The following is a 71,252-nucleotide window of genomic DNA, read 5'->3' on the forward strand; positions in this document are numbered from 1 at the left end:
GTGTGAGAGCAACCCACCTCGAAGCCTTTGAGAGAGAATTCCTTGCGAGGATAAAGCCCTAACCACCCAGAGCCAAAGAGTGTTAGGCATCACTTAAGTCTTCCTGTCTGTGTGATCTGAAGACTTATTACACTTGAGGACTGTGAATCCTCCAGCCGGTTAGGCGTCACGTTCTGAGCATCCAAGAGTCATTCTGGATCGCCGGTGAACGAAGTCTGTGAAGGTTTGGGAGTCTACCTTGAAGACTTACCAGAGTGATTGGGCGAGGTCTATGTGACCTTAGCTCAAGGGGAATACGGTGAGGACTGGGTGTCCTGAGCTGCGTGTTCAGGACTGGGTGTCCGGGACTGTGTGTCCTCAGGTTTAAATACCTAGCCATCCTAACCAGACGTACAGTTGTCACAGCAACTGGAACTGGTCCAACAAATCATTGTCTTCAACGAGTCACTGGTTTCATCCTTCCCTTCCCTTTACTTACTGTTGGTCCTTGTGAAATCATCGTATGATTGCACTATTTTTTGTCTTCACTGAGTGACTGCTTGTTCTGATTGGCTTCTTAATATCTTCCTACCCGATTCTTACTACCTAGCTGCTATTAGTCATTGTGCTTTCACTTCATTGAATACTTGACTATGGTTTGCCTAGTGTAGTCTACCTTCCGCTGCATGGTAATAGGTTTATTTCTATCGTTTCTTCGAAACTTCCACGTTTTGAAGACTTTCATAAAAATCGCCTATTCACCCCCCTCTAATCGATATAACGCACTTTCAAAACCGCCGTCCGCCATGGCCATTGCAGGGGTAGCCACCGAGCTCCTCGGATTGACCCAGTGGCACATGCCCGCTCCTATGCACGGCCATGCCCGAGCCTACCGTTCTTCTTCCGCGCTCGCGGGGCCACTCCCTCTCCATGCCCACGCCCGTGCTACACCGCGTCGGTCGCGCCCGCCGCTGCCTTCGCGCTCGCCGCAGCCACCGCACCACTGTGCCCCACGCGACACACACCCTGGCCGCGCGCCACACTCTCGCTGGCTGCGCTCGCCCCGTCTGCTGCCGCCTATCCCTTCGCTCGCCCCGCTATCGCATCCTGCCTTGCGCTGCCTCCAGTCATGGCCATCTTCTGCCGGCCGCCCCCTCAGCCACGCCGGCCCCATCTCTGCCCTCCACCGTCGGCCGCTCGCCTCGCCAGCTGCGTGTTGCTTCCTGCTGCTATGCGCTGCTCTACCACTGGTACGCTGCTGCGCCATGCCCTCGACACCGCCATGGACAAATGTGGCGAAGGGATTGTTAATGGAGTACGAGAAGGAGGTGGCGGAGAAGGTGTGGAGAGGCAGGAGGTCTGGGGCGGTGTCACCTGGCAGTGGTGGAGGTGTTTATGCGAGAAGGAGCCGGAGTGGAAGGAGAGGTCACAATTGGAAAGAATCGCAAAAAAGAAAAACATAACCCGGAGATCTCAGTTCAAAAAAATGCTAATATCGATGGAGGGGTGATTTCCTTCAATAGGTGAAAAACATAGGAAATATTGGTTGTTATCAAGGAAAGGTAAAAATTTAGGAAAGTTAGGATTTTTGAACTGATTTCTATGCAAATGAGGTTTTATTGTTTGGTAACGTGATATCAGTACCTGCCCGTTTGTGACGTGTCTGATTAGAAAAGTTTGCAAATGTTAAGAAACTATTTATTGGGAGGAAAGTTGTGACGTGTCTGTTATTTGTTTCCTAAAACAAATTTCACTAATAAGAGAAATCGATTGATTTAGATAAGTTAGAAAGTTAGATTAAAATGTATTATTTGTTTTCTGAAAATTTGTTATTTGTTTTCTAAGACAAATTGAACCAATAAAAGGAATCGATTGATTTGCATAATTTAAGAAAGTTAGATTAAAATGTATTATTTGTTTTCTGAAAATCTGTTAGTTGTTTCCTAAGACAAATTGAACCAATAAAAAGAATCGATTGATTTGCATAATTTAAGGAAGTTAGATTAAAATGTATTATTTGTTTCCTGAGAATCTGTTATTTGTTTTTTAAGACAAATTGAACCAATAAAAGAAATCAATTGATTTGCATAATTTAAGAAAGTTAGATCCGTGATTTGTTATACGTTAGGAAAGTTCTGGTTGTAATAAAGAGTGAAGAGAAAAATAAACCGATGGACCAGGGTGGGAGGGGGTGGTAGGAGGAGAGACAAAAAAACCAGCGAAAATAAACCACGGCCCAATGTGGGAGGGGGTGGTGGGAGGAGAGATGAAAAAAACCAACAAAAATAAACCGCGGAGACGATTCACTAACTCGTCCATTAGGAGTAGAGATTAATGCCGACGACAATAGACGATTGTGATGTCGTTTGAACGCGGAGCAGCCGCGTGCACCGAGAAATGGTGTGGGTGACGCTCTCTCGGCCGGCGTGCTACTTCAATGTCGGTGCCAGTGAGAGGACTTGTCTGGACATGAATACGGCACTGGCGCTCTGCAACGGCGCCGACAGGTCCAGGCAGGAAGCACACACGGGCGAGGGAGGGGGTTTGAGTGTGCCAGGGCAATCAAGAGAGGGCGTGGCAGTTGTCCGGACGCCCGTAAAATCCCCTAATTTTTCTCATATTTGTGAGAAAATGTGCGTTTGAATCGTTTGGTGAATCGATACAAACTCGTGTTGAATAGCACAAACGTTCGAAACATATGATCCGGATGTATACGAACAGTTTGAGGGCAGAGATGCCCTTGGACACCTGCAGTATCAAAGGGGTAGACTGTATCTGCATTAATTATACTTGCACAATTCTGAACTGAACAGGAAAACGACTCGTATGTACGTGTGGCTCTCTATTGCCGTCGCGTCCGCATCGAAAAATTAAAATTTGAACGGGCAGTCCGCATCAATAGTGGAGTGATTAGGTTATGTAGCCCATTTTTCGTTCTATCCCAGCCAGGTCCAATCGTTCTCCGTCTGGCGGATCGACGCAGAGCCATGTACCAATGGCATAACATATGACATAACTGTTCGGGTCGCACGGTTCGAACTTATGCGGGTGGTTCAAGGATCGGTGTTGAAGGTGTCCGTACACAACTGCAGAGTTTGTATCTGCATTGGTTATGCTTACACAAATCTGAACTGAAGGGGGAAAACGACTCGTATGTATATGCGGCACTCACTGTTGCCGTCCCGATCAATAGTGGAGGAATTGGGTAAGGCCTATCCTCTCTCTTTTTTTTGCCCAGCCAGGTCCAATGGGGCTCCACTATTGAGATGCTGAGACGATTCCGCAACAGGCACGTCTGGACCGGCTCTACCGCATATGCAAAAGCACAAAGCAGCAGGAGGATAGGATAGAGAGAATAATGGAAAGACGTCCGGGAAGTGCCGCCTTTAGAAAAAAGAGAGAGGGCGAGGTAGTACGCAGAACAGATCCGAGTATCTGGGATGGATGGATGGATGGATGGATCCGAGTACTTGGTTGTGGACCGACCGGGACGAGGAGGCCGGTGCCTGCCTGCCTGCCTCCCACGATTTATTTGTTGGAGAATTGGTTGGTGTGGCGAAGCCGATAGTGCTGCTCCACCTGGTTGCCGCGACGTGTCCCAGAGAAAAGAAAAGCGTGTGCGCTGCGCTCTCCGGCCCGTCCGTAGTTACAACACGATGATGATGGCCCGGTTGATGATAACATCCGTCTCGTTTCCATCACGACCCCCACTGCGCACTGTGTCCGTGTGTGCCACGTTTTTCTGCCCTGTACCAAGTTTTTGAAATAGCTCAGAAAAACTTGGTACAGGGCAAAAAAGCTACTACTTTTTTCTTTTTGCCTTGTACTAAGATTGTTTTTGAAATAGCTTCCCTAGAAAAAGGTTGTTCACACAGCTCATCGTTCATGTCGAATGGTTGCCATGTGGTTCTGTAGTTTGTTGGAGGGGTGGTTCCGTGATGTCAAAGTGATCGTCATACCTCAGTTTTTTAAACTCATGTCAAACAATTTCATGCCAAGACTATTCGCATTCACTTATATCACCTGGGATTCAAAATGTGAGCACAGTCGAGGCCTCATTTGGTTCAATGGAAAAGCGGAGGAAACAATAGGAATAGGAAAATTTCCTACGGTGACATTATTCAAGCATTTGCCTTTGGTTCAAAGGAATGTAAGACCCTTTATATCGGACTTATTATATTTCCTTCGTTTCTTTTTAGTCCGCATATAAGGTTTGATCAAAGTCAAACTTTATAAAGTTTGATCAATTTTGTAGGAAAACATATCAACATCTACAATACTAAACCTATATGGTATGAAAATTAATTTCATGATGGGTCTAACAATATCGATTTCATATTGTGAATCTTGATATTTTTTTATATAAACCTGGTCAAAGTTAACTAAGTTTGACTTTGACCAAATCTTATACGCAGACTAAAAAGAAACAGAGGGAGTACGTCCGAAAGGATGGCCCGATCAGTGACCGATCAAGAAATTGTGATCCATCCAATACCCTCAAACCGGCGATATACATCTGGGCTAATCGGCACCATGTCGGACCTGACAGACCAGACCCACCCCAAATTCTACCAAATCACCCTCGTCGTAGCCGGACCTGCCCTTTCCCCTCCCCTCTCCCCCTCACCAGCGTCGTACCGGCCCCACAGCGCCGCCACCAACACCATGAAACTCCTCACCATTCTTGCCGCCGTAGTACGCCACACTACTTCGATCATACACATGCCCTCTATGTGTTCGACAAATGTCTAAGATTTTTCTTTAAAAAATTCTTTAGTAGGCAAAACAATGGATTCGTCAGGTTCGTCGGATGAGGAGTACAAAAACAAGGAGCTTGATGAATTCATTCAAAAACAGTTCCACCAATTTGTTCGATTCGAATGAGAAAGATGATGAGTTCTTGATGATGATCAACATCCATGAGGAAATGGAGAGGGAAGTGAAGAACATTCTGATCTAAAAAGGTTTGATCAAAGGGAGGACAGTTCTAAATCGGGACATGATCGTTGGCGCACACCTGCTCTAAATGACTACTTCCAACCCGGACTAACATTCCGTGATATGTTTTTCCGTCGACGCATCCATATGCGCAAACCCTTGTTCTTGCATGCGGCGGAGGGAGTGTAGCCACATGATCCTTACTTCGGTCTCGGGAAGGATGTTGCGGACAACTGTCATTCTCTACTTTGTAGAAATACATGGCTACTTTGAGGTCACACCAAACAGGCCACTACCATACTCGAAGAAGTGGCATCAAGGAACATGTGGATTTGACATGCTTTATTTGGCAATGCCAAGTTCTCACAACGACATCAATGTGCTCCAGCAATCTTGACTGTTCAGGAGACTTTGTGATGGGGATGCTCCATCGTGCAATTACACAATCAACGGGCACAACTACAACATGGGGTACTACCTTATCGATGGTATCTATCCTCAGTGAGCGGCATTTATGAAGACCATATCTAGTCCCCATGGCAACAAAGCAATGCCACTTTGCAACAATGCAAGAAGTAGATAGAAAAGGATGTGGAAAGGGCATTTCAGAGTGCTCCAAGATCATTGGGGTATTGTTTGTGGATCTGCAATGATATGGGGATCAGAGACTTCATAGCAGCTGATGACAATGTTGTGTCATTTTTCACAATATGGTTGTCGAGGACGAGGGTGAAGGGACATTCTGAACGCATCATTTTGAGAAGCCCGGAGTACAAGCCCGCCTCACGGAACAAGAAGCAGAGCATGTTATGAACTTTTTTAGATGCACCAGAATCTCCGAGGTCAAAGCATGCATGTGCAACTACTCAATTATCTCGTGGAGCATATGTGGACTCACAATGAAAGGGGGAGTTTAACATTTTAATTGTGCACTTGGAATCAATTTTATGTTTGAACTATGTATAGTTTTTTTGCATGAACAAATGTTATTTACGTGTGATATTCAAGTGTATGATTGACGTGCGTCGATTTGAGGTTTTAATATGAGTAGTGTCTTTGTCTAGCAATTTGAGGGAATGTCCGGTGCTATCTAGGGTCATATCCGGACACGTCCATGGACGTTTAGTGAAGGAATTTGCCCAATACGATTGTAGATGCTCTAACAATGGAAAATTTCCCTTAGTCTCAATTTGTAGCAATTCTATAGGACGGGCCTATAATTTTTTTCTCTTTACAGCCCTTTGATCTGTAGTAATGGATTCCTATCTTTCACATTTCAAAGGGGAAAAACATGATCTTAGACCTAATGGACAATTTCTATCCCATGAAACCAACGATATCTCTTTTCCAACATGAAGTGAGATACATGCCACCTTATTCTTATGATTTTTCTTTTCCTGTTATATTACTATCCTATGAACCAAAAAAGGCCTCAAAGGAATAACATGGAAACTTTAGAATCTCGCTTGGAATTTAGGTGCGATTTAGCGGGTGCTTTAGCACTAGGCATTGGTTGAGCATGCACTATACGCCTATATGCACTTAGACAAGGGACAATCACTGGATGGGGAAGGGGTGTAAAGTCATTGGCTGAAATTGGTTGTTCGGCTAGGGTTATTGCAGCAGCGAGCTCCTCTTCTTTGATTCCAGTGACGATAGGCATGTGGCAATCCTCATCCTCCTCGACAGTCGGCGAGTGAGGATCGATTCCTTCTCTCTTCTCCTTCTCATATTCTCCACTGTGATTCGCTTCCTCCTCTGTTACTCTGTCTTCACATATCCATCGGTCCTCTTCCCGTTTGCAAATGAGGAGTCTGGATGAAGGAGTTCATATCCGATCTAGGTGTCATACCTAGTGCATCGGGTCCAATGAAAATCTTTTGTGACAATACTGGTGCAATTGCCTTGGCGAAGGAATCCAGATTTCACAAGAGAACCAAGCACATCAAGAGACGCTTTAATTCCATCCGGGATTTAGTCCAGGTGGGAGACATAGAAATTTGCAAGATACATACGGATCTGAATGTTGCAGACCCGTTGACTAAGCCTCTTCCACGAGCAAAACATGATCAGCACCAAGGCTCCATGGGTGTTAGAATCATTACTGTGTAATCTAGATTATTAACTCTAGTGCAAGTGGGAGACTGAAGGAAATATGCCCTAGAGGCAATAATAAAATTATTATTTATTTCCTTTTTTCATGATAAATTTTTATTATTCATGCTAGAATTGTATTAACCGAAAACATAATACATGTGTGAATACATAGACAAACAGAGTGTCACTAGTATGCCTCTACTTGACTAGCTCGTTGATCAAAGATGATTAAGTTTCCTAACCATAGACATGAGTTGTCATTTTATTAACGGGATCACATCATTAGGAGAATGATGTGATTGACTTGACCCATTCCGTTAGCTTAGCACTTGATCGTTTAGTTTGTTGCTATTGCTTTCTTCATGACTTATACATGTTCCTATGACTATGAGATTATGCAACTCCTGTTTACCGGAGGAACACTTTGTGTGCCACCAAATGTCACAACGTAACTGGGTGATTATAAAGGTGCTCTACAGGTGTCTCCAAAGGTACTTGTTGGGTTGGCGTATTTCGAGATTAGGATTTGTCACTCCGATTGTCGGAGAGGTATCTCTGGGCCCACTCGGTAATGCACATCACTATAAGCCTCGCAAGCATTGTAAATAATGAGTTAGTTGCGGGATGATGTATTACGGGACGAGTAAAGAGACTTGCCGGTAACGAGATTGAACTAAGTATTGAGATACCGATGATCGAATCTCGGGCAAGTAACATACCGATGACAAAGGGAACAACGTATGTTGTTATGCGGTCTGACCGATAAAGATCTTCGTAGAATATGTAGGAGGCAATATGGGCATCCAGGTCCCGCTATTGGTTATTGACCAGAGAGGTGTCTCGGTCATGTCTACATAGTTCTCGAACCCGTAGGGTCCGCACGCTTAACGTTCGTTGACAATATTGTACTATATGAGTTATGTATGTTGGTGACCGAATGTTGTTCGGAGTCCGGGATGAGATCACGGACATGACGAGGAACTCTGGAATGGTCCAGAGATAAAGTTTGATATATGGGATAATAGTGTTTGGTCACCGGAAGGGTTCCGGAATTCACCGGAAGGGGTTCCGGATGTTTCCCAAAATTTTTGGGTACGAGAACACTTTATTTGGGCCAAAGGGGAAAGCCCACAAGGTTTTTGGAAAGCGCAAAAGAAGTTTTGCGGAGTCTAGGGGCCAGACGCCAGGGTCCCTGGCGTCTGGGTCCAGACGCCGGGAACCCTAGCGTCTGGCCCTGGAGTCCGAGAAGGACTCTTGCCTTTCGGGTGAAACCGACTTTGTGGATGCTTTTACTCCAAGTTTCGACCCCAAGGCTCAACATATAAATAGAGCGGTAGCGCTAGCACCAAGAAACATCAAGAAACACCAAGCCGTGTGCCGGCAACCCCGTCCCCTCTAGTTTATCCTCCTTCCTAGTTTTCGTAGTGCTTAGGCGAAGCCCTGCGGAGATTGTTCTTCACCAATGATACGTCTCCAACGTATCTATAATTTTTGATTGCTCCATGCTATATTATCTACTGTTTTGAATGTTTATGGGCTTTATTATACACTTTTATATCATTTTTGGGACTAACCTATTAACCCAGAGCCCAGTGCCAGTTTCTGTTTTTACCCTGTTTTAGGGTTTCGAAGAAAAGGAAAATCAAACGGAGCCCAATTGACCTGAAACTTCACGGAACTCATTTTTGGAAGGAAAGAAGCCTAGAAGACTTGGAGTGCATGACGGGGGGTCTGCGAGGAGGTCACGAGGCAGGGGGGCGCGCCCACCCCCCTGGGCGCGCCCTCCACCCTCATGAGCCCCTCGTGGCCCCCTTGACGTACTTCTTCCGCCTATATATCTCCATATACCCTAAAAACATCCGAGGACACAATAGATCAGGAGTTCCGCCGCCAGAAGCCTCCGTAGCCACCGAAAACCAATCTAGACCCGTTCCGGCACCCTGCCGGAGGGGGAATCCTTCTCCGGTGGCCATCTTCATCATCCCGGTGCTCTCCATGACGAGGAGGGAGTAGTTCTCCCTCGGGGCTGAGGGTATGTACCAGTAGCTATGTGTTTGATCCCTCTCTCTCGTGTTCTTGATTTGGCACGATCTTGATGTATCGCGAGCTTTGCTATTATAGTTGGATCCTATGATATTTTCTCCCCCCTACTCTCTTGTAATGAATTAAGTTTCCCCTTTGAAGTAATCTTATCGGATTGAGTCTTTAAAGATTTGAGAACACTTGATGTATGTCTTGCCGTGCGTATCTGTGGTGACAATGGGATACCACGTGATTCACTTGATGTATGTTTTGGTGATCAACTTGCGGGTTCCGTCCATGAACCTATGCATAGGGGTTGGCACACGTTTTCGTCGTGATTCTCCGGTAGAAACTTGGGGCACTCTTTGAGGTTCTATGTGTTGGTTGAATAGATGAATCGGAGATTGTGTGATGCATATCGTATAATCATACCCACGGATACTTGAGGTGACATTGGAGTATCTAGGTGACATTAGGGTTTTGGTTGATTTGTGTCTTAATGTGTTATTCTAGTACGAACTCTGGGGCTGTTTGTGACACTTATAGGAATAGCCCAACGGATTGATTGGAAAGAATAACTTTGAGGTGGTTTCGTACCCTACCATAATCTCTTCGTTTGTTCTCCGCTATTAGTGACTTTGGAGTGACTCTTTGTTGCATGTTGAGGGATAGTTATGTGATCCAATTATGCTATTATTGTTGAGGGGACTTGCACTAGTGAAAGTATGAACCCTAGGCCTTATTTCAACGCATTGCAATACCGTTTACGCTCACTTTTATCATTAGTTACCTTACTGTTTTTATATTTTCAGATTACAAAAACTATTATCTACTATCCATATACCACTTGTATCACCATCTCTTCGCCGAACTAGTGCACCTATACAATTTATCATTGTATTGGGTGTGTTGGGTACACAAGAGACTCTTTGTTATTTGGTTGCAGGGTTGCTTGAGAGAGACCATCTTCATTCTACGCCTCCTACGGATTGATAAACCTTAGGTCATCCACTTGAGGAAAATTTGCTACTGTCCTACAAATCTCTGCACTTGGAGGCCCGACAACGTCTACAAGAAGAAGGTTGTGTAGTAGACATCAACCAACACCGTCACCACGTCGTCGTGTTGCCGGAACTCATCTACTACTTCCCCCCTCTTGCTGGATCGAGAAGGCGAGGACGTCACCGAGTCGAACGTGTGCAGAACTCGGAGGTGCCGTGCTTTCGGTACTTGGATCCCCGGGTACCGAGCTCGAATTCGCCCTATAGTGAGTCGTATTACAATTCACTGCGACGGTCTACAACGGTACAGAGAAAACACTCTCCCCTATCGTTGCAATGCATCACCATGATCTTGCGTGTGCATAGAATTTTTTTGAATGACTACGTTCCCCTTCACTCACCATGTCGGTTGCTGGCTTGGTGGCACTAGTAGAAAAAGGGCCTTTTGTCCCGGTTCTAGAGGGCCTTTAGTCCCGGTTCTGGAACCGGGACTAAAGGGTCGTCACTAAAGGTCCCCCCTTTAGTCCCGGTTCGTATAAGAACCGGGACTAAAAGCCCTTCACGTGGCTGCTGCCTGGAGGTCCACCTTTAGTCCCGGTTGGTAACACCAACCGGTACTAAAGGATTTTTTTTGAAATCTTTTTTTGAAAAAAGTTTTTCGAATTTTTTTTGGATTTTCCAATTTCTGAATTATTTTAACCTCTAATCTCTAATCACCCCTCATCACTGCTCAATTTAATCTCTAATCACATCTCATCACTGCTCAATTTAATCTCTAATCACCCCTCATCATTCCAAATCATCTAACTTCCCGAACGATCACCCATCCTCCCACTCCTCCAGCCTGAGCACGCTTAACTTCCGGGTTCTATTCTCCCTCGTTTCCAAGTCTGCACTTGTTGTTTTCCTGACAATAGTAAGATGTCAATCCTATTAACCCTCAGGAGTTTAGCTTGAGCATGAAGTCACACATTTTCACTGTTTGAGTTTGAAACTATTGTTCTAAAAAACAATAATTATTTAGTACCACTAATATTTCTTGAATAAGTAATTTGACCATTGTTTGACCACAGTTTGACCAGATTTGACCAAAATTCAAAAAAACTGAAACAATTATTTAGTAACACTAATATTCTTGAATAATTATTTAGTAACACTAATACTTCTTGAATAAGTTGTTTGACCAGATTTAACGAAAATTTTAAAAAAACTGAAATTTGAGCACAACTTTTTTTCCTTTTGGAATTTGAGGATTCTAAAAATTTGCAAACAGGTCGTAGGCGGTCAAAATTGAATGCGGATTTTCGTGCTGAACATTTTGATATATTATATGTTTTTTTCTGACATCGTATGCAAAAGTTATAGCCGTTTCACATTTTCCCTACACTTTTTGCAAAACATGTCCAAATTTAAGTTTCAAAATTTTCCTAACTAGTAGATGTGGTAACATAACTACATCTCGAAGGATTTTAACTTTTGAAGTTTTTATCATTTTCTTTTGCTTTTTACAAAACTGAAAAGGCAATACACCCGGAGGGTAGTATTTGAAAATTGCACCATTAGTATCGGTTCGTGGCATGAACCGGGACTAAAGGTCCTATTTGAACCGGGAGTAATGCCTGTACCGTGCCCTCGCCGCTTGAACCGGGACTAATGCTCACATTAGTCCCGGTTCGTAATGTAACCGGTATTAATGCTCTTTTCTGGCCGAACCAAAACCCCCTTTTCTACTAGTGTGGGCCGAACTGAGGACCCCGAAGTCGGTTTTGTCCTGAGCCACCATGTCGGCCGACGGCTAACTACGAAGAAGATTGTGTAAGCCTTGCCAAGACAATGAGGCTAGATCCATGGACTCCCCTCCACCGACGTAGCCGAGTAGAACTCTTGTAAACCTAGGGCCTCAGTGTCTTATATAAGCAGGGGCCTGGCTAGTCCATACAACTTAACAACAACACAATCCTTTGGTTCATACCTGTAATTTGTACACCCCAAACGCAATATACACAAGCAGAAGTAGGGTATTACATCAATCGTGAGGGCTCGAACTTGGGTAAACTTTGTGTCATGTTTCCTCGTCATATGGTAGTCCTAGAAGCAGTGGCATAGCCACATTTGGGCCACGCCCCGAGCTAACATTCTTAGCTACAATAATTATGGTTGCTGCAGTGGCAAATTTATCTACGGTATACAAAGGACTTCCTAAGGCACGCCCCAGGCCATGGCCCTTCTAGCCTGGGGCCTGGCTACACTCCTGCCCATAAGCAAAAGGTGGTGGCCACTTCGTCATGTGAGGCGGAGTAAATTGCTGCCGCTACTACTCTACATCGACAATAAGTCAACAATCTCGCTCTACAAGAACCAAGTTCTCCGTGATTGCAACAATCATATTGATATCCACTATCACTTCAACGGGGATTGTGTTGATGAATGGTACTATGATCGTGGAGTTCATGGGCAAGAGCAAGCAGAAGGCCCTTATCCCGACGAAGTCACTTGGGTGTGTGCGATTCCACGAGTTTCGAGCCTCGATCAACATCGTCATCCTCTCGCGACAGGGTTGAAGGGGGAGATTGTAGCCTGTTAAGACCCGACGCTCACATTGCAGGCAAATAAGCCTGCCATGGCAGCCAAAAACCGCTGCCATGGCCGCCCTTTTCCGATTCTATTTTTTCAGGTAGTGTTCTTTCCCATTTTGTAAGGTCACGGCTGGAGTGCAGCGACTTTGTAGGCGTCTAGCCCTAGCGTGTGATGGCATGGTCAGTAGTGGAGCGAGAGCTACGACCCGATTACCTTTCTTGTAGGCGTCTAGCCCTACGTGTTTGTTGGGGTGGCGTTGCCGTTTTTGGCGCCCTTGTATCCAGCCTTGGGTGTGTGTGCGGTGTGTGTGTCTGTATCGGCCGGTTTCAACTTGTTCGGTGATGGTGCTTTATATATAAAGCGGGGGAAAGCCTTTTTCTTAAGAAACTAGTAATAATGTACGTGCAATGCACGTTTATATTAGATAGGATATTAGTTGCACGTTATATTAGGTAAGATATATTTGTTGCACATTGGTATTTGGTAAGATATCAATTACTTTTTTCGTGGGAATGGTAGGATATTAATTACATGCCAGATTTCATGGGATAGCGTTGAGTTAAAACATGTTTATAACCAATGGCAGTGGTGAGTAATTAGAGCGCTAAACGTGTTTGGTGCTCAACAATGGAGCGATTTGAACCGCTAGATGACATGATTTGACGGTCGAGATGGTTTGGATCTGCCGATTTGGATCTTTTTATATTGGTATCTATATTTATACCAATATAAAAAGACCCAAAGGGGCAGATCCAACTGATCTCGGCCATCGAACTAAGTTAATCCAACGATCTAGACTGCTCCAATGGCGAGCGTTAAACGTGTTTAACATGCAATTAATATCATACCAAATATTACACTAATCACATGATTAACACACAAATAATAGTATACCTAATATCCGTGTGTAATTAATATATTGTCTAAATATTAACGTGCGTTGCACGTGCGCATTTACTAGTAGATATAGATATAGATAGAAGATGAAACAGGAAAGTTACAAAGGGTTACATAGCGCAAAATTTGATTCAGACAAAATGAGCAGACCACCGGCTAAATGGTGTACTCCGCAGGAAAACTGGGCAAAGCTGAATGTGGATGGATCCTATATGGAGGCCGACGGCACTGCTGGGACAGGTATGGTGCTCCGCGATGCACATGGTGAGATTATCTTCACTGCATGTCGAGCTTTGAACACATGTGCTGAAGCACTAGAGGCAGAACTGGAGGCATGTAGGGAGGGCCTGCACCTTGCGTTCCAATGGACAGACTTGTCCATCATTCTTGAAACTGATAGCCTTGAAGCCAAATCCATGATCACAGGGAGTAGTGTGGATCGTTCAAAGCATGCTATGCTAGTAGCTGAAATCAAGCGTAGGCTCCAGGAAGATAGGGAGGTTGAAGTAACGCATGTGACCCGAGATCAAAATGTAGTTAGTCACTACATGGCTGCTTTTGGTAGGAAGGAAAATCGTACTGCAGTTTGGTTACGGTCGGGGCCGGACGATATACCCCGCCTTTGTAACATGGACAATCCCTTTTTAAGTTAATAAATTCCTTTTTATCCCGTAATTTTTTTTTGATTCAGCAGATGGAATTCTAGGATTATCCTTTTGGACGCAGCGCAAAACTTGAGTGCATCGCTCGCTCTCTCGCGCGCGATGATAGCTCTTGGCTTCAGGCTGACCGCTGACACTACGTACCCACCGAACATATACATGATAGAAATTACTCCCTCTGGTCCTTTTTACTCGGCATATTAGATTTGTATCAAGTTAAACTTTACAAACTTTGATTAAAATTATATTAAAAAAATATCAACATCTACAATACCAAATATATATACTATGAAACTACATTTCATAACAAATCTAACAATACTGATTTGGCATTGTCTATAATTTTAGTCAAAGTAGAAAATTTGACTTCGGACAAAACTTATATGCAAACTAAAAAGGACCGAAGGGAGTTACGAGCCATTTAGCAGGATATGCCTCCACTTTCAAAGTTTACAAAATTTGGGGCAATCCATGGCAATGGGGTAGAGCACGGAACATTTCATCCACCCAAGTCATGTACCTGAGCATCCATACACGTTACTTCTACTACACAGAAGTGGCCGACACTGCAGGCTACACAAGCCACTACACAAAAGTGGCCGACACAGGCTACGATCGACGTCCAGCCTGACGATGATCCATCGTAACTGCTACGCACAAGAATAAGATCACCACTTACTCTAACGGAGCACTGCTTCCATCCCGAGGGGCGATCGTCAAGACGAGCCCAAAGTGGTCGCTGGGCAGCACAGGCAGCATCCACTCCCACGTCCCGCTGAATTTCTTTCCAGACTTTGACTTATGGCTGAATTCCTTCACCTTCTCGTACGAGGCGCCGGGCATGGGCTCCTTCCCAACCATCTCGATGCCTTGGACCTCGAAATCCGGCAGCTTGCACACGAACCGATCCAGCCTCAGCTGTAGTTTCTTGTACCCTTTAGACATCATGGCGTTGGCCACCGTGTCGTACGTCCAGCCGCCTTCACCCGGCTTCAGCTGAGCCCAGGCGTCAACCCAGCCGTCCGGCAGAGGGAAGGCCCCGCCTATCTTGTCGTCCCAGTTCATGTCCCCACAGAATATCACGTTACGGGATCCTCTTCCTCCCAACAACATGAGGGATTCCTTTGCCTGAGCAGCTCGCTTGTTTCTGCTCATGTCGTGATCCCACCAAGGAGCCTCACGACGCGGGCTCTCTAGGTGGCTTGTGCCCAACACCAAGGTCACCCTGCCAATGCTGACATTTGCCATGCTCAGCTCCCTTCCCATTGCTGAATTGGAAAATGGAACGCCGCGGAAACAATCCACAGGCAATTTGCTCATCTGCATTTGTTGGCAACTGGATCAGTGAACGCGTAAGACAGGAATGTGGTTCTCACTTTCAGTGTAATTTCGTCAAAATTTCGGAAACTTCATTAACTTCGGTACATACTGAAAAATTATTGCATTTCGGTCAGTATATTTCAGCAATTTCGGTAGTACACACAGATTCAAATTAATTTTAAATTTTCAAAGTATTTGGTTGGATCTCAGTAAATTCAATTGGAAATTTCGGTCTTTGTCCAAATTGAAAAACGGCATGATTGTATCGGCAATAGCTGAAATATATCTGAAACTAAAGTTTAAAACCATCAGAAGATACACTTCTGAAATCTGAAAAGGAAAAATGGTAACAAGGCACCATCCATGGTTTCAAATCAAACACCGATTGTTTTCGCAAAATCAAACACCTTGTTCATCATGATTATTTCCTTCTTATCTAATCCAAGGTGTGTTAGTGCATCCAAATCAAACACCTTTTGTTTTTGCGAAATCAAACACCTCGTTCATCATGATTCTTTCCTCCTTGTCTAATCCACAGGATAGTGACTTAGCTCACATCAGTGCAACCTTAAGAAACACCATCCATCAGAAATATAAGATGTTCTAACTCTTTTGTAAATTGGATGTATATGGACACGTTTCAATGTGTTTGTTCACACATTTCAGTCCGTATGTAGCCATATTGAAATATCCAAAACATCTTATATTTGTGAACGAAGGGAGTACTATATAAAGTACCAACGGAAACGCTGACATACTAAATATATCAGCATCTTCTCGTGAAAAACAAAATACTGCATCAGCATCAAAACCATGAAATGGCATGATTCCAACTATGATTCTGAAACTTAGAGAAAAGACTATACCTGCATGCAGAAATATGATCTCATATTTCTTTTCTTTTTCGTGAATGGTCTCACCATATTGGAACGGACCTTTTCCGCTTCTATATAATATGCCATCTCATGTGGCATGAAGCATTTGTATTCTGCCCACCAGTCGGATTTTTCAAGAAGCCCATGTATCTCTGGTGTAACCTCCTGCAGTCTCACATGAGGCCTGTTCAGAAGAAAAAAGAAAAGAAAAGAATGGATTGTTTTGGAAAACTCTGTACCCGGAGGCATATAAGATCTGGGCTGTGGTGCTGGATAATATCTCCAATAGCAGGAATTCTACTGTGCAGTTCCATGTTCTGCCCGAAACACACATTGTACGTCATGATCTTAATGGCCTTGCTACACACACTAGTCTCAGGATCTCCTGTGGAAAGATATTCACTATTACAGCAGAAACATACGAAAAATCAGTCACAGTTTAAAGATGAAATCAGATTCTAAGTTGCATAATTGTAAGTAGCTACAAGCTGGACGTATTTGCTTTGTTAACCTGTCAAGTGGGTCGGTAGCCCTGAATGTTTCCAGTTCAGGGAAATAAGCCCTGCTAACAATTAGTAAGAGGCTAGCGATAGCATCTCATTTTGTAGACAAAAATTGACTGAACAAAGAACCTATACTGTGTGAAAGAGCACTGCATCTAGGCAGGAACTGCACACTTTTTGTTGTAATTTTGTTGGCAGCCTTTATGCTGTAATAAGCAACCAAGATGAAACCCTCAATAAATTTACAAGTATATCCATTTTCGTTGGTAGTTCGCCGTGTAATACATCTCTATCAGTGTAACCCTAAGGAAATTTCTAACCCTAAGTCCTCAACTGTTAACACGCGACAGATCCAAATGAAAAGATCGCATCCAAACAAGACAGATCCAAATAAAAAGACCGCATCCAACACAAGAGCAAAGATACTGAAATACAGTATAATGGAGAAGCAATCCCTGGCACATTCATCAATGCTAGAACGAATTTTGCCAAAAAAGAAGATTAAATCCAAGGATGAACCTTTCTTGCCGACCGTCTGGTGCGCTCCGTTGGCGCCCACGCCGGACACCTGGGCGACGTCGGGCGATGCGCCTGCAGCAGCGGCCAGGCCAGCGTCGCAGGTGCCGGAGCTCCGAGGGTCGGAGTGTGTGCACAGGGCGCGGTGCCACAGCTGCCACTGCGGCGGCGCACTCCATCCCGACTCTCTGAATCCCAGCGGCGGGATGCTCGCCGGGAGATCGTGGGGAGGGGAAGGCGGGGTCAATGCCGGGGAGAGGAGGGTTTGGGGCTTGGGGAAGCGGATGAGGCGCCGAGGCGGACGGGAGAGGAGCGCGGCCATTGGCAGTGTTTTCTGCTCACTACGAAATGAGGACGTGGTTCGGTCGGGCTGTTGGTCTTCTCAAAATCCACCTATACGGCTGGGCGGACTGCTCAGTTATCAAACGGACCATGCTCAAGGCGGATTTTAGACTAGCCACAATGAAGAGTAATATACATTAATAACACTAGCTGAATGCCTGTATGTTGTCACGGGTCAAAAAATGCATTATGATCAAATAATTTTTCGAATTAAAAAATACGTGTCGGATATGATAGGACTGGTTTTAATTCCTGGACAAATTAATTCTCTCCCTCTTATTTCTTCCTAGGCAATCGTCGTATGTCTTTAAAAACTTCCCTTTGCATCATTTTATTCTCCTCACCCTTCCTTTCCCTTCACCTTTTTCCACAGTGTCGTGTAGGCAAGCCCTATTCAAAATCTTCTATTTTCATCTATTATGTCATCATTCAAAATATTATTTGATCTCCTTTTTGAATGGAAACTTACGAAGTCCTCTCACAACTAACTGGAAAGAAACATGAACTTCGATAAGTATAGAAACAAAGAACAAAATCATATTTTCTAAAAAAAATAGACCCTCTCAAACAACATATAGTACTCCCAAACCCAAAGTTAAATAGACCTACAAGAGATGTATGCTTAATGTAAAATATCTGACTTTTAGGTCACTCTCATAAAAGGTTATTTCTGCATCGATCAAATGACTGGAAGGAGCATCTTGAGTTCAAGCAGTTCTCTTTGAAGGCGTAGGTTGAGTTAAAGGCTGTCCTCTTTCTTCTCAAGAGGAACTCCTGACCTCCTTGAGAATATAAAGAAGCTTAACAAACCAAGCTCTGTGTGCCCTCTATCTTGACCATGGAAAAATACAAACTTTTGCAAAAAAATACAAACTAAAAATTCAAAGCCAGGATATTAGCGATAGTTAGTTCAAACTCGTACAGCCCAAAAAGCAATAGTTAGTTTAAACTCTTACAGCCCAAAAAGCATATGGTTTGATCGCCTCCAAGTTTCAACATTACCTTGAGCTTTAGACATGCTTTCTGATTTTGTAGAGTTAGAGATAAAAGCTCCAAGCATGACTGAAATTTGAGAGTGATGTGATGAGTTAGGACTGACAGGAACATTCAGTAGGACAACCAACACAAAAACTACGACGACATACTACCATCACATGAAATATGTAAATGTGCGTGCATTATTTAGGTTCTCAACATCTATCTCTCATGCTCTTCCGATTCACTTTTCTCCTATCCGAGCATCTCACTGCCAATCTATCAAAAAATAGCAGCCTCCCACGTAGATGGGGCCTCGGTCAACAACGCAGCGGGAGCAGAAATCAGCCTTCAGGAAGTACTCGTCAAGCTTGATATAGACCAATGACCACCTTGATTGATGACAGTAGCCCGTGAGAAGACGTTACACTCCGGCTCACCGCAGAAGTAATTCTACACACATGAAGACTTAGAAAAAAAAAGAATGAATGTCTTAAAAAAATTAAAAGCTACACATATAGAAGTGTAAAAAGGCATAAGTGGGGACAAAATTGTGGAATAGCTCTGATGAATGCACATAAGACTATGCGGCGCTTTGATTATCAGAGAAGATTAAATGCTCGTAAATCATAATGTACCCTTCACGATCATAATCAAATCCTGAGAAAAATAAAAATTGTTATCACCACAGGCCACATACAAGATGTCTAGAAAGCAAATAGCAATTGTCATTTTGACAGCAATCAAATATGACACATTATTCAGAAAAAGAATTATAAGTTCAACGTGCAGGCAACATGATACTAATTTATACACCCACAGTTTTCATGCGTACACCATGCGCCATTTGAAAACAGAGTACTCCCCCAGTCCCAAAGTAAGTATCTTTGATTTAGTATCTTTGATATAGTATAAACTGTACTAAACAAAATGAACTTATTTTGGGACGGATGGAGTAATCATTATCAGTATACATAGACAGTTCTTGGACAAACCGAAACCTACATGCAGCTGCAATCATGCATCAAAACTGCCAGTACAAAATACATCTTTTGAATGTTGAAATTTTACGGTTTGGTAGCCATCTGCAATCATGCATCCATTCTCAGAATCATATCATGATTGAAAATCTTCCAATTTGGTAGTATGCAGATTAATATAACAAGCAACAATTTGAGAGTTGGGAGACATTACTAACATGATTCACTTTTTACAGTGTAGTTTCACCATGATAAAAAATTCCCAATTTGATAGTCTGCACATCAACATTACGAGCAACAATTTTCCACTTTTTACAAAGCAGTTCATGTAGAAGATGGCAGAGAGGATGTGGGTTTGACACTACTGATCATCTGCAGATTTTGAATGATACCTTTTAGACCTTGTGATTAAAAAAAGATGTTGAACTATTAGCAGAGATTCAAAATCAGTCAAGGATTAGTTGATGAGCACTGTGATTCTACAACAAAGTGATCAAATTTTGAGTACCTCCCAATAAGTGTTTGCTTCACCCCCTGCTGTTGGAGACCCGGAGCAGGGGCAGGTTGGGGAGGCCACGGAGGAATGGGAGGAGGTAGGCGGGGCTGGGGTTGTCGAGGCGCGTGGGGCTCGGGAAGCTGGATGACGTCGGGCTGGGGTGGTAGGAAGGCACCGGGCTCGGGAACGACGACGACGACGCACTGAGCAGCTGCGAGGACGAGCAGGTGCTCATGCCCACCGACGAGACCCCACCAAACGGCCCGGACGACGGCGGCTTGTATCCCTGCCATGAATCGAACCAAACAATCAGATCTACACATCCAAGCAAGGCTGGCTAGATCCAGGAAACGGAAGGAGAGAAGAAACATGGGATGGGGGGCGATCTCGATCCCGAGACCAAGAAGCGAGGCTTCACCTTGCGGTAGGTGGTGCCATCGTCCTCCACGACCCATTCGGCCTCGCGGCAGAGCTCCTTGAGCACCTCGTTGTTGTCGCAATGCTTGGGGAGCTTGTAGCTGTCGAGAGCGCGGAGGTCGGTGAAGATCTTGGCGGCGATGGCCCGGCGCCGGCGCTCGCACCGCTTGTTGTTCTCCCGCTCCTTCCACGTGGGCGTCCGACCCAGCCCGGCGTCCGCCTCCGTCGCTGTAGGCGGGAGGAGGCCGGCGGCGGTGATTCCTCTCTGGAGAGAATAGGGAATCGAGAGCGAGGGATTTGGGGAAGGGAGTGGGAGGTGGGATACGGGGACGTGGGGATGTGCATTGTTTTTCTTTTTTCTTTTTTCTTTTTCTCGTGAGCGGAGGGACGGGGAGGCAGTCCGATTTTTCAGGAATCGTAGGAGGGTGGGGTGGAGGGGAGCGAGGCGATCGTGAAGGTTGAACCATCATAGGAGGTCGAACCATCACGACGTTTTCTCCTTTAATACTACCTCCGTTTCAGTTTACAAGTCCTACGCGTATACCTAGGTTGCCAATTTTATCACCCTAATATAAACTATATAACACAAAAATTATATCGTTTGAAAATAGAACATCTGAAGTTTATATTGGTATATTTTTTGTAATATATGACTTGTATTAGGTTAGTCAAATTGACGACCTTGGGATACGCGCACGCCTTGTAAACTGAGAGAGAGGTAGTAGTAGAGATATACGTATTTCTAGACTATGTTACTACCTTCATAGTGGGTAATAACATAAGTGTGGTAACATGCATAGCTTCATTTATTAGGTTATAGACTCATATTGCATTGGGACATGTGATGTTACAATAACTAGCTAAGTTACTACTACTACCTCTCTCCTCATTAACTCATTGCCACGTAAGCAAATTTGCTGAGTTGGACTCGATATTACTGCTGAATTTACTCCCATTGTGGCTAGTCTTACGCACGATACTTGTGCACGACCTTCGCCCGACAGGTGAATCCAGTAGTCGATGCTTTTTTTAAGAGGAAGCCATCATGACTAGTTTTATTAAAGAGACTGTCTATTTAACATCCGGATGAAAACGGATTCGCTTTCAGCCAGATTTTTCCACCAAGTAAAGGTGGACAACTGTCCTACTGTCTCTCTGTCCTGTCCGGTGTCCCCGCTCTAAACACAGCAGCAAACAGGAGCTTAATGGGTCCACGCCCCAACTCTTAAACACACTAGTGTCATGATCTTAACGGGTGAAAAATTCCAAAGTTACAGCCAAGCTTTCTTCCCATGTCCACCAAGCTAAAGCTAACAAAAAGAGAAGAAAAGGACGCCATCTACCCACACACACACACCTAAAAATACACTCTGGAGCACTAAAAACTAATTAAATTACACTAACAATTACATTGAAAAATGCACTGTAAAAATCTTTATGTCTACCAAGAATTACAATGCAAAATCACTAAAAATACACTGTAAATACACTAAGAATTACACTGAAAAAATCCATGTAAAACGCTGAGTTTAACACTATGAATTCAATATCAAGAAAAGAGAATAGAATACACACAAAAAAGGTGTGGAGAATAAACTAAATTACGCTGACTTGAACTTAGAATTACAATGATCTTTCAAATGTAATTACTATGAAGATCACGCTGAAACTAAAAAAGAGCTATGCACTGATACTACATGGCAGTGGCACACACAACTAACCAAAAATCATTATCAGGCAAGTATCCATAAACACCCTGCAAAAAATACCAAAAAGTAAGATTAGCAACACGCATGACAACAAACAGTACCTAAGAAAACAAAAAAAAATGACCAAAAAATAATTAACTACATGCTCCTTCACTCGGATTACATGCTACTGAAAAAGCAAATTCAGTTGCTGCACACTACAGTGTAATCAAATAAAGATTATGGTATAAATACAATAAGGATTACGGTGTAACTCCACTAGGATTACAGTGTAAAACCTACTAAGGATTATAAATCCACCAAAAATTATACCATAATCAGTGTAAATCCACTAAGATCACTAAAAATTACAGTGTAACTCCATTAAGAATTACACTGTAATCCAATAAAGATTACAGTGTAAATCCACTAAGATCACTAAAAATTACAGTGTAACTCCACTAAGAATTACACTGTTATCCAATAAAGATTACAGTGTAAATCCACTAAGACCACTAAGGATTACAATGTTCCTTCAATAAGAATTACACTCTAAAAATCAAAGAGTTACAGTGCATAACCAATAAGAATTACACTATAAAATCAACTTAAACTACAGTGTAAATCCATCAAGAATTACAGTGTAAAAAACCACTACAAATTACAGTGTAAATCCACTGAAAAATGCAGTGAAAATCCACTAAGCAGACAACACTTTGTGAACAAGGCCATACAAAAGTACAATTCAAAAGCGGCAGTACAAGAATGTAAATCTCTTTGCTACTAGAAGAAGTTACCCAAAGCAAGAGAAAGGGTAGTTTATGTTACAACAGTATTGTGCATACAGATTGGGCCAAGTTCATGGTCAGTGAAAATTACATCATGCAAAGAAACAAAAAGGCCCACCACGGGCTGCAAACACAAAATGAACAGGGGCTGATGCTGCCTAAGAATTGTGTAAAAAAAACTATATGATGACAGTTGAATCTAAAAAAAACACAGGTAGATGCTATCATAATACCACGGGAACAAAAAGAGGATTTGACATTATGCATCTGAATGCATGACAGACAGAATCACCCATGAACTGGAACACTTGCTAAGAATTACAGTGTGACTCCACTAAAAATTACATTGTAATCCAATAAAGATTACAATGCAAATCCGGTTAGATCACAAAGGATTACAATGTAACTCCAAATAAGAATTACACTGTAAAAATCAAGAGTAACAATGCAAAAACCAATAAGAATTACACCGTAAATTCAACTAAAACTACAGTGTAAATCCGCCAAGAATTCCAGTGTAAAAACCGACTGAAAATACAGTGTAAGTCCACTGCAAATTACAGTGTAAATCCACTAAAAACCCACTAAAAGTTCTAAATCAAGTGAAAACGCTAGCAAGCAGGAAAAAATCCAATTGAGCCCTTACACGAGTAGCTAAAATAACTCATGTGCAAAATACTGTAGTTGCCCTACCAATCTTCCTGAGCAACAGGGACAAACTCAAACGACCATTTTAATCTCCTCGTACACAAAACACCACCTAGCCCATAGATTCAGGGGAATTGATTGCAGCGACAACCACAGAGCAGTCAAATGTATACTTGGTACAAATTTCAGCGGGAATGGTAGAGGCGAAGTGATTCAGGGGAAGTGATTCTGCGCATGACAACCAGACGAATTCAAACAACTAAACGAACACAGAGCAATCGATCCTACAAAGACAAACCCTAAACTAGCTCACAAGACATATGAGATTCGATGCTAGTAACAACGCATCCACAAATCTACACCACCAAAAATCGCTGTGGGGATTACCAGATGGAAGATCCCAAAGGGACTAAGCAGCAGATCTAACGGACATAACCGGGGAAATAGGCCGGGGCGGGATCGGGGGCCAGCAGATGCTGCAGACCTCCGGCAGGGGAAAAGGCTCGGAGCAGGAGGGCGCGGGGAAGCCAGACTCCTGACCACCACCCTAGTGAATCAAGCGGAGAGGGAATCTCCAAATCGCCATGGACCGAGAGAGCTCGCAAACGGGCAGGGGAAAGCCAGCTACAGAGCAATGACCGGCGCGGGCCGCGGTACCCGAAAAATGAGCGGACCCGATAAGAACACATCAGCTGAGAGGACGAAAAAAAGAAACACGAATCTCCAGACAGAGAACGGACGGCTCACAAAACAGATGAAAGCCAAGATTTCATCTGGATGAAAAATAGCATTTTCGTCATTAAAACTCAAACAAGGTTACATCGTTTGCCGATCTGGAGCGCGCGCAAGCGCCACTTCCCTCAGGCCCGGCCCTAGTATCATGGTGGCCCTAGCGCGACTGAGGCACGATGAACATTAACATAGTAATATATATCCTTTTTAACAATATATATTGTATATCATGCAAATATAAAGCATTAACATAAAAATATAATTTTAGTTACAAAACAAGTCGTAATACACCATCAATATGTGATTATATGATGCAAATGAGTACAATGTATTCAACTATAAATAACTACTTGAATAAATACAAACTGGTGAGGGGGGGGGCATATGTCCCCTGTCCATGTTGATTTTTGGTCATGGCCTCCTCCCTCTCCGTGAACAAAGAACAGCTAGGGTACATCATCGGCGCATGCGTCTTAGTTGTGGTTCTCTTCATCGCCGCCTGGACAATCTACCTGTGCGTGCAGCGCAGACGCGTCGCGCACGCAATCGCCGCCGACCTGCAGCGCCTGGAACCGCCGATGACCTCTCTGGCACGCTGCGACGGTGAGCGCGTGCAGGCGCCGCCTGCTCCGTAGCTGCCTGGGCCGGCATGCCATGGTGACGGCACAGGAGGGCGCCGCTGCGATCCACCAAGGCCGAGCTATGACCCGGTATACGCTGTGGACGACGATCGCACTCCATGCCCTTGCATGGCTAATCGGCCCGACGCTACTACCCGCTTCGGTTCTACAAGACGGCGTTGGCTCCGTCGTGATGCCCCCGGTCAGCCGTCCTTCCCTCCATGCTTTCCTTTGCTGACGAAATCGTCGCCCCGGCCGGGCTACTTCTCGCTTCCCCTCCGGCTTCCTCGTCGCGTCCCATCCGTCCTACGCGACTCCGCGCGCAGCCACCGGTGAGTGCTTCCGCTGCTCTGCTATGTTTTCAGACCAACCGCCCTCATCGCGTCCCTCCATCCTGCATGACTACGCGCACAGCTGCAGGCGAACGCTTGCTCTGCTGTCGAGATCGTCGGACCAACCGCCCTCGTCGCGTCCTCTCAGTCCTGCATGACTCCGCGCGCAGCCGCCGGCGAGCGCTTGCTCTCCTCCCCGAGGATCCCAGGAGGAAATCCGATGTTCACTGTCGGACTCGCTCCGGCGGGAATCGATTGCCTCTGCACAAGTGGGGCTTGGATCCAGCGGCATCGACGACATGAGAATAGGACCATTTTTATGTATATGGCTTAGAAATGAAGTGTTTGATTATTATATTAAATTAATGTTATGAACTTTTTTTAATCATTTTATCATGGTATATTAATTTATCTAATTTTGATTTTATGTTTTAATTTGCTTTATGACTTGTTGCCACGAGGGACATGCCTGCGAGACCTTGTTCTAAAGAGAACCTAAGCTGAACATTACCTCCGAAATTGAGTTAAAAGGGAAGTGTTACTCCCTCCAATCCAAAATAAGATGACACTTATCTTGGATCGGAGGGAGTACTACGTAACATATAATGCCAAGCAAGCAGATGACGAGCACGATAGAACATGTCCATGTTTCCAGATGTTGATATGTTTAGACGATAGGTCACACACTCAAACGTGTTTAAAAAAAAGATCACCAGTGTGCACCTCTTCGGCATGAGTAACCTTGGGATTCTCCGATACTAGGATTGCAGGGCGTACCGGTGCACGACAAAAAGGAGATACGACCTCGACGCGAGGAAGAGCACCTTCGGGATCCCCTTCTTCCTTGGTGGCAACCCAATCGGTTGGTAGTCCCAGAAGCAAAAGTGGTGGCCACTTCGTCCTGTGAAGCAGAGTACATCGCCGCCGCCATTGCAGCATGCCAGGGGATTTGGCTCTCAGGCCTCCTCAGAGAAATCCGGAACCAGGAGGCTGCCCTGTCATTGCTCTTCATCAACAAGTCGGCAATCTCGCTATGCAAGAACCTAATTCTCCGTAATCGCAACAAACATATAAATCTCCGCTATCGCTTAATTAGGGATTGTGTTGAGAACAGTACTGTGAGCATGGAGTTTATCAGCACGAGCAAGCAGAAGCCCAATATCTGACAGAGTTTTTGACCCAGCCCAAAAACTGATGTCGTGCCAGCCCTTTTCGGGGTGTTGTTTGACTTTGTAGGGGCCTAGCTCGAATCGCAGGATGACATGGTCGGTAGTGGAGTGAGAACTACGCCATGATTATCTTTTCTGGAGAACTAAAACGAGGTAATATTTTCTGAAAAAATAAAAGGAGGTCGAGCGTGTCTGAGCAATTTTAGCATGCTTTTCACATGAGAGGTAAGAAAGTAAGAGCTACTCAGACCTACCATAAGTTACGCGACATTTAACTAGCAAGGTATAAGCATCTTTTATCTTGCCACCCAATGCCTCCTCTTTCAAAGTTTCAGAAAATTGGGGGCAATCCGTGGCAATGGGGTGGAGCACAGAGCATCCAGTCCTCATCCACCTAATTCATAGTATCTGACCATCCATAGACGTTACGATTCTTAAATTTCTACTACACAAAAGTGGGCGACACTGCAGGCTAAGACGTCCAGCCTGACGATACATTGTAAGTTGTAACTGCTACACACACGATCAGCACTTACTCTGACGGAGCACAGCTTCCAGGCTGAGGGGTGATCGTCAAGACGAGCCCGAAGTGGTTGCTGGGCAGCACAGGCTTCGTCCGCTCGCGACGCATCCAGTAGGCTTTCTTCTTAGACTTCCAGCGGATTACATCCACCTTCACGCATGAGACGCCGGGTATAGGCTCCCTCCCAACCATCTCGATGCCTTGGACCTTGAAATCCGGCAGCTTGCACACGAACCGATCCAGCCTCAGCTGTAGTTTCTTGGACGCTTTAGACAGCATGGCGTTGGCCTCCGTGTCGTACGTCCAGCCATCTTCACCCGGCTTCAGCTCAGCCCAGGCGTCAACCCAGCCCTCCGAGAGAGGGAAGGCCCCGTCTATCTTGTCGTCCCAGTTCATGTCCCCGCAGAATATCGCGTTGCGTGATCCTCTTCCTCCCAACAACATGAGGGACTCCTTTGCCTGAGCGACTCGCTCGTTGATGATCTAAAGTTTAAAACCATCATGACATACACTTCCGAAATCTGAAAAGGAAAAATGGTAACAATGCACCATTCATGGATTCAAATCAAACGCCTTTTTTGCTAAATCGAACACCTTGTTCATCATAACTGTCTTAGCAATCTCCTCCATGTCTGATCCAAGGTGTGGTAGTGTTAGTAATCTCTAAAGGATAGTGAGTTAGCCCACGTCAGTGCAACAACCTTAAGATATAAAGTAGCAACGGAACGCTGACATACTAAAGCAGTAAATATATCAGCATCTTCTCTTAAAAAGTTATACTATATCAGCATCAAAACCATGAAATGGGAAGAATTCCAACCATGATTTTGAAACTCAGAAAATACTACCTGCATGCAGAAATATGATCTCCCCATATTTTCTTTTGTTTTCGAGAATGGCCCCCCCATATTGGAATCGACCGTGCCTGCCTCTTTATAATATTCCATCTCATGTGACATCAAGCATTTGTATTCTGGCCACCAGTCGGATTTTTCCAGAAGCCCATGTATCTCTGGTGTAACCTCCTACAGTTTCAGATGAGGCCTATTCAGAAGAAAAAAGAAAATAAAGTAATGGATTGTTTTGACAAATTCTGTACCTGGAGGCATATGAGATCTGGGCTGTGGTGCTGAATAATATCTCCAAGAGCAGGAATCCTACTGTGCAGTTCATAATCCTTCCCGAAACACAAATTGTACGTCATGATTTTAATAGCCTTGCTACACAAACTAGTCTTAGAATCTCCTGTGGAAAGGTATTCAGTTTTTCCTGTTACATTACACCAGAAGCATGCATACGGAAAATCAGTCACAGTTGAAAGATCAAATCAGATTCTAAGCTGCATAATTGTAAGTAGCTAATTTGAACTAAAATAATCACTTATTTCCAAACGGAGGTAATACATAGCTGGCCGTATTTGCTTTGTCAACCTGTCAAATGGGTTGGTGTCACCGTAAATGCCTCCAATTCAGGGAGCAATGTGTGGCAATCCGTGGGACACTGCAGGTAACAAAATTGGAGGCAATCCGTGGCGATGGGTTGGAGCACAGTGCATCTTCATCCACCTTTGTCATAGGATTCTCACTATTCATGGATTCAAACCAAACACCTTTTTTCTTTGCGAAATCAAACACCTTGATTCATCATGATTCTCTCCTCGTCTAATCCAAGGTTTGTTAGTGTTAGCAATCTCCACAGGATAGTGACTTAGCTCACGTCAGTGCAACAGCCTTAAAAAAACTAAACAAAGTACCAACGGCACGCTGAGATACTAAATATATCAGCATCTTCTCGTAAAAAAACAATGTATCAGGATCAAAACCATGAAATGGGATGAATTCCATGTTGGATAATCCAAACAATCTCAGTAGCGTACGTGTGCAAGTAGTAGAATAGGAATTCTATTCTGAGTCGGTTTGTAGTTTCCTAGTGTTAGTACGTGTACGTGTGTGTCAGGTCTGTGTTGATTAGGCTTAGACCTACTCGTACGTGTACTTGTAAACCAACACGGACACAACTACTACAGATTCCTAACCAACACGGTCGTGCTGCACCTATATATATATATGTGCAGGGTGCGTGAGTTTTGTACCAGAAAAAACGAAAAGCAATAAAAAGATTATTACGAGGCATGACACGTGCCTCTGGCTAACTTTGAGTTGCTGTGTTCATGTGCGTGTGTTCTGGTCCCGCTGTTTGCGTGAGCGCCGGCGCGATATCAAGTGCTACAGCTAGTTCTTATACGTCAAGGCGAGTTGCGCGTATACGACCAGTTGAGCTGCAGCGTGATCGTGTGTTCGATCCTTGGGAAATTCCAACATTCCAAACATGATTTTGAAACTTAGAGAAGACTATACCTGCATGCAAAAATATGATTTCTCCATATATATTTTTCGTTTCGACAATGGTTTCCCCATATTGGAACCGGCGATGTCCTCCTCCATGTAATATTCCATCTCACGAGACATGAGGCATTTGTATTCTGGCCACCAGGCGGATTTTTCCAGAAGCCCATGTATCTCTGGTGTAACCTCTTGCAGACTCACATGAGGCCTGTTCAGAAGAAAAAACAAAAGAAGTAATGGATTGTTTTGACAAATTCTGTACCTGGAGGCATATAAGGTCTGGGCTGTGGTGCTGAATAATATTTCCAAGAGCAAGAATCCTGCTGTGCAGTTCATATTAATCCTTCCCGAAACACACATTGTACGTCATGATTTTAATGGCCTTGCTACACAAACTTGTCTCAGGATCTCCTGTGGGAAGATATTCACCATTACACCAGAAGCATACGGAAAATCAGTCACAGTTGAAAGATGAAATCAGATTGAAAGTTGCATAGTTGTAAGTGGCTAAACAGCTGCCGCATTTGCTTTGTCAGCCAGTCAAGTGGGTTGGTCTCCATGTGGCCCTTTTATCGAAAAAAAAAACTCCGGTTCAGGGAAATAACCCCTGCCAAAAATTAAGAGGCTAGCATATTATCTCAACAAAAATTGACTGAACAAAGTGAAGGTATAGTGTGTGAAAGAGCGCTGCATTTAGGCAGGAACTGCAAACTTAATTTGTATTGTAATTTTTAGCAGCCTTTATGCTATAATAATTAGCAACCAAGATGAAAACATCAATAAATTTACAAGGATATCCATTTTCCTTGGTAGTTCACCGTGTAATGCATCTCTGGCTATCAATGTAACCCTCACCTGTTAAGTGTTAACACGCGACAGATCCAAATGAAAAGGCCGCATCCAACACAAGAGCTAGATACGGAAATACGTAGAATGGAGAAGTGATCCTTGGCACATTCATCTATGCTGGAACGAAATTTGCAGAGAGAGAGAGAGAGAGAGAGATTAAATCTGAGGATGAACCTTCCTTGGCGGCCGCCTGGTGCGCTCCGTTGGCGCCCACGCCCTTTTCGGAGGACACCTGGGCGACGTCGGTCGACGCCGCGCGACCCCTTCTCATGCGCAACGGGAGGGACGCAGCGGCCAGGCCAGCGTCGCAGGCCCCGGAGTTCTGAGGGTTGGAGTGTGTCCATAGGGCGCGGTGCCGGTGCCACTGCCACTGCGGCGGCGCACTCCATACCGGCGGCGGAATCCTCGCCGGGAGATCGTGGGAGGGGAAGACGAGGTCAATGTCGGGGAGAGTAGGGTTTGGGGCTTGAGGAAGCGGAGGAGGCGCCGAGGCGAACGAGAGAGGAGCGTGGCCATTGGCAATGTTTTCTTCTTTCTACGGAAATGTTGACATCTGGTTCGGTCGGGCTGTAGGTCTTCCATAAATACAACCGGGACTCCTCTAGGCAGACTACCGGTCATTTACCTAGGCACGCTCAGTCACAAAATTATCATCTAACCGGACCTTTTAAATTCACCCCAAATGTCTCGGCTGTCACCTTATATCTGGAGTGAATATGAGACACACGGACACATTGTCACCTTTAGGTCGGCCCACTCCGACATCATAATATTCTGTTCCTATCCACAATCCGGACCCCCTCAAAAGAAAATCCCATCTCGCACCAACCCTAGCCATTTGCCACCTCATTCCATTTTCAGTCCGCTCCGCCTCCCAGTAGCTCTCCGATGATTTCCGGCCTTCTCCAACATAGCAGGCACCAGATCCGAGTCTGATAGCTCCAGATTCGTCGACTGGGACCTCATCCCCTGTGGAGATGAGGAGGAGTTAGTCGTCTGACTGGCTCTCCGTCGGTCCTGAGAGGTAACCTGAGTCCATTGTTGGAGTTACTCCAGTAGGAATCCACTGCCTCCGTGCAACTGGGCTTGGAAGGCTTGGATCCAACTGTGCCAGTGACACGAGGCGTGTGACCGCGGCGGATCCACGGATGGCGAGCGACTCGAGGTACATGCACGCCCAACCGGACGGGCCCGAACTGGCCGCACAACCCCTGCCATGGTTCCTCGCCCCCACAACGTCAAACTCTGATTGAAGGTGATGATGCACATGAGGCTGAAGATGAAGAGTTTGATCATCTTTCCCCCTAATGATCCAATTGGGCAAGCTAGAGTACAGACAAGAGCATGAGCATAATCCGTATGTTTGCAGTCAAGATCCCGATGTTGATCGTTGCTTTCGGAATCAGTTTCAACATAGGAAATATGAAGAGATTCTCAAAGTAAAGAAGTTTAAGGTGGCTGCTCATCGCAATTTGTATCTTGATTATGTGTGTTTCCACACTGAGTTGTATCCTGATGTGCACTCACCAAGACGGGGTTGATTCCATTTTCGCAGTTCAACAATACCTATAATGAAGACCTTGTTCTCTAGTTATTTCCCATAGTGTTCTTCAAGACCGACGAGGCTTGCTCATTTCGTTGCATGTTTAGCACTACCCCGTATGAGTGCATCTATGGTTGATTTTGTTTGATCAAGACGAGACTCACGATCTTCATCCCCATCAAGTCATATGGGCCACCAACGAAGGATTCAAATACAACAGATCTCGGGCAGAGGGGTCCAAGCTAAGTGTCTTGACACGATGATGACATTTTTTCTATTCACATTTAACATTTTTTTCAAATGCTTTATTAATATTTTTAAATGCAATATAAACATTTTTCGAACACATGGTCAACATTTTTTCTATACACATTTAACATTTTTCCAAAATGCTTGATTATCATGTTTCAAATAATTGTTCAACATTTTTTTAAATGCTTGATTTACATTTTTTATATACATAAAAAAATTCATCATTTTTTAATACATGGTCAACATTTTTTGTATACACATTTAACATTTTTGAAATGCTTGATCAACATTTTTTAGGTACTTGTATATTTTTTAAAAAGCTTTATTAATATTTTTATATACATGATAAAAATTCATCATTTTTTAATACATGGTCAACATTTTTCTATACACATTTAACATTTTTCTTGATCAGCATTTTTCATATACTCCTTAAAAATTCAAATGGTTGATTAACATTTTAAAATACATTGTAAAAATTTTGTTGGTATACGTGATAAACATTTTCTCTATGCACATTTAACATGTTTTAAATGCTTGGTCAACATTTTTAAATGTTTTTATAGTTTTTTTTGTAATATAGGAGTATATATTTAGAATATGTTAAAGTACAAACAAAAGTAAAAATAAAGAAAAAAACGAAAACAGAAAACATAAAGAAAGCAGAAAAAAAGAGGCTGTGGCCTCCAGCTCCCCTGGACACCAAAATGGCCCGGCCCAGGAGCGTACGATGGAAAACACGATACAGGGGCGCAGCGAGCGTCACATAGGAGGTCCCGAGCTCTTCTAAAAAAAGGAGGTTCCGAGCTCATCGTCCTCGTCCCCGCCCTTTCGCGCGGGTGTGCTCAGCCCGAGCCCCAGATCGGAGCCACGCCACCGGCGGCTGGCCGGCAACCCCCTCCGTAAGGTTCTTCTACATCCATCCGGGATCTCCCTTCTTCGCGCCACCGCGGAGTGGCCGGCCAGGGAGCAGCCTGTCCTGGCGCCCGAGACGGGAGGGGAATTGCCGGCGACCGGAGAGGAGAATGGAGGCGCTCATCGGAGACGGGCCTCTCCGGTAAGTGCGCGCGCGACTGTACGCTACCGTTCCAGATTTTTAGTCCCATTGCCACTTTAGCTGCGATTCCACCGTTTTATAGGGCTATCACCAAGTAGTAGAAGTACTGTAGAAGACAAGTAGAGAGTATAGAGTAGAGGTAGTGTGTATGCGGTAGAGCTACAGTATAATGATGTTCTTCCATAAGGAAGAATGTATTATTGATAATATTGTTCTTTTTCTACTTCGGTTATACTTTTTATTTGCTTTTAGAAGTCTGTCAGACAGTTATGCAAAACAGAAAAACATCATTGCAGTAAAGCATTACTCGGAGACCATTATCAGATAACTCAAGTGAAACAGTTATGCAAATAAACAAGTAAGATTCGTCACCTTTTTCAGAAAATATCTTACAATTGGATTCTCTAGGTTGTGATCAAGTCCCACAGCTTAAAGCCGTAAAATCACTTCGAATGAAGATGCGTATATGACTTAAGTCTTAGATAGCCTACTGAAATCAGATGGAAGAGCAAACTTAGGTAGCGTAAAGTCGCTCTCCCTGGTGCGGCACCATGTTGCTCAGCTCATGGATGGTTGATTTCGCATTATGAAGAGCCTCAGCTCTCTGCGTGTAACTACCCTGCTCCACTACCAACTGCTGCTGCTACTAAAGATGATTTCAGACATAAGTGGTGATACGACAATGTTCTCCTCCAAGTAACTACAGATGCAACACCTACATAGTCTAGCGGCTCAGTGCGTATGTTAGTGTTGTGCAGTTTAGCTATCAATCTGATACTCGCTCCTCATATATACAAGAATGAAAAATCCTGTCAATCAGTAGTTTATAGTCAAGTGCAGAGAGGTCTAGAACGATCTAAGACAAGTGATGTATTTCCTGATTCTGTTGCAGGTCACCATTCTTCAGTATGCTCCTCAAGATGGCGATGGTGGATGTCAGGGGCGACGATGTTAGCTCATGGCTGCAAGCAAGAGCATCTCTGTCTGGGATCAAGTATGGCAGCCCAGGCAGCAGTGGTCGTCACTTTCATGCCCGTCAGAGCTTGTGCGGTGTGCGGAAGACGATGGCGCCGTTGACGCCGACGACACGCACAGTGAGGTCGTTGCCACTTGCCAAGTTCGCCGGGCAGGAGTGCTCTGTTTGCTTCGAGCTGCTTGCAGACACTCAGTATGATCGTCTTCCTGCTTCTCTTCCCAGTTGAATAATCTGAACCTATGTAGTTGATTGTTCGTATTTGTTCGCCTTACAAGCATTTGACTTAAAATTATATTTACATGTACAATAAAATTTTGTGCAATTAATTGATCCTACATGGTTCAAGTCCTGGAAACAGCCTCTTACAGAAATGTAGGAAAAGACTGCGTATTATAAACCCAAAGTGGTCGGACCCTTCCCTGGACCCTGCGCAAGCGGGAGCTACATGCACCAGGTTGCCCTTTTTTTAATTGATCCTACATGCAAATGCATACATAATTACTTTGTTTGCTAAGTAGTTGTGCTTACTTTTGATCACATAAAAAACGAAACCATTAATAGCATCATATGACATGCACTCCAATGCTAATATGTGCATGACCAACATGCTGCAGTGGATGGGGTGTGTCCCACGTTTGGGAGTAATGCATGCTTTATTACTAGTTCTCTTGCATGCAGTAATCTATTTATGATAGTAAATGTTTCATTAACGATGCCAATTTATAAAGCTATAAAACTAACTTAACTTGTGGTCTTTAAGGGTCATATGTTCTTGTTTAGATATAATGTGACATGCTGCGCCAATGTCTCCTCCTCAGAGAGATGCAGGTAAAGAGGAAGCATCATCCAATCTCTCGCTCCCCCTAGTTAGCTTCTGAAACACCCTCCCATGGGTTTCAGTTGCTTCCAGCTCCATTCAGGGAGCTGTGATGACGTGACAATTGATTTCCATGTGCAGCAAAATGGCCACTATGAGCTCCATTCTGTTGATCGTTCATTTGAACCTGCCACTGGATCGATAGTTCCGTTTGCAACCTTCTATCATGAGTCCTATCCACAAGGCATAACCAAGAAAGACGTCGCTGACGGTGCTTCATCGATCATTCATAATCCTGGACCTCACTTGCCTCTCTTGTCGCCAAAACCTGAGATTTCACATCTCATAGGAGGTGGAATGGGATCATACAAGACGTATGAGATGAGCGGCAGGTTTATTCCAAGAAGGAAGGCCTCGAGTAAGGCTGTCAAGAAGGCTAATGTTGTCAAAGGGCAATGGACACCGGAAGAAGACAGGTAAATTGGAACAGTTTATGCATGCTTTGTTAAATATTGCCTCCACCAAAAGTTAAAAAATCGTCGCATTACTGTAAGTTATGCTATTAGTTGCTTTCTGCATGTTATCAATCAGTTTGTTCTTGCGAATTTTAACAGGAAGTTAGTAAAGTTAGTGGAACAGTTTGGACTGAGGAAGTGGTCTCAGATGGCGCAAATGCTGCCTGCAAGAGTAGGAAAGCAATGCAGAGAAAGATGGCACAACCATTTGAGACCTAACATCAAGGTTAGTCTCTCTAACTTGTGTTTGAACTGAGTAGACCCAATCCTTCAATAAATTGTAGGCCTAAACGATGGAGATAACAATCAGTTTTGGAAGAAGCGAAAGGGTTAGAAGCAAGTTATATTAATCCTGTATCTGCTGTACTCCTGTACCAGTTGATTGGTAGGAAGTGCTCTGTTAGATTCCTGTCTGAAGTTCCCTCTCTCAGAGTCATCAGTTGCTGCCAATTCGAGCTGCTCTAATTGGCAGCAACTGATGACTCTTGCAGGAATACCTATAGAACATGCTTGTCCCTTTGTTTTTTTTTGCAAGGTGTAGAACATGTTTGTTAAAACCAACCATTCTGAACTCACTCTTCCCTGGACACTTCTGTGCCATTGCAAGCAATACCTATAGAACATGCTTGTCCCTTTCTTTTCTTTTTTGCAAGGTGTAGAACATGTTTGTTAAAACCAACCTGTCCAAAGCAGCACCAAGTTACGGAAGGGATCCTCACAATTTCTCATTTAGGTTGTATATTCTTTAAATTAGCAAGATATCTTTTGGCTTGGGCCCTGGCCCATAAGCCAATAAGACATAAGATATATGATTTGTTATTTAGTTTGATTGTTAGGCATCTGTAGAAGATCCTTTAGCAGAAATTAATCGAGTGAGTACCATTTTCCCCTATTAACTTAAAAAGTCTACAATGTTTAATGGTAAATAACCATAGTGGGTAAATTTCATGGAAGAACACAAAAAATGGACACGAATATTTTCCAAATTTAAAATAGTTTTTGTCAAAGTTCTTTTTTTCTCTCCCAAAAACACTTCAGTCTGTGTATTATTCATGCTTTGCAATAAAAAATTGTGCATGGAACCACAAATGCAGAAAGATACTTGGAGTGAGGAGGAAGATATGGTTCTGATACAAACGCACAAGGAGGTTGGCAACAAATGGGCAGAGATAGCTAAGCGCCTCCCTGGGAGAACGGAGAACTCCATAAAAAATCATTGGAATGCAACAAAGAGAAGGCAATTTGCGCGGAGGCGGACCGGCACTAAAGTCAAGAATCCCAAATCAGGGACCCTTCTACAGAACTACATCAAAAGCCTTGGGATTGACTCTAGCAAGGTCATTGCTCCTCTAGATCCGAAAGAACCTTCATTGTCAGCATCTTCACCAGCACCCCCAACACAAAATCGGGCACATATGAATGATAAGTGGCCAGAATCCAACCCATCTAACATAATGGTCACCCAAGGAATATTCAGCACAGATGACAGACAGATTCACTCATGTGAAGAAATTCTAGTTCCCACACCTGATGACTTTTCTGTGGACATGTTTGATGGTTTATTTAACGCAGAGGAGGTGCAATACCAGGCTTACAACATAGATGATGCTGTTGACATGCACTATATCATCCACCATATTGATTATGCTATTAAGATTGACAACCATATTGATTATGCTATTAAGATTGACCATGAGATAGATATGAATATGACATGGGATGACGATGCGCTCGTAAACATTGAATCTGGATGATTGCCATTGGTGATGCCGACAGGCCCACCAGAAATCAAAACCGTGCATATGAAGGAGGAGGAGATGGATCTAGTTGAGTTGGTCACACATCCACAAACTTGCAGCTAGTGGACAAGAAAATAACCAGTGATATTATTACATATGTGTGCTATTTATACGGGATATGACGAACTTTTGGATGTACTATACTATGGGACATCCCGTTTATAGATGATATGACGACCTTCTGAATGCTTTCTACAGGCAATAGAATGACCTTTGAATGTATTATGAGAATCCATATTGAGAACAGACGGTGGTAAATAAGACCATGTGTATGTACATGGACTAAAAATGAAGTGTTTGATTTACATGTTGAATCAGTGTTCTGTACTTGTTTCTCATTTTATTATGGTCCATTTGTCTATGTAATCTTGACTTTCTATTTAAGTTTCGTGCTTGTAAGCAAAACAATTTCTAAACATCAAAACATCAAAAGATAAGAGAACCTACTGCGCAAAAAAAGATAATTAAGAGAACCTAAGCAGAATATTACCGTAAAATTGAGTTAAAAGGAAAACATTATATAATGTCAAGCAAACAGAGGATATGCCCAAAAGAACACGATACACACGTTTCGACATATTCCGACGAAACACCGGGGAGCGAGCAGCCCCACCTGAATATATATTTCTCAAAGCTGCAAAATACAGCGAGCGGGCCCATGGTACAGGGAGATCATACAGAGATCGGAAGACCTGATTGCAGGAGAATCACAGGAAAAGAGCCATCAAATACGGGGCCCAAGCTAGCAAGGCAAGGCATGTCTATCTTTAGGTTTGAGCTTGTACGCCCACAACTTCAGATTGTCAGCCGCTGCACGCACGGCCCGGCTGATGGCTGGACGCTTTTCAGCGAAACACGACGCCGTGGCGGTGGTTTCAGACACACCAGAGAAGCAGGGGGGGCCTGACTGTGTTCCAGTGTTTGTCCGGGGCTTGAAGTTCCAGATTGGGCGACAGCCTTGCTACCAGTTACAGTACTTAAAAAGTACTTTCTCCGTTCCTAAATAAATGGCTCAACTTTATACTAAATTTAGTACAAAGTTAGTATAAAGTTGAATAATCTATTTTAAAACCGAGAAAGTAAAAATTACTATAGTACAACTTCAGCTCACCTTGGCAAGTTTCAGCGGCAGGATGCATGTCAGGTTGTGTTGGGGAAGGGGTTTTAATGGAAGTCCTTATTTGGAGCAAAGAACGCCCTTACAAAAAAAACTTGCCATACTCAAAGATCGAGTCACCACTCACCACTCACCAGGACAACAAAGGGCGTGTTTGATTGCCTTTGTCATCAGTTCCTGCATCGCACGAACTTCTCAACCTAGCCTGGTTGAGCAAAAATAGGCCCTAATACGCCATATGCAACTTGATTGGTTGCCTGCATCCCTAATCCCTGCATTAGGTAATATGTAAGCGCACTTTGTTTGGTTGGCTGCATTGGCCCTAGCGGCACATGAACACGGCGTTTGGTTGCATACGGCGTACATGTTGTGCTTACCTTGCACCCTATTGGGTGAGCTTACCCACAATGATCACACCTAGCACACCAACGCCACAACACAGCAATGGTGACGAACTGGGCGAAGATGATGAAGTTCTTCAGCTTCAGGCCGAACTGACGATCCACCTTAGCAGCTTCCACTTTGACAGCTCCAACCTTGGCATTGTCGACACTGCTGCCTCCGTGCTTTCGCACCCAGGCGGAGTAAGCTTGTTCTGCTGCCTGCTTAGTCTTGAACCCTCTATAGTTGCTGTTGCTATACGATGCCACTTGTGCATTGGCTTCTTCCCATGAACTATAAACCCCTGGAACCTCACCAATGAACACGACATACCACTTGCCCTAGCAATGCACAAGAGCAAGAGTTGAAGCAGCAACAATGGAACACAAGTAGCAAGCAAAGTAGCACACAAACAACAATGGAGCAGAAGAGAAGTAAAGCATGCATGATCATACGGCATAGCAAGTTCTTTCTAGCACTACCTTGGTGTTAACCTACCACCACATCCAAAAGAGGGTGTCGTCCTACCACCGCAAGTTCACCATCAGCGTGAGGGGTTAGTATATACCAGCTCACCAAAATATACAGACCATGAAATAGTTTTTGAGCCCTAGCTACACAAAATGTACGTCGTCATCGTCATCGTTGTCGTTGTCGCCATCACCATCGCCGTTGGGGATCATGCACGCTCACAAGCAGCACTACTCTAGTAGTAGTGCTTGCCCAGCTAGCTCCTGCGCCACAGCATCCTGTGAGCGTCGGCCATGACAACGAACCCAACACCCTGGGCCTTGTTGTCAAGCAGGTGGCTGAGAGCTGCCATGAGAGCCTCGTCGCTGAAGCCACCCTGGGTCATGACAACGCCATACAGGTCAGGGTGGACGTCGAGGGGCTTGCACTCCCTGATGGCTGTTGTCACCTCCTTCACCGCCTCAGTCATGCTGCAGAAGACATTGATCTCCTCCTCCATCAGGCCTCCTCTCTTCCTCTTCCTATCTATGGGGTCAAATGGCTTGTCGAAGGGCTTCGCAGCGGGCTTGTCAGGGCCATCAAGGATCTCGACGTCCGGGGTCCCAGGGAAGTCAGGCATGGGAGAACCAAGAGGCTCCCCCGATCCCATGGCATGCTTCCCAGTTGCCAGCCCGAAGGAGAAGATGTGCTGCATCTGGTTATAGTTCTGGATGGGTGTGTTGAGGAACTCAGCGTCCCTTGGGTGGTCCTAAGAATGAAACACAAGTGTTGTTAGTTGCGATTAGGAGTAGGCAATGGTGCACAGTATGAAAAGGAAGAGGGCTGTGAGCTAACCGCGACATGGCCGGTGTAGTGCTCTGCCTCAAGAACTATGGAGCAAGTGTTCTCATCCCATGAGGCGCCGCTAAGGTCTCTCAGCTTGGACACTTGGATCCATCGACTTCTCCACTTCCTCAGGTGGTTGTACACCTAGGTGGCAGACACCTCTTGCCCAGAGAACTCTAACACCTACTTCGCAACGGTGTTCAAGTGCACCTCCTTGAAGCCCTTGTCAGTCCTAACTCCACTAGAGATGAGCTCACACATCTTGCTCAGCACGAACGTGGACATGAACAACTGCCACTTCATGTTGTTCGACCTACTATCCTTCTTTGCCTTTGCTGCTGCTAGCTTGAGTGCAGCGGCAGCAGCAACAACAACAGTAGTTGGCTCAACGAGCACTACTGGCACATAGAGAGAATTGGACTCGAACACCTCTGAATCAGGTGCCATTTTGTACATAGGCTCCGAGTCCTCGACAAACGATGGAGCAAACTGGCTGTTGTACACGACAAGGACCTGACTAAGATCTTGCGTCTGCGTGGTCATGTCCAACAATCGTAGCACGCATTGACAGTGAGCATAGCACACAACATATCGGACAATCCATGCTTCATCACTATCATAGCAAGCACATGCTTCATCACTATCATACTAAGCATACATGTACATGGTTCGTCACTATCATAGCAAGCACATGACCACCAATAGCTACAAAATCACAGATCTGAGTATGGTTCAACACAAGCACAAGGTTCAACTTCAAACTCTACTACTAATCTAGCCTACCACATGCTTGAACATCTAGCCCTACCACAAATTGTAACCACAACATAGCAACCAACCATATCAGCTCACAGATCAGACCATTAATCAACCATGCATCAAGATCAAACCCTAGCTGCAGCTCAGATCTAGCTAGAAGGAACAGTGAGAAAAGGGGATTGAACTCACAAAGGCCATGGCTGCAGCTTGAGGACGAGGGGGGGGGGGACGGTGGTGGAAGATGAACGCCGGCCGGTGAAGGAGCTCTGACGCCGTGGACAGCCGGCCGATGAAGATGCCCCACTTACCTGCTCGTCGGTACCGATGCGCGTCGGCGGGAGAGCGCGAACAGAGGAAGAATGGCGGCGGGAGTTGGGGCGGTGAGGGAGGGGCTAAATAGTGGATTCTAAAAGGATTTAAAATCACATTGCATTTATTTGTGACATACACAACATTTCATATTCAGATATTCCGCTAACATCTGTGTGATCTACGCATGAGAATCATCTACCATGCAACATGCATTACTGCATACTAAATAGACATATTTTATTTAACTGTGACATGTACAACTTTTCATATTAAGATCTGCTTATGCAGAAATTTTTCACATAGTGAAAAGTGTAAGGACTTATATTCTACACAATATTTAGAAACTATACATCCACTTATGTGTCAACGCGCAATGGCCGAGACATCCCTTGCTTAGCCAACAATCAGGAGAAAAATAGATCCCAATAAATATATAAATACAGACTAGTTAGGGCATATTTTATAATCTTGTCTAGCTCGTTCAGTTATATTTTTCTTTCTTCTAACATAGTTTTGGTCTCAGGTTTAGATCAAAACTAACTTGGTATATTTTATTGTATAACTTTTAGATCAAAACAAGGCCCAAACCTAAGTTAAGAAAATGCTAGAAGTGGTCATGTGATTCATCTCTATGGCCACACGAACACACGAGCGTGAGTACTCCTTCAAGTTTCTTCTCCCGTGTTTAAATGCACCCTTGTGGATAGTTAAATAAAAAATAGTTATTTTTAAAAAAAATCTGAATTTTTTACAAATATGCCTAAATTTTCCTGAAGAATAATAGATAGATGCGCCAAAAAAGAGTTTCTGAAAAGCATTTTCAAAGCAATATTTTAAAGCGTTTTGAAGTGCTTATTTTTTTAGTTTAGTCCAGACCTCCAAGAATGTCATTTCATTACTGAAATTTGCACACTGACAAAAGCTAAGCAACATTTGTTGTGAAATAATTTGATTTTTCTTTAATGTATTTTTATTTCCCCCTAGTTTAATATTGAGCATTTGAGGTCCAAATTAGGAGAACCATTTCGCTAAAAAATAGACGCACTGTTCGTGCTGCCATATCCGCATGGCCACCGACCTAGGTTGTCCTTGGGTTCGGCCACGTACCCTGATCCGTGGCAGAGCGCTCGGGTGCCTCAGCCATGGCGGCTTGGCACGTGGACACGGTCTCACGTGAGCCGCCCTCGTGTCCTCACGCCGCTCAGTGCCTTCGCCCCCGATGAGACCCCGCCGCTCTGCGCAGTTCTCTATATCCTCTCTGCTCCACACGTGTCGCCCTGTCATGCTCCGTACGCCGCGTCGACCTCGACCGACCCCCGACAAGCCGCCGCTCAGCGGCACCATTTTAAGCGGACCTCGCCACGGTCGTCTGCCGATCAGGAAAGAACTGGCAAAGCCACTCACTCACCAGACAGCAGTCACCACGTCCAGCTCCACACACCAGCGTCCGAGCTAGCACGCACTCGATCGCGTCTGTCTCGCTGAGCCACTGACAATGGCGTCGCAGCAGCAGAGCAGGAAGGAGGCCGCCTCGAAGCGGGAGGAAGGCGGCCAGGGCGGCGTCAGCCTGGAGGAGATCGGCAAGTTCCGCGCGGAGGCGCAGCAGAACTCGGCGGACGCCATCCGCGCCGCGCAGGAGCGGTACAACCAGAACCTGCAGCACGGCGGCGCCGCCGTTGGCGCCAGGGGGGCGGTGACCGTCACCCAGGCGCCCGGCGCCACGGTCGTCTCCTACCAGGAGCACAAGACCCTTCCCGAGGGCGCCCAGCAGGGCCGCGCGGCGCACGGGCACGGCGCCAACGCGCCGGCAGGGGGCACGACGGCGTCGTCTCGGGGCACCGAGATGCAGCACGCCGCGAGGCAGGAGGAGGGCCGTGGGCATGGCACGGCCCACAAGGAGCAGAAGGGCTCGGCGGCGGTCACCCGCGCGGCCGAGGGCGGCCACGACAAGCAGGGCAGAGAGAGCGCCGCGCGCGGCACCAACGCGCCGGCAGGCGCCACGGTGGCGTCTTCTCGGGGCGCTGAGAAGCAGCACCACACGAAGCAGGAGGAGGGCCGTGGGCATGGCACGGGCCACAAGGAGCAGAAGGGCTCGGCGGCGGTCACCCACGCCACCGAGGACAGGGGCAAAGAGGGCGACTCCGCGCGCAGCGCCAAGGACGCGGCCATGCAAGCGCTCGGAATCACGGGAGACCAAACTGTGGCCAAGGGCGCCGGAACCAAGGACGCCGGTGCGCATGGCGCGCAGGTCACCGCGGAAGGGACGGAGGAGGCCACGGCTACCGCCGCCGAGTACGCCAAACAGGCCGCAGCAAAGGCGAAGGAGGTGACGCTGACCACGGGCGAGATGACGGCGGAGTACGCGAAGCAGGCCGCCGTGAAGGCCAAGGACGTCACGGTGAGCACCGGCGGGACGGCCGCGGAGTACGCCAAGACGGCCGCCGAGAAGGCGAGGGAGGCGGCGCTGGCGGCAGGCAAGACGACGGCCGAGTACACGCAGCAGGCGGCGGTGAAGGGCAAGGACGTCACGGTCTCCACCGGCGGGACGGCCGCGGAGTACGCCAAGACGGCCGCCGAGAAGGCCAAGGACACCGCGCTGGCGGCCGGCAAGACGACGGCAGATTACACTCAGCAGGCGGCGGTGAAAACCAAGGACGTGACGCTGTCGACCGCCGCGCAAGCGGCGCAGAAGGCCAAGGAGGTGACCGCGGTCACGGCGCAGAAGGTGGCGGAGTACACGAAGGAGATGGCGGAGCAAGGGAAGAACGCTGCCGCCCAGGCCGAGGAGAAGGCGGAGGAGGCCGCAGCCCGCGCCGCTGACAAGGCGGAGGAGCCGAGCTTCGACACGAGCACGCAGGCCAAGCGCTCGGCCGCAGGGGCAGCGGACAAGACCCGCGACATGACCGCACAAACCATGAACAAGGCCGAGGACGCAACCGGAGGCACGGGGGACAGGACCGGAAGCATGGCTGCCCAGGTGAAGGACACGACCGGAGCCATGGCGCAGAAGGCCACTGACACGGCTGCGTACGTCAAGGACTCGGTGATGGGCGCAGCGGGAGGCACGGCGGACAACACCCGCGACACCACCGAGCAAACAATGGGCAGGGCCAAGGAGGCTACCGGAGACGCAGGGAATAGGACCGGGAGCATGGCCGCCCAGGTGAAGGACGCGACCGGAGCCATGGCGCAGAAGGCCGGCGACACGGCCGCGTACATCAAGGACTCGGTGATGGGCGCGGCGGGAGGCGCCGTGGACAAGACCCGGGACGCCACGTCGCAGGTCGCGCAGAAGACAGGGGAGGCGACGAACAGAGTGGTGGAGACCGGCAAAAGCGCCACCGGCGGCGGCATGACCGGGACGGCCAAGGCGAAGGTACGTGCACCGTCGTGTCCCTCCACGAGTATCTGATTCTACGGTAAGTGTGATGTATCCATGGTTGATGGCTCAGCTATGACGTGTGCATGCAGGGTGAAGGCACCGAAGACACCAAGATCGTGGAAGACGTGCTGGAAGCGGTGGGCGCGGGCATGGAAGCGGTGGGCGCGACGGTGTACGGGATAGCGCAGCACACCAAGGGGATCGTCGCCGGCGAAGAGGAGCTCATCCCGGTCGAAGGGGAGGCCGGGAAGGTCGCCGGAGCCGGTGAAGGCAGGAAGAAATCCGAGTGAGCAGATCCACACGTACGTCGCAGCAAAAATGTTAAGAGAATGTTGGTTGTGCAGTCACTGTGATCAGACACGGTTAAAAGGGTGTTGTATATAGTTGTAATACTAAGTAGTGCACTATATGGAGTGCTCAGGTGAGTCGAATAATGGTCGTTTATAGGTAAGAGGGACTATGTCCAGATGTTGAAGCTGCTGCTACTAGTACGTTTGGAAGCGCTCAGCTAGTAGAATACTCAAATCTTATGGAATGAAATGGCTATGTAGTGTGATACATCGTGCACTTAGCCAAGTGAACTAGGTAAATGTTCGTGTAAATCTGAAGTGATACTTGTCCACTTCAATATTAGAATCATCAAGCTCTATAGGGGGAAACCTATCACCTTGGGCTTAAGAGCATCTCTAGCTGTAAAAACAGTATACAGTTCCGAGCAGTTTTACGCCTCCTTTGGTTCTAACTAGGAAATAAAAAAAAAAGTATCACACACCTTCCCACGGGTCTACAGCTGCCTCTATTTCAAAGTGACATCTTTTTTTAAAGTAGTAGCTAATCTAAAGTAATTTATTCAGATACTAACTCATTAGTTCCTCTGAAAAAATTAGGATATTAGTTCTATTTCTATCTTCTTCTGCCTAACTTCTACCCATTCGCTAGTATCGTGAATATAAATCTCCTAATAATAAAGTTACACAGATAAGATACTAAAATAATGACAAAACTATCAAGCTACTGGATGAGTTGAATTATCCGAAAATCTAGGAAGAACTATTCCAATGAAGCTATTCTCGTTGTTTAATCTCAACTCAGATACCAAAACAGCAAAACTCTACAGAAGAATTTAAGACTACGTCTTCTTTTGATTACAGATATCCTACTAAATAGCAGATTAAATTATCGTGACCATTTTCTTCTAAAAAAGAAACATAATTGTTTTCTTAGAGCAAACATGCATGCATTGTTGCTCACCTCGTGTATCCCATGAAAAGAAACATTGGCGATGAATGACAATGTGGCAAACTTGTGTCTGCAGCTGCTGCCTGCACCAGGTGCATGGTGCCTTCGTCTCCTCTGCCTCGTCCATCATCTTGTTTCCTCGAGCGCCGCCCGTCTTCTTCTCTCCTCGGTCGCCTCGCGGCGTCCCTGCTCGACCGACCTCGGCCCGCTGTTTATGGTTGTTCCGAGCAAGTTTGCCATCCATGCATCCCGCTTCACCGTCCATGCATCCAGCAAGTTTTCTTCCTTCATGTGATTTCTTCACATCGATAGCAATCTGCGTATGTACGTCCGTTCTCTTGTAGGAATCATCTTGCAGCCAGCTTCTGGATATGTGCAAGTTTTACATGTATATTAACTGGTGTGGTTTGATAGAAGAAGTCGAGGTGGGACTATTTGAAGATTAGGAAACCCTCTGTCAAAGCATGAACAAATCCTAGCTGCACGTATATTAACTGGTGTGGTTTGATAGAAGAAGTCGAGGTGGGACTATTTGAAGATTAGGAAACCCTCTGTCAAAGCATGAACAAATCCTAGCTGCACGTATATTAACTGGTGTGGTTTGATAGAAGAAGTCGAGATGTGACTATTCAAGATTAGGAAACCCTCTGTCAAAGCATGAACAAATCCTAGCTGCACGTATATTAACTGGTGTGGTTTGATAGAAGAAGTCGAGGTGGGACTATTTGAAGATTAGGAAACCCTCTGTCAAAGCATGAACAAATCCTAGCTGCACGTATATTAACTGGTGTGGTTTGATAGAAGAAGTCGAGGTGGGACTATTTGAAGATTAGGAAACCCTCTGTCAAAGCATGAACAAATCCTAGCTGCACGTATATTAACTGGTGTGGTTTGATAGAAGAAGTCGAGATGTGACTATTCAAGATTAGGAAACCCTCTTTCAAAGCACGAACAAATCCTAGCTCTGCTGGTTGCAGCGAATTAGGTTCGTGCCAGAGGTTGTGAGTTGGATCCTGCTTTCTGCCATCTATTTTTTGCGTTCTTTCATATAGTAGATGGGCCGGCAAAGTTGAGCCACATTGACGACGGACGAAAATCTGGCCCACAGCGGATAGCCTGGCTCAGACAACGGATGAAAATCATCGTAAATATGGGCAGGGATATATAGATAGATTATAGTACCATCTCGCCTATATGTTTTAAATTTAAACTGAAATTGTAAATTCACGGGAAGAAGCGTATTATAACGGTGAATCCGACAAAATTAATCCGTACTTTATTATTAGGAATAGATTTATAGGAATCACTAGCCTATTTGCGCGCGGCAGCACGCCACGCCTGTGAGAGTGAAAGCATGTTTAAAGATGCATTAGTTTCTCTTTTTGAAATTTGAGAGAAAGTATGGTTAATTTTGGTACATCTTGTCGTGTGTTGATTTCAGCAGCGACGTAGACAAAACAGAACTTGCATTTGCCTCATAAAGTACACAAAGGTTACAGTGTCAAGGAGGTATTTATTCCTCATAGTGCTAGCATGAAAATGTGTTGCCAACACCTCATTAAGATGCACTCAAAGTACCAACTCGGAAACGGTGGATTCTTTGGTATACAACTTTTTTAATACATGCCAAAATAGTTACATCATACAACTACCCACTAAGAAAGCAAAAGGTGATATGCATACTGAAACAAAAGAGTAAGACGTCCTACAGACGACAAATTATTTCTTTGTAAACTACATTCCTGGTTTCAGAAGTGGAACAACCATTACCATCCTCTATAAGAAACTTAAGTCCATTCCGAGAGGTAACACGGGACCATGACAAAAAACGGGCTCTCGAAGATAGACACAAACTTTCGATAGTGTTTGACCTTGGCTCTTGTTGATTGTCATCGCATAACACAATCGAACTGGAAATTGACACCTTCTCAATGTGAATGGCCATTTGCACCCTGTCGAATTAAGAACTATCCGCAGAATGCACACACGTTGACCCTTGTTTGTACCAGTAATAATTTCTCCTTCCAATACTTTGTCACCTAATCGGGTGATAATCAACCGCGTACCATTACACATGCCCGATGACTGGTTAATGTTCCGAAGAAGCATGACAGGAGCACCAACTTTAAGTCCAATTTTGTGTCGTGGAAAATTGTTGATAACTATAGAATTCAATAATTCAGGCGGATAAAATAACTCCATTTCATCGATAGGATCTGTAGATTTTGATATTGAATCACAACTTAAATAATCAGTGCAATCTCCTGGAACATGGCCGAAAACTACATTGTTTAGTTCATCCACAACATTATTGGTGGGACATACAATAGCACGTTGTGATAAATAATCACCATTATCATAATTCAAGTGGAAATCATCATATATATTGTTAACAACAGCATGCATATGATCTCCCATGGGGTTTAACACCAAATCCTCAGGAATGGGAATCCAAGACGGTGTAGTCTCATCATTCTTACAATGCATAGCAATGGAGCCATTACCAATATTTTGCACCCAATCAGAAAAATCTGCTAACTCAACATGTTCATCTCAGCACAAATTAGGATTTGATAGCCGCATATTGATATGCAACTTGAAAACTTTCATATGAGCCCATAACGGCGAGCTCATCAGTGAGGCACCTATAGTGTCGTCTCTTGTTCCACCTTCAACGACTTGGTAAAATTTGTCTAAAATCACTGCCGAATAAAAATGTCTTTCCTCCGAATGGTAACAACCGATTTTCTTCATTCTCAGCTGAAAGAACATCCCTCAATGTTCTATCCAAAGCTTCAAAACAACAACGATGAGTCATTGGAGCTTCATCCCATAGAATAAGACATGCCCTCTAGCATAACCCAGCCAACATAGAACTTCTTGATATACCACATTGACTCTGTTCATGAACGTCAAGTGGAATTTTAAACCTTGAGTGTCCAGTTCGGCCACCTGGTGATAGAAGAGATGCCACTCCAGATGTGGCAACGGCGAGCACTATTTGCTTTTCAGACCTAAGGGCAGCAATAATTGAATTCCAAAGGAAAGTTTTCCCAGTGCCACCATGTCTAGAAACAAAAAATACTCCTCCTTTGTTTGCATGAACAACACCCATTATTTCAAAGTATATATTTCTTTGTTCATCATTCAATTTTTGATACAGTGATTCTGATTCGATAGCCAACTTAGCCGCATCACAGCTTAACTCTTCAAGAATCAACCTATTTAAGCATTCATTCTTGATAGGTATCTTGCGCGAGGTTAAGTTGAAAGAACCAAGGTACGATCCATTTTTAATAAACATAGAAGATAACTCACAAAGGAATTGATCTTGTAGAAAATCTTCCGGCACTTTTGTAACGCCCCAGATATAACTTTCCCAATTTGTAATCCAACTCTTGCCGTTTCCGGCGTTAAGTTATATTTATTTCTCAGGTTCGGGTCTTTGCCTCCGTGTATTGTTTTCGTTTTCATGCATCTCATATCATGTCATCATGTGCATTGCATTTGCATACGTGTTCATCTCATGCATTCGAGCATTTTCCCCGTTGTCCGTTTTGCATTCCGGCGCTTCGTTCTCCTCCGGTGGTCATTTCTAGCTTTCTTTCGTGTGTGGGGATTAAACATTTCCGGATTGGACCGAGACTTGCCAAGCGGCCTTGGTTTACTACCGGTAGACCGCCTGTCAAGTTTCGTGTCATTTGGACTTCGTTTGATACTCCAACGGTTAACCGAGGGACCGAAAAGGCCTCGTGTGTGTTGCAGCCCAACACCCCTCCAATTTGGCCCAAAACCCACCAAACTCTGCTCCATCACCTAGAGCGTTCAATCACGATCGCGTGGCCGAAAACCGCACCTCATTTGGACTCTCCTAGCTCCACTTATGCCTATAAATAGGACCCCCGTTTTTCGGATCTCCTCCTACCTCCGAAACCCTAAAATTCATCTCCGCGCGGCCGAACGTGTCCACTCCGCCGCCGGACGTGTCCACCCCGCCGCCACATCACTCCAACCAATCAGAGCGCGCCACCTCAGCCCCGCCGCCGCGCCCGGCCAACCGCACGCCGCCACCTCAACCGCGCCGCCGTTTCTCTCTCTCCGCGGCCTGCCCGGGCCCAGATCTGGCCCGCGGAGCCCGGTCGCCGCCGCCAGCCGCCCGGCTCTCCTCCCGCCCGAGCCGCGGCGCCCTCCCCGCCGATCCGCTGCGCCGCCGCCCTCCGCCGCTCGCGCCGCCGTCCTCCGCCACCACCGCCGCCGCGAAGCTCCGCCACCACGCCGCCCGCGCCCGACCGCCCCTCGTCGCCGGCGCCGCCCCGTCCAAGCCCGCCGCCGTCCTCGGGAGCCGCGCCAAGGCCGGCTTCTTCCTCTCCTTCCCCGGCAACGACGAACTCCGGCGACCAAGTTCCGGCCAGCTACAGTGTTCTGGCGTTCCTCGGATTGCGTGCCAGATCTAGATCTGAAAATATCTCCCCTCGGTTGACTTTTTCCCTCCGAACCCTAATTTTTTATGCGATCTTTGACCTGCTGTAACTTTGCATCCGTAGCTTCGTTTTGGACATATAATATATCAAAATGTTCGTCTCGACGAGTACATCATTTCATTACATTGCATCATTTTCATTTGAGTTCATCTTGATGCCCGAAATGCTGTTAGAAGAGGGCTTCGTGAGTTAATTGCCAGATCTGCTAGTTCATCTTAGACTTTTGTCATTTTTGCCATGATTATTGTGTGCATGCTATGCCTGTGAGTCCTTCATATGTTTTGTTAAGCATTTTGTTATATTTCCAAAGGTGCAACCCATGCATTTTTAGGATGTGTGTGGTGACTTGTGCAAGCTTGCAAAGTGAGGCACCCGGTAAATCAGTTTTCAGGGACTTAGTAGTTTTCACTAAGTATGGGATTATTTAGTTCATGATGCCATATGTTCAGCTTGTTTCCTAGTGATCCGTGCCTCTTTTGAGGATGATCAGTAAAGGAGTTTTGTGAATCATGTTATGCTCTATCCATCCATGTCTTTGTTTGCAATTATGGAGCAACCTATATTGAGTCAATTGAGCTCTACTTTTGCTTCGTGGTGAATCTGGGCAGATCGTCAACTCATTTGCGATTTTGCCGATGCTATTATAGTTGATCCGTGCATGCTATGCCATTGTTCTTGCCATGTCTAGATTGTATTTTGTGCCTTCTTTATGGATGTATGCTTGCCTTGCCATGAATTGCACCGTAGTGAGTGCATCGAGCTCGTTTACATGCCTTCGTGAGTTATATTTCAGCATGTCTTAGTTTTCACTAAGTCTGAAAACTGATTGTGTTTTAGCTATGTTCGTGTGCCTGTTAGTATATTTTGTGAACCCTTTTGGCCCCAGGTCACTTTGGGTCTTTTGTTAACCTTGTTGAGTAGCTCCATGCCATGTTCTTACTTGTCTTAATCAGGTCATGTATCATGTTGTTTTGTTGCTCCGAAGAGGGCTTCACGATCTGAAATTTCAGACAAGTGTTAATTTCATTAAGTCTGGAATCTGTTTTGCATTTGTGTTTTTGCCATGCTTGTTTGAACCTCATAATGGATGAATTGGCCGTGGCTCAGTGCTAGTCTTTTGTTAAGCATCTTGTGTGCATCCCTGCCATATATTTTCTTGTCATGTTTGGTGGCTGTAGCATGTTCATTTCATTGCATTTAAATGCCTACTTGCTGTAAATTGCAGACCGGTGTCATTCTTAAAACGCTTGCCATTTCCAAACTGTAACTCCGATTCCGATGATCTTTATATCGTTTTCAAGCGATTTCATCTCATCTTTCCAGTGGCACACTTGGAATTCCAAGTTGAGGCCAGGTTCATGCATTTTCTATCATATCTTGCATTTTGCATCCCGCATCGCATCCCGCATAGCATATCATCTTTGCATCGTATTGTTTGAGTTTGCACGTGGTTGATTGTATCCTTGTTGCTTGTTTGTCTTGTTTGGGTAGAGCCGGGAGACGAGTTTGCTACCGAGGAGCCCGTTGAGTTTGCTTTTGAGGATCCAGTCAACTCTGACAACTGTGCAGGCAAGATGATCATACCCTCGAAATCACTACTATCTTTGCTATGCTAGTTTGCTCGCTCTCGCTATGCCAATGCTACGATGCCTACCTTTTGCTTGTCAGCCTCCCAATTGCCATGTGGAACCTCTAACCCATCATGTCCTAGCAAACCGTTGATTGGCTATGTTACCGCTTTGCTCAGCCCCTCTTATAGCGTTGCTAGTTGCAGGTGAATATTGGAGGCCGTTCCTTGTTGGAACACCTTTTATTTACTTGTTGGGATATCATTATATTGCCATGTTATCTTAATGCATCTATATACTTGGTAAAGGGTGGAAGGCTCGGCCTCTCGCCTAGTGTTTTGTTCCACTCTTGCCGCCCTAGTTCCCGTCATATCGGTGTTATGTTCCCGGATTTTGCGTTCCTTACGCGGTTGGGTTATAATGGGAACCCCTTGATAGTTCACCTTGATTAAAGCTTTTCCAGCAATGCCCAACCTTGGTCTTACCATTTGCCACCTAGCCTCTTTTTCCCTCGGGTTTCCGGAGCCCGCGGGTCATCTTATTTTAATCCCCTCGGGCCAGTGCTCCTCTGAGTGTTGGTCCAAACTAGAGTCCTGTGCAGCGCCCCCTCGGGGAAACTCGAGGTTTGGTTTTAGTTGTATGGAGCGCTCATCTGAGTGTGCCCTGAGAAAGAGATATGTGCAGCTCCTATCGGGATTTGTCGGCACATTCGGGCGGTGTTGCTGGTCTTGTTTTAACCTGTCGAAGTGTCTTGAGTTACCGAGATACCGAGTCTGATCGGAACGTCTTGGGAGGAGGTTTATTCCTTCGTTGACCGTGAGAGCTTGTCATGGGCTAAGTTGGGACTCCCCTGCAGGGATTGAACTTTCGAAAGCCATGCACGCGGTTATGGGCAGATGGGAATTTGTTAATGTCCGGTTGCAGATAACTTGAACTAAACTTAATTAAAAATGAATCAACCTGTGTGTTACCGTGATGGCCCCTTCTCGGCGGAGTCCGGAAAGTGGACACGGTGTTGGAGTTAATGTTTGCGCAGGTTGTTCTCTAGCTTCTCGCCCGTGCTTTGCCTCCTCTTCTCGCTCTCTTTTGCGTATAAGTTAGCCACCATACTTGCTAGTCGCTTGCTGCAGCTCCACATATATTTGCCTTACCATTCCTATAAGCTTAAATAGTCTTGATCGCGAGGGTGCGAGATTGCTGAGTCCCTGTGGCTCACAGATACTATAACTCCAGATGCAGGTCCAGGTGATTCCGCTCCAGGTGACGAGTACGAGCTCAAGTGGGAGTTCGACGAGGACTCTCAGCGTTACTACGTTTTCTTTCCCGATGATCAGTAGTGGTGCCCAGTTGGGGGTGATTGGGACCGTGTCACATGTTGGGTTCTCTTCTATTTTGGCACCGTAGTCGGGCCATGAGTGTTTTGGATGATGTAATGTTATTTATGTTCTTGATTGACGTGGGAGTGTAAGCCAACTATGTTCTTCCCTTTATTATTCATACTACATGGGATGTTGTGAAGATTGCCTAACTTGCGACATATGCCTTCAATGCGATTATGTCTCTAAGTCGTGCCTCGACACGTGGGAGCTATAGTCGCATCGAGGGTGTTATAGGTTGGTAATCAGAGCCTTCCCCGACCTTAGGATCCCCATTGCTTGATCGTTTTTAGCGGCCGAGTTGTGTCTAGAAAAATGTTTTGAGTCTTTAGGAGTTATATATCGGAGAGATTAGGAATTCTTTTTACTTCCCAGTCTTCTCATCGCTCTGGTAAGGCATCCTGACGTAGAGTTTTGACTCTTCTCTTCTCAAATTTCACTAAATCTTTTCTAGGATCACGCGAGTATCTTGGAATCGTTCCGATGGCTTATGATGAGAACATTGTCTTGGTGCCTCCTGTCAGGGGTTTAGTGGAAGTGTCCCGGGGAGTTGAGCTCTGAGGTGTTGTCATCATAATTTTATCGTTGCAATTCAGGAATACTTGAGATATGTTCGCCGACATCGAAAATCTCTTTTATGCAGTTCGTTGGTGAGATAACCTCGACGCCACCCAGTACTGGGGCGGGAGTTTGGGAGTATCGCCATAACTTGTATAACGGATGCTTTTCGAAGGTTGAGGTAGATGGTTTTCGAAGGTTTCTTGGTTATGTGTTGAAGGATGGATACAGCTGGATGTAGGATTTGCTAGTTTGGGTGAGATATTATGCTTCCCCTGTATCCCCAACACCTGATTGCATAACCAGAAAAGTTCGGGAGTTTCATAGGTGGGAATTCTAGTAGCTCTAGTTCTTCTTCCACGGATATTGGTTTGAGATTGGGATTTCTTACCGATTATTCGTTCTTGATCCGTACCTTGTTGATTTATTTCTCTACCTTAATTCTACGGGGCTTCTCAATTTATGGATATGTGACCACTTCAAGAGGAATGCATTCGTTCATTTTGTTCGGATGTGAAGACTATATGTTGCAATTTTCATTCCGTTGGATTCAGCTTCAATATTTATCTGTCAATGTGCTAATGGTGGTCAACCTCTTCAGGATGGCTCCTCCAACGCGCACGACTCCGAATCCTGATCCGCCACCATCCCCACCTCCTCCAGAGGCATGGCAAGCTATGATGGCCGCAACCAATGCAAACACACAGCTGATCATGCAAATTCTTCAAGAGCGCAATCAAGGCAGTCAAGGGAATCAAGGCAGCAATCAGAGTCACTTTGCTACACTCAACTAGTTCCTTGCTAACGGGCCAAAGACTTTCAGCAATTGTGTTGAGGCAACCGATGCTGACGATTGGCTTGTGGATCTGTGTAAGCATTTCGAGTGCAGCAACGTCAGGACTGAGGACTTTGTGAAGTTCGCTTCCTTCCAACTCAAAGATCAAGCTGCAGAATGGTTCCAACAGTACAAGGATTCCAGAGGTGGACGTGTTATCACTTGGGATGATTTCCGTCGAGATTTCCGAGCTCATCATATTCCGCAGAGCGTGGTTGAAAGCAAGCGTGAGGAATTCCGCAATCTGAAGCAAGGCTCTTTGTCTGTCTATGACTACAACAAGTTGTTCCAGAAGCTTGCCCACTTTGCCAAGCAGGACGTGCCTGATGAGAAGAGCATGATATATCAGTTCAGGGGTGGTCTCAGAGAAGATATCCAGCTCGCTCTTGTCCTCTTCGAGCCCTTGAGATACGATGAGTTCTACAACATGGCACTGAAGCAAGAGGCTGCTCAGTTGAGGTGTGATGCTTCCAAGAAGCGAGTCAGAGATGTTACTCCTTCTTCCTCTACTCAAGTGGCCAAGCAGCAGAAGTTTTGGCTTCCTCCTCCTCCGTTCCGTCAGCCGTATCAGCAGAAGAGCAAAGGTGGCAGTGGTTCTTCCCACCCACCCAACCCGGGCTTTCAGAACAAGACTTCGTCTCAAGCTCCAAGATCGAGTGCTCCGTATCACCGTCCGCTTTCAGAGGTCACGTGCAACAAGTGCCAACAGAAGTGTCACTATGCCAACAAGTGTTTCAACCAGAGGCGTCTTCCTCCTCCTCCTCCTGTCAGATCGGCAAGTACAGCTGTGGTCAAGCATAACCCCAAGCATGCCAAGGTCAATTTGATGAATGCAGCTCAGGCAGAGGACTCGTCAGATGTGATCATGGGTAACCTTCCTGTTAATGATATTCCTGCAAAAGTTCTTTTTGACACGGGTGCATCGCATTGCTTCATTTCTAAACCTTTTGCATCAAAGTATGAGTGTGTTATCAGTATCTACAAAGTTCCCTGCAAATTGTGTCACCGGGCAAGCAGATGACAGCTAACACCTGCGTCCCTGAGGTTACTATCACATTGGGTGACTACAAGTTCCTTTCTTCCCCAATTGTTCTTGGTAACTCGGATATTGATCTTATTCTCGGGATGGATTGGCTTTCTAAGCACAAGGCACATCTTGATTGTGCTGCCAGGCAGATTCAATTGACTCATTCGTCTGAGGATGTAATTGTCTTTGCCGCTCGGGATAATACTATCCGTCTGTTTTCTCTCAATGAGAAGGGTGAATTGGACGCTATTTCGCAAATTCCAGTCGTTTGCGAATATCAAGACGTCTTTCCAGAAGAGCTCCCAGGAATGCCTCCGCACCGGCCAGTTGAATTCGTTATTGATCTTGAGCCTGGTACGGAACCTGTGTGCAAACGTCCTTACAAGCTCGGACCTGAAGAGTTGAAGGAGCTGAAGAAGCAACTCGATGAGAAAGAAAGAATGGGTCTCATCCGGCCTAGTTCTTCTCCGTGGGGTTGTGGTGTTCTTTTTGTGAAGAAGAAGGATGGAACGGACCGACTTTGTGTTGATTACTGTCCAGTGAACAAGAAGACCATCAAGAACAAATACCCTCTTCCCAACATCAATGAGCTGTTCGAACAACTCAAAGGTGCTCAAGTATTCTCCAAGCTTGATCTCCGTATGGGTTATCACCAGATTCGCATTCGTGAAGAAGATATTCCCAAGACAGCATTCAGAACAAGCTTTGGTTCATATGAATACACTGTCATGTCTTTTGGCCTCGCCAACGCTCCTCCGACGTTCTCTCGCATGATGAACTTCATCTTCAACGCCTACACTAATGATTTCATTTTGGTCTATCTCGACGACATTCTGGTTTTCTCGACGAACAAGGAAGATCATGCTAAGCACTTGCGTTTGGTTCTCGATAAGCTCAGAGAACATCAGTTCTACGCCAAGTTCTCCAAGTGTGAATTTTGGCTCGATGAGGTTCTTTATCTTGGTCATATCATCTCTGCCAAGGGCATTGCCGTGAATCCTGAGAAGGTGTCTGCAATTGTGAATTGGGAACCTCCTCAGAATGTGAAGCAACTCCGCAGTTTTCTCGGTCTCGCAAGCTATTGTCGAAGATTCGTTGAAAACTTTTCTAAGATCGCGAAGCCTCTCCCTAATCTTCTTCAGAAGCACGTCAAGTACGTTTGGTATCCAGAGTGTGATATTGCTTTCAACACTTTGAAAGAGAAATTGATCACTGCTCCAGTTTTGACTCCACCTGATGAATCCAAGCCGTACGAGGTCTTTTGTGATGCCTCTCTCCAAGGTCTTGGCGCAGTATTGATGCAAGAGAAGAAAGTTGTTGCTTATACATCTCGCCAGTTGAAGCCTAATGAGAAGAACTACCCCACTCATGATCTCGAGTTGGCGGCAATTGTTCATGCTCTTTTGACTTGGAGACATCTTCTATTGGGAAGAAAAGTGGACATTTTCACTGATCACAAGAGTCTCAAGTACATCTTCACTCAGCCTAATCTCAACCTCAGGCAAACTCGTTGGGTCGAAATGATTCAAGAGTATAATCCGAGCATCGAGTATACTCCAGGAAAGGCCAATGTGATTGCTGACGCTTTGAGCAGAAAGGCTTACTTCAACAGTCTGATTCTTAAGCCTTATCAACCCGAGCTTTGTGAAGCTTTCCGCAAACTTAATCTGCAAGTTGTTCCTCAAGGTTTCCTCGCCAACCTTCAAGTCTCTCCTACCTTAGAAGACCAGATTCGCCAAGCCCAGCTTCTTGATGCTATGGTGAAAAAGGTGAAGATTGGGATTGCCAAGAGTCAGTCCAAGTACAAGTGCTACCGCCTTGATGACAAGGACACTCTCTTCTTCGAGGATCGAATTGTTGTACCCAAAGGTGAACTTCGTAAAGTGATCATGAACAAGGCTCACAATTCTCTCCTCTCCATCCACCCTGGGAGCACGAAGATGTATCAGGACCTTAAGCAAGCTTATTGGTGGACTCGAATGAAGCGCGAGATCGCTCAATTCGTGAATGAATGTGATGTCTGCAGAAGAGTGAAGGCAGAACACCAAAGGCCAGCAGGTCTCCTCCAACCTCTTGCCATTCCAGAATGGAAGTTTGACCACATTGAGATGGACTTCGTGACTGGTTTTCCAAAGTCCAAGCGTGGCAATGATGCTATATTTGTTGTCATCGACAAACTCACCAAAGTGGCTCACTTTCTTCCTATCAAAGAGTCGATCACTGCAGCTCAATTGGTGGAACTCTATACCTCTCGCATTGTCTCTCTGCACGGTATTCCTCAAGTGATCTCTTCAGACCGTGGCAGCATCTTTACCTCGAAGTTTTGAGATTCTTTTCAGAAGGCCATGGGCACTAACATCCGCTTCAGCACTGCTTTCCATCCTCAAACAAGCGGTCAAGTTGAGCGTGTCAACCAGATTCTTGAAGATATGCTCAGGGCTTGTGTGATCTCCTTCGGCATGAAGTGGGAGGATTGTCTTCCTTATGCTGAATTCTCATACAACAATAATTTTCAAGCAAGTTCGGGCAAGGCCCCATTTGAAATTCTGTATGGCAGGAAGTGCCGTACCCCTCTCAACTGGTCTGAAACCGGTGAACGTCAGCTTTTGGGTAATGACTTAATCACAGAGGCAGAAGAATGTGCAAAGTCATTCGTGATAACCTCAAAGTAGCCCAATCCCGCCAGAAGAGCTACTACGATAGTAAGCACCGTGGTTTGGCTTTCGAGATCGGAGATCATGTTTACCTCCGCGTCTCTCCTATGAAAGTTACTCGTCGCTTCGGTATCAAAGGGAAGCTTGCCCCTAGATACGTGGGACCTTTCAAGATTGTCAGCAAGAGAGGCGACCTCGCCTATCAACTCGAGCTTCCTTCAAACTTTGCAAATGTTCATGACGTGTTCCATGTCTCTCAGCTTCGAAAGTGCTTCAAGACTCCTGACCGCACCGTCAACTTCGAGGACATTGAGCTCCAAGAAGATCTCTCCTATCGTGAGCACCTAGTTGCTATTCTTGAAGAGACTGAACGCAAGACTCGCAACAAGTCAATCAAATTTCTCAAAGTCAAGTGGTCACACCATTCCGACCGTGAAGCTACCTGGGAACGCGAGGATCACCTCCGTTCTGAGTACCCGGCGTTCTTTCAGTCCTAGATCTCGGGACGAGATCTTTTCGTAGTGGTGGAGTGTTGTAACGCCCCAGATATAACTTTCCCAATTTGTAATCCAACTCTTGCCGTTTCCGGCGTTAAGTTATATTTATTTCTCGGGTTCGGGTCTTTGCCTCCGTGTATTGTTTTCATTTTCATGCATCGCATATCATGTCATCATGTGCATTGCATTTGCATACGTGTTCATCTCATGCATTCGAGCATTTTCCCCGTTGTCCGTTTTGCATTCCGGCGCTTCGTTCTCCTCCGGTGGTCATTTCTAGCTTTCTTTCGTGTGTGGAGATTAAACATTTCCGGATTGGACCGAGACTTGCCAAGCGGCCTTGGTTTACTACCGGTAGACCGCCTGTCAAGTTTCGTGTCATTTGACTTCGTTTGATACTCCAACGGTTAACCGAGGGACCGAAAAGGCCTCGTGTGTGTTGCAGCCCAACACCCCTCCAATTTGGACCAAAACCCACCAAACTCTGCTCCATCACCTAGAGCGTTCGATCACGATCGCGTGGCCGAAAACCGCACCTCATTTGGACTCTCCTAACTCCACTTATGCCTATAAATAGGACCCCCGTTTTTCGGATCTCCTCCTACCTCCGAAACCCTAAAATTCATCTTCGCGCGGCCGGACGTGTCCACTCCGTCGCCGGACGTGTCCACCCCGCCGCCACATAGCTCCGACCAATCAGAGCGCGCCACCTCAGCCGCGCCGCCGCGCCCGGCCAACCGCACGCCGCCACCTCAACCGCGCCGCCGTTTCTCTCTCTCCGCGGCCCGCCCGGGCCCAGATCTGGCCCGCGGATCCCGGTCGCCGCCGCCAGCCGCCCGGCTCTCCTCCCGCCCGAGCCGCGGCGCCCTCCCCGCCGATCCGCTGCGCCGCCGCCCTCTGCTACTCGCGCCGCCGTCCTCCGCCACCACCGCCGCCGCGAAGCTCCGCCACCACGCCGCCCGCGCCCGGCCGCCCCTCGCCGCCGACGCCGCCCCGTCCAAGCCCGCCGCCGTCCTCGGGAGCCGCGCCAAGGCCGGCTTCTTCCTCTCCTTCCCCGGCAACGACGAACTCCGGCGACCAAGTTCCGGCCAGCTACAGTGTTCCGGCGTTCCTCGGATTGCGTGCCAGATCTAGATCTGAAAATATCTCCCCTCGGTTGACTTTTTCCCTCCGAACCCTAATTTTTTATGCGATCTTTGACCTGCTGTAACTTTGCATCCGTAGCTCCGTTTTGGACATATAATATATCAAAATGTTCGTATCGACGAGTAAATCATTTCACTCCATTGCATCATTTTCATTTGAGTTCATATTGATGCCAGAAATGCTGTTAGAAGAGGGCTTCGTGGGTTAATTGTCAGATCTGCTAGTTCATCTTAGACTTTTGTCATTTTTGCCATGATTATTGTGTGCATGCTATGCCTGTGAGTCCTTCATATGTTTTGTTAAGCATTTTGTTATATTTCCAAAGGTGCAACCCTTGCATTTTTAGGATGTGTGTGGTGACTTGTGCAAGCTTGCAAAGAGAGGCACCCGGTAAATCAGTTTTCAGGGACTTAGTAGTTTTCACTAAGTCTGGGATTATTTAGTTCATGATGCCATATGTTCAGCTTGTTTCCTAGTGATCCGTGCCTCTTTTGAGGATGATCAGTAAAGGAGTTTTGTTAATCATGTTATGCTCTATCCATCCATGTCTTTGTTTGCAATTATGGAGCAACCTAGCTTGAGTCAATCGAGCTCTACTTTTGCTTCGTGGTGAATCTGGGCAGATCGTCAACTCGTTTGCGATTTTGCCGATGCTATTGTAGTTGATCCGTGCATGCTATGCCATTGTTCTTGCCATGTTTAGCTTGTATTTTGTGCCTTCTTTATGGATGTATGCTTGCCTTGCCATGACTTGCACCGTAGTGAGTGCATCCAGCTCGTTTACATGCCTTCGTGAGTTATATTTCAGCATGTCTCAGTTTTCACTAAGTCTGAAAACTGATTGTGTTTTAGCTATGTTCGTGTGCCTGTTAGTATATTTTGTGAACCCTTTTGGCCCCAGGTCACTTTGGGTCTTTTGTTAAGCTTGTTGAGTAGCTCCATGCCATGTTCTTACTTGTCTTAATCAGGTCAAATATCATGTTGTTTTGTTGCTCCGAAGAGGGCTTCACGATCTGAAATTTCAGACAAGTGTTAATTTCACTAAGTCTGGAATCTGTTTTGCATTTGCGTTTTTGCCATGCTTGTTTGAACCTCATAATGGATGAATTGGCCGTGGCTCAGTGCTAGTCTTTTGTTAAGCATCTTGTTTGCATCCCTGCCATGTATTTTCTTGTCATGTTTGGTGGCTGTAGCATGTTCATTTCATTGCATTTAGATGCCTACTTGCTGTAAATTGCAGACCGGTGTCATTCTTAAAACGCTTGCCATTTCCAAACCGTAACTCCGATTCCGATAATCTTTATATAATTTTCAAGCGATTTCATCTCATCTTTCCAGTGGCACACTTGGAATTCCAAGTTGAGGCCAGGTTCATGCATTTCCTGTCATATCTTGCATTTTGCATCCCGCATCGCATCCCGCATAGCATATCATCTTTGCATCGTATTGTTTGAGTTTGCACATGGTTGATTGTATCCTTGTTGCTTGTTTGTCTTGTTTGGGTAGAGCCGGGAGACGATTTCGCTACCAAGGAGCCCGTTGAGTTTGCTTTTGAGGATCCAGTCAACTCTGACAACTGTGCAGGCAAGATGATCATACCCTCGAAATCACTACTATCTTTGCTATACTAGTTTGCTCGCTCTCGCTATGCCAATGCTACGATGCCTATCTTTTGCTTGTCAGCCTCCCAATTTCCATGTGGAACCTCTAACCCACCATGTCCTAGCAAACCGTTGATTGGCTATGTTACCGCTTTGCTCAGCCCCTCTTATAGCGTTGCTAGTTGCAGGTGAAGATTGGAGGCCGTTCCTTGTTGGAACACCTTTTATTTACTTGTTGAGATATCATTATATTGCCATGTTATCTTAATGCATCTATATACTTGGTAAAGGGTGAAAGGCTCGGCCTCTCTCCTAGTGTTTTGTTCCACTCTTGCCGTCCTAGTTCCCGTCATATCGGTGTTATGTTCCCGGATTTTGCGTTTCTTACGCGGTTGGGTTATAATGGGAACCTCTTGATAGTTCGCCTTGATTAAAGCTTTTCCAGCAATGCCCAACCTTGGTCTTACCATTTGCCACCTAGCCTCTTTTTTCCTCGGGTTTCCGGATCCCGCGGGTCATCTTATTTTAACCCCCCGGGCCAGTGCTCCTCTGAGTGTTGGTCCAAACTAGAGTCCTGTGCAGCGCCCCCTCGGGGAAACTCGAGGTTTGGTTTTAGTTATATGGAGCGCTCATCTGAGTGTGCCCTGAGAAAGAGATATGTGCAGCTCCTATCGGGATTTGTCGACACATTCGGGTGGTGTTGCTGGTCTTGTTTTAACCTGTCGAAGTGTCTTGAGTTACCGAGATACCGAGTCTGATCGGAACGTCTTGGGAGGAGGTCTATTCCTTCGTTGACCGTGAGAGCTTGTCATGGGCTAAGTTGGGACTCCCCTGCAGGGATTGAACTTTCGAAAGCCATGCACGCGGTTATGGGCAGATGGGAATTTGTTAATGTCCGGTTGCAGATAACTTGAACTAAACTTAATTAAAAATGAATCAACCTGTGTGTTACCGTGATGGCCCCTTCTCGGCGGAGTCCGGAAAGTGGACACAGTGTTGGAGTTAATGTTTGCGCAGGTTGTTCTCTAGCTTCTCGCCCGTGCTTTGCCTCCTCTTCTCGCTCTCTTTTGCGTATAAGTTAGCCACCATACTTGCTAGTCTCTTGCTGCAGCTCCACATATATTTGCCTTACCATTCCTATAAGCTTAAATAGTCTTGATCGCAAGGGTGCGAGATTGCTGAGTCCCTGTGGCTCACAGATACTATAACTCCAGATGCAGGTCCAGGTGATTCCGCTCCAGGTGACGAGTACGAGCTCAAGTGGGAGTTCGACGAGGACTCTCAGCGTTACTACGTTTTATTTCCCGATGATCAGTAGTGGTGCCCAGTTGGGGGTGATTGGGACCGTGTCACATGTTGGGTTCTCTTCTATTTTGGCACCGTAGTCGGGCCATGAGTGTTTTGGATGATGTAATGTTATTTATGTTCTTGATTGACGTGGCGAGTGTAAGCCAACTATGTTCTCCCCTTTATTATTCATACTACATGGGATGTTGTGAAGATTGCCTAACTTGCGACATATGCCTTCAATGCGATTATGTTTCTAAGTCGTGCCTCGACACGTGGGAGCTATAGTCGCATCGAGGGTGTTATAACTTTATACATAGGATTATCCAAAGTTCCGGACAACCTAAGTGATATATCTTCGGCCATACTTGGCCAAAACCGATCAAAAAGAGCACGACCATTTCCAACTTCACAGTGAAGAAGAATGGTCATAAAAAGATGCCTCAACTGAAATGCACTTGCCCATACGATAGCTTCATCAAATAACTTAAACCATTCGTTGTCATCACCTACTAATCCTCTGGATTGACATGCTTCCTTAAAAGTATCATAAAGTCGACCATTGTGTGTTCCCAAATCCTCATAGCAAGTAGCATCAGGAACAACCGTGAGCAACATCCAAAGAAAGAACAATTCGCCAGTACCATGATGTACATGATAAATACGACCTATATTGCTGCCAAGCTTTTTGTTGTTGTTTTCTCTTTGTCCATAGCTTGTCGCTAGCATTCCAAACCCATTGAGTTGGAAATTCCAAATACGTAAGCGATCTAGTAGACCTGTTCTTATGGTTTGCAACAAACCATTCAGTCAGCATTGTCTTCAAAGCAGATGGATTATTTAATACTCCACCAAGATTGGCTTCCTCACTGAAAATAACTCTGTTCTGAACAACTAATCTCTCAACTGAAGGTTATCGTCCATGAATATCATAGGCAAACATTCTCCAAAGAGCTTCACATGCAGATAGGTACCTTGGCACAAGAGTAACAAAAACAATTTTAACAACTCAATATACATAAAATAAAAAAGCACAAATAAAAGAAAAAATAACAAAAGTTAATTGCACAAAAAAGTAAAATATTAATATGAACCTGCATTTGATGTAATCGGCAATCTCATTTCTACCAGTAGGAAATGGAACAATAAAAACACCTCTTCGTTCATTGATGGTTTCAATACGCATTCGTACAACATCATGCCCCTTTGTAAGATACTTGAACAAATATTTTAAAAGATTTGTTTTCTTTCACCATTCAACATTTATATGAGCTTCAAAACGTTTAAGAAGCTTCATATTATAGGGAACAACCCACTCATTTCCAAGCTGTAGAGTGCCCTTCTTTCTGAGCACATAACGACCATCATGGCGACGACGGTAAACAGGAAATCCGACGTCTTCAACCATTGTTTCATCACTAAAAGGTTTTGGAAACCTTTTGGAACAACTATTATTCTTCATGCATGCACATTTATCATTGTGCACTCCACATGGACCATGTACCATAAATTCGTCCACAAGAGCATATCCAAGAGGATCCACCAAAGGGTCTGGTAATTCAGCACAAATCAGCTCATTGATAAAAGATGGAGAAGGATCCTTGGTACTGGCCTTCAACCAAACTAATGTATGAGTATGAGGAAGACCTCTCTTCTGAAATTCTACAACATACAAATCTACATGAAACAAAATAAATGTAGCAAATATTTTGCTGAAAAAACAGAATCCAAGTCATGAAGCTAGACTGGATGGCATTAAATATCAAAATAAATAAGTAAAAAAGTAAGATTTTAAAAATTAGCATGGAAATGTATCTTACATGCTTGAATAGGACCGAAAAGCAAACCATTTTTCACATCAGTTAGAAATTCAGCAAACTTCATGTTGAAAACGCGTGTAACAATATCAAGTCGATCAGCAGGAACCTGTCCAGGCTCGGAAGAAAGAGCATCAACAATTTCTTGCCACTTTGGATTACATGTGAAAGTGATGAATAAATCTAGAGCACCATATTCACGACAAATAGCCATTCCATCATGATAATTTAAAACCATATACCGGCGCTCACCAGTAAAACTTCCATGCAGTATAAATTGCACACCAACATTCTTTCCAGTAGAACTACCTTCTCCAATTGCATCAGATATTCCCTGGTAAGTCTCGGATCGTAAATTGTCCTGATTCCAAAAATGATACTCCAAACGGTCCGACTCAACACAAGAATAAGCATTGACAGCCACCTGTTGACTGAGTCGCCCACAACTGGTATAAGGATTTGGTTCCCCCTCACGATAATGAAGATAATAACCATAATATTCCAACATAGAAACTTGGCTCCGTAGCACTTTAGAACGCAGAGGCACATAGCACCAGTATCAGGTGTCTCTTCAAACAGAACACCACGTGCATTCACATTGGAAGAATCATCATCATTGTTGACATATTTAATACCCAAATGATAACTTTTATCCCCATATGGGAAAAGCAAGGGGTACTGTAGAGCCATAAGGTTAGAATTGAGAGAAGATACGTGCTCCAACATACCAACATGTGTCTCTACAACCACATCAAATTTCTTGCGCTCAGGAGTAAGATCACCAACAATCACATCAGCCACCTCAGAGGCCGTTGGACCAGAAAAACGTGTGCCGTGAGGCCCGCCATCATTTCCTAAGAAGCGAATAGAAACCTTTGGCCCATCAGGAGAAGACAAATTTTGGCGAGCAATTCTATATTTGTGTACCAAACGATGATGCCTATTCAACATATATATCAATGAGGCTCGCTACTATCTCTTGATCAGGCTCAAGAGAACTATCGCCTTCACAATCGAACACATTAATTCTACTTTTGACTTCATCAGCTAAATCAACAATATATAGCTGTGCAAACTTAGGGCTTTCATCTTCAGAAGGAAGAAGAGGACCGATCATGTGATAAACGACCCCGTTCATTTTAAATACATATGGACCACCCCCAACGTTAACACTGTGATCAATTTGAGCATCAAGAGATGTGAAACAAAACATAGAATTATAATGTCTAATCAAGCGCATGAAACAGGCACAAACAGGGCCACCATTGAAACGAAGTAAATCCTTCAACGGATAGGGCCAATCAGCAAACTTTGGCAAAGAAATCTTGCCATCTCGGCAGCAACCGGTATAAATAGGCTGTCGAGGATTATCATCCTTATGACGTGTGGACCCTTCATGAAACCAATAAAATGCCCCACATTTCCGACAGGTAAAACCTGGCGCACCATAATAAGACCTCCCCCGTTAAACAGCTGGCAAAAGTTATAAATTAGTACATTTAATAAATCAGAACAACCAAGGAGACCCATATAAAAAAAGTGAAGCAAACACAAAATATTACCTTTAAGTAAACAAATATACTCCTTAGGAAAAGGCGTCTGCATCGGTCGAACAGTAATAAAAAACATAAGCATGCTAAAACCATAAAGTAATTAAACATCGTTTACAGATCAGTAGTAGAGAACATTGTAGCAGTAAATGGATACCTTTTTTTTCTTCCTGATCGAAAATCACAAATCAACTTGCGTTTGCGCCGATTGTACAAAGTATCCAAGCGATCCAAAATAGGTGTGCCTAGGACTAAATATAACAAAAATATCACTAATGAATCACATGAACAGATAGCAAAAATATTAAAAAAACACAAACACCAGTATATAATGAAACAAACCTAAAGGGGTTGGCCTGTCATGAGGACCCATGCTCAACAATGGGACAACACGTGGAGGAACAACTATCAACTCATTGCCAAACTGATGGTAATGAAGAGTTGAATTTTCAGATGGCGCATCCACAGAAGTGTCAACAGACTCACCACCACCTGTTTCAACCACCTGGACACCAATCTAACACCATCCCTGTCATTCAATTGGCCTGCAAAAAAAAGGAAAAAAGGAAACTCTGAAAACAGAAAAATAAAATAAAATACGTACACCAAATAAACATATCAAAAAGATAACATACCAAAATGAGAATCAGAAATTGGAAGTGATGGTACACCATTGGAGAAAGTAAATGAATATACATCTGCAATATAAAACAAACAGAAACACCTAATTATACAAAATCAATGAGAACACAAAAAAGAACACTGAAAACCTAAGTGTAAACCAACCCTGAGTACAATCAACAGGTCGCTTTCCCATACGGATTTCTTGTCGACGGCGACGTGCCTCCCGAGCACACAAAGATGCAAATCCATCTTCTAAAAAACAACACGTAAATAATTAGTCATCACATCACAATACAACAACTAAGTAGTAGAAAATTGTAAAAACAATATAAACAATAATGCAAACCACACACCATTATGAGAAGAAGCAATAGAAGGGAAATCCAATAAAGGGTGAACTGCCCGGCCGCCCGAACACAGTAGACCGTGGACGCGAACATGAACGATCAGAAACTATCGTACATGGGCGACCACGATGGCGAGGAGCACGGGCATCACGGCGCGCCATCAGAGTAGAAGGGGAGAGCACGATCCAAGAACATGAAACAAACTGATAGCTAATCCCCGTATTTATAGGCCAGCAACCGACCTCAGCAAAAATATCAAACGGTGTACGCATGAAGCGGCGGCATCCAGAAGCAACCTACGTAGCGGCAGCCAACCAACAGGACGACACGTACACTTTTAGTAAACACGTAAGAAGGAATTTGCAGTAAGAAAAACGAAGACTATCATCGAGAAAGCCCCGCATGCAAAAACCACATGCAGGCAAGCACGTCACCAAGCGAACCCCACACGTTGCCATAAAAAAGGGACCCACACGCATGCAAACCAACTCACAGAACTGGCGCACATGCATGAATCCCACACATGCACGTATGCACATCATGAATGGAAAACACAAAACCCATCCAAAGAAGCTACACCTTCATATCCCCAGATTTACACGTGTCGTCCATTGATTTATCAGTTGATATCTGCCCAAATATCCCCAAAAAACATGAAAAAAGATCTTGGCTGACAAATAGAGAAGTTAGTATATAGGAGGATCTTCAAAGACATTTTTTCTTTGAAGCCCTTTGGTTTATAACAGGAACCAATCTTTTGAAGGAATGGATTTCTACTGTGTAGGATAGGAACCAATCTTTTAAAGGAACAACATTAGCTAAGACTCAATTAGGAACCAATCTTTTGAAGGAAAAACATTAGGTAAGACTCAATGGAAAATTTTCTATCCTACACATCAAAGGAATTGAAATGCAGGTCATCTCACTTCTTACAATTTTCTTATTCCTATACCATTTCTATCCTATAAAACCAAGGGAGGCTAACATGCTCCCTCTTACCTTCTCTTTTCACATGAAGATAAGAGTATATAATAGATCTGAGTCATTTATCTCATTAATTAGTGGTCTTCCTCTAATGCAATGTTGCAATATTGGTGGGGTGACAAGGAGAACCAAAAGAGGATGCACTGGTTTGCTTGATGGAAAATGTGTCTGCCAAAAGAGAGAGGTGGAATGGGATTCCGAGATGTCCATAGTTTTAACTTGGCAATGCTAGCGAAGCAATGTTCGAGGTTGATTGAGAACCACGAATCACTTTATGCACGTGTGTTGAGAGCGAGGTATTATCCCAGCGGAGACTTATTGAATTGTGAGTTGAAAAAAGGGTCCTCTTATGTGTGGCAAAGTATTTGGGCTGGTATCCAAACCTTCAAAAAAGGATGTATCTGGAAAGTGGAAAATGGTTCAAAGATTAATATTTGGAATGACTGTTGGATTCCAAGCAGTGCTTCAAGGAAAATTATTACCGTTCGTGGTAGCCAAGTTCTTACAAAAGTTAGTGAGTTGATTGATCCAATCTCGGGACAATGGGACGAGATGCTCATAAGAGAAAATTTCTGGAATATTGACGCTGAACGGATCCTTCAAATCCTATTATTGCAACAGGAGACGGAGGATTTTGTTGCATGGCAATTAACAAAGAGCGGCGTTTTTTTCTGTGAGATCCGCCTACTACAAGCAGTGGGAAGAATATATTGATGCTGATAATTATGGCGTAAGTCGCCATAGTTCATCTTTCCACCCAGTGTGGCGCAAACTTTGGAAGCTCAAGCTGCCGGGAAAAATTTAAATCTTTGCTTGGAGATGCCTACATAATGCTATACCGAGCTTCTGCATCTTGCATAATCGCCATATCGGCAAAATATCACAGTGTCCTATTTGCGAGGCCGATGCGGAAGATGTTGCACATGTGTTGTTTAATTGTGTGAGAGCCAGAGCTATTTGGAGCTCTCTTGGAATTGAACAGGAGATAGAATGGGCAGCTCGGTTGGACCGATCGGGTGCAGCCATACTGGAGTTTTTACTATGTGATGAGTCACTACAACAAATATATATATATGGAGGCCATAGCATTTCCAGAAATAATTGCAGCTGTGTGCTGGTACTTGTGGTGGCAGAGATGGCAGATAGTACGAGGGGAAGAAGTTCAAACACCAGGCAGGACAGGTCCAGCGATTGTGGCCCTGACCTTGAATTACGTCCGGGCAGTAGGGAATCCTTCTACTCCAGAACTGAATAAATGGCCTCTTGCATTGATGGGACAACAAGTACCGAATGTAGATGCATCTTTTTCTGCTGGTGATTTCTCTGTACTAGTAGAAAACAGGGCTTTGGTCCAGGCCGGGTCAGCCCATTAGTCCCGGTTCAGTCTAGAACTAGGACCAATGTGGGCATTGGTCCCGGTTCGTGAGCCCAGGGGGCCGGCCGGGCCACGTGGGCCATTGGTCCCGGTTCATCTGGACCTTTTGGTCCCGGTTGGTGGGACGAACTGGGACCAATGGGCCTCGCTCCTGACCCATCACCATTGGTCCCGGTTGGTGGCTTGAACCGGGACCAAAGGCTCCCCTTTGGTCCCGGTTCAAGCCACCAACCGGGACCGATGAGGTGCCTATATATACCCCCTCGCGCAAGAGCAGAGCACAGTGCTTTGTTTTTTCTGGCCGAGGGGGAGAGGGCTTTGTGGTGCTCTAGCTCACCTCCTATGCACATGAGGTGTTCGATGGAATGCCCGAGCCACACTACTTAAGCTTTCTCCTCTCGAAGCTCGACCTCCAAGCTCCATTTTCCTCGAGATTTGTCTAGATTTAGCGGTCCGTCACGCCCCGTCCCCGTCTTCACCGCCGTCGATCACCCGCGCCGATCTCATCACCGACACCACCGTGGTGAGCCTCTTGTTCTTATCTTTTTTCTGAAAGGAAAAATATTCTTACTTGTATGTTTAGATAGATACTTGTATCATTTTCTTACATTTATTATTGCATCTTATATAGTGCGATGGTTTTGGTATCCGCCCCCGTCGGCCCTCGTCTTGTCTATGATTCGGATGTGGTATGTATATTATCTTTATAACTATTGGTTCATTTATTGTTTATGAAAATTATGCCGACCAACGTGACATAGATTTTATTTATCTAGGATGTATGTGAATCGGAAATGCCAACCGACCCGATTGTCGAGAGGTTAAATTTAGTTGAAGAAGAAAACAATTTGTTGAAGGAAAAAATAAAAAAAATTGAGGAGGAGAAGATGATATTGGAGTTGCATGTTGCGGATGTCGTCGATGATCACAAGATCAAGATGGATGCAATGCGCTTGAAGATTAGAAAGATTAGAAAATATGCCATTCATACCGAGGCTTGGTATCATTATGCCGTTGGATCAATTGTTACCTTGGTTGCGATTATGATCGCATTTGTTTTCGCATTAAAATGTTTTACATAGTTTCAATGTATGGTTTAATTAATTAGATGCTCTGGAGAGCTATATGTTGTTAGATGAGAACTATGTATGCACTTTGGTTTTAATATGATGATGAACTTCTATTAATTTGGACACTTAATTATATATAATGCACGCAGATGAACCGGCAATAGATGTACGGTGACAGACACACCCGCGAGTACATTAAGGGCGTGCATGAGTTTCTCGATGCGGCTGAGGCAAACAAGCAGAATGGTTTCATGTGTTGTCCATGCACTGAATGTGGGAATACGAGGTCTTACTCTAACCGGAAAATCCTTCACTCCCACCTGCTTTACAAGGGTTTCATGCCACACTATAATGTTTGGACGAGGCACGGAGAAATAGGGGTTATGATGGAAGATGGCGAAGAAGAAGAGTACGATGACAACTATGTGCCCCCTGAATACGGTGATGCTGCAACGGGGGGAGCTGGTGAAGATCAAGAGGAACCAGACGATGTGCCCAATGATGCTGCCACGGGTGAAGCTGCTGAAGATCAAGAGGAACCAGACGATGTGCCCGATGATGATGATCTCCGCCAGGTCATTGTCGATGCAAGGACGCAATGCATTAGTCAAAAGGAGAAGCTGAAGTTCGATCGCATGTTAGAGGATCACAAAAAAGGGTTATACCCCAATTGCGAAGATGGCAACACAAAACTCGGTACCGTACTAGAATTGCTGCAG

At 45.1% G+C, this 71,252-nt stretch overlaps 5 protein-coding genes, 1 long non-coding RNA gene and 1 pseudogene across 6 annotated transcripts; 2 read left to right on the plus strand and 5 right to left on the minus strand.

Moving 5' to 3' along the window:
* Positions 1-14,514: 14,514 nt before the first annotated feature.
* LOC125538085 (tyrosyl-DNA phosphodiesterase 2-like) lies at positions 14,515-17,737 on the minus strand. Its single transcript, XM_048701389.1, has 4 exons — positions 17,391-17,737; positions 16,608-16,753; positions 16,360-16,533; positions 14,515-15,493 (listed from the first exon to the last, which is right to left on the minus strand). The coding sequence occupies exons 1-4, from the start codon at positions 17,707-17,709 to the stop codon at positions 14,849-14,851; spliced, it is 1,284 nt and encodes a 427-aa protein (XP_048557346.1). The 5' UTR covers positions 17,710-17,737; the 3' UTR covers positions 14,515-14,848.
* A 2,474-nt stretch (positions 17,738-20,211) lies between these two features.
* On the minus strand, positions 20,212-21,362 carry LOC125533073 (protein BZR1 homolog 1-like). Its single transcript, XM_048696858.1, has 3 exons — positions 21,357-21,362; positions 20,599-20,862; positions 20,212-20,466 (listed from the first exon to the last, which is right to left on the minus strand). The coding sequence occupies exons 1-3, from the start codon at positions 21,360-21,362 to the stop codon at positions 20,212-20,214; spliced, it is 525 nt and encodes a 174-aa protein (XP_048552815.1).
* Positions 21,363-22,071: 709 nt separating this feature from the next.
* On the minus strand, positions 22,072-24,385 carry LOC125527550. The gene is made up of 2 exons (XR_007292160.1): positions 24,109-24,385; positions 22,072-22,353 (listed from the first exon to the last, which is right to left on the minus strand). It is a non-coding gene; the product is annotated as an uncharacterized LOC125527550 (long non-coding RNA).
* Positions 24,386-27,106: 2,721 nt separating this feature from the next.
* On the minus strand, positions 27,107-27,727 carry LOC125533074. Its single transcript, XM_048696859.1, has 2 exons — positions 27,692-27,727; positions 27,107-27,580 (listed from the first exon to the last, which is right to left on the minus strand). Exons 1-2 carry the CDS (start codon positions 27,725-27,727, stop codon positions 27,107-27,109), a joined length of 510 nt encoding a protein of 169 aa, XP_048552816.1.
* A 7,281-nt stretch (positions 27,728-35,008) lies between these two features.
* LOC125538095 (transcription factor MYB15-like) lies at positions 35,009-37,205 on the plus strand. Its single transcript, XM_048701396.1, has 3 exons — positions 35,009-35,412; positions 35,551-35,677; positions 36,546-37,205. The coding sequence occupies exons 1-3, from the start codon at positions 35,009-35,011 to the stop codon at positions 37,203-37,205; spliced, it is 1,191 nt and encodes a 396-aa protein (XP_048557353.1).
* A 2,270-nt stretch (positions 37,206-39,475) lies between these two features.
* On the minus strand, positions 39,476-40,587 carry LOC125533075 (annotated as a pseudogene).
* A 1,897-nt stretch (positions 40,588-42,484) lies between these two features.
* On the plus strand, positions 42,485-45,158 carry LOC125527556 (embryonic protein DC-8-like). The gene is made up of 2 exons (XM_048692075.1): positions 42,485-44,491; positions 44,587-45,158. The coding sequence occupies exons 1-2, from the start codon at positions 42,611-42,613 to the stop codon at positions 44,785-44,787; spliced, it is 2,082 nt and encodes a 693-aa protein (XP_048548032.1). The 5' UTR covers positions 42,485-42,610; the 3' UTR covers positions 44,788-45,158.
* The last annotated feature ends 26,094 nt before the right edge of the window (positions 45,159-71,252 follow it).

This window comes from Triticum urartu, chromosome 1, assembly GCF_003073215.2.
Source record: "Triticum urartu cultivar G1812 chromosome 1, Tu2.1, whole genome shotgun sequence".
NCBI classification, from domain to species: Eukaryota; Viridiplantae; Streptophyta; class Magnoliopsida; order Poales; family Poaceae; genus Triticum; species Triticum urartu.

Excerpts from the sequence above, each read along its gene's own strand:
- LOC125538085 (XM_048701389.1), bottom strand. The coding sequence starts at position 17,709 with ATGGCCGCGCTCCTCTCCCGTCCGCCTCGGCGCCTCATCCGCTTCCCC. Across the intron at positions 16,754-17,390 it reads CCAGACGGTCGGCAAGAAAG|GAGATCCTGAGACTAGTGTG; the intron begins GTTCATCCTTGG and ends ATCTTTCCACAG. Across the intron at positions 16,534-16,607 it reads CAGATCTTATATGCCTCCGG|GAGGTTACACCAGAGATACA; the intron begins GTACAGAGTTTT and ends GTGAGACTGCAG.
- LOC125533073 (XM_048696858.1), bottom strand. Across the intron at positions 20,467-20,598 it reads ATGGCACCACCTACCGCAAG|GGATACAAGCCGCCGTCGTC; the intron begins GTGAAGCCTCGC and ends GATTCATGGCAG.
- LOC125533074 (XM_048696859.1), bottom strand. The coding sequence starts at position 27,727 with ATGGAGGAGATTGCTAAGACAGTTATGATGAACAAG. Across the intron at positions 27,581-27,691 it reads AGACAGTTATGATGAACAAG|ATCATCAACGAGCGAGTCGC; the intron begins GTGTTCGATTTA and ends TTTAAACTTTAG.
- LOC125538095 (XM_048701396.1), top strand. The coding sequence starts at position 35,009 with ATGGGTTTCAGTTGCTTCCAGCTCCATTCAGGGAGCTGTGATGACGTG. Across the intron at positions 35,413-35,550 it reads TGGACACCGGAAGAAGACAG|GAAGTTAGTAAAGTTAGTGG; the intron begins GTAAATTGGAAC and ends GAATTTTAACAG. Across the intron at positions 35,678-36,545 it reads ATTTGAGACCTAACATCAAG|AAAGATACTTGGAGTGAGGA; the intron begins GTTAGTCTCTCT and ends CCACAAATGCAG.
- LOC125527556 (XM_048692075.1), top strand. The coding sequence starts at position 42,611 with ATGGCGTCGCAGCAGCAGAGCAGGAAGGAGGCCGCCTCGAAGCGGGAG. Across the intron at positions 44,492-44,586 it reads CCGGGACGGCCAAGGCGAAG|GGTGAAGGCACCGAAGACAC; the intron begins GTACGTGCACCG and ends GTGTGCATGCAG.